Here is a 72,089-nt window from a genome sequence, read left to right as displayed (position 1 = left end):
CTCCCCTCTTCTTTCTCCTAGCTCCCTCTCCCCTCCCCCATGCTTGCGATTAGCTCAGGAGATCTTGTCCATTTCCTCTACTCCAGGGGACCATGTATGTCTCTCTTAGGGTCTTCCTTGTTTCCTAGCTTCTCTGGCAGTGTGAATTGTAGGCTGATACTCTTTTGCTCTATGTCTAAAAGTCCATATATGAGTACATACCATTTTTGCCTTTTTTGTGACTGGGTTACCTCACTGAGAATGGTTTCTTCTAGTTCCATTCATTTGCCTGCGAATTTCAAGATTCCTCTGTGTGTGTGTGTGTGTGTGTGTGTGTGTGTGTGTGTGTGTGTGTGTGTGTGTGTATGATGATAATGATTATAGAAGTAGTCATGAATTTGAGAGCCAGTTGGAAAGACCATGTATACATATGCACACACACAAACATGTACACAATCATATGAACAACTTTTCAACCCAAACAATCAGAGACCACAGAGCAGCAGCAGAAACTCACAAATAACCCTATACCTCACAGCAGCAGCAGAAAATCTGTAGAGCCCAGAGTCTGATTACAAAGCACCATAAGGAAATGCTAATCTATGATGCCACCTACAAGTAAGCAGGGTTCCCATCACTGCCAAAGATACCTGCCATCTTGGTTGACAAATAACCCTATACCTCACAGTCTGCACATCCAAGCTGTGTCCTGCTTATTATTATTCAAGCTGCTGCCACTCTGTGCTATCTCCATATCAGCTTTGTCTCTGAGATCCTACGGCTGTTGTTTAGTGACATTCATGGATGTTTGACACGTATGCACCAAGCGTTATGTCTTCCTTCTTATGGGGTTGAGCTATATAGGAAGACTCTGCTTTGCCTTGTTACTGGCTCCTGTTACAGCAGAGAAGTAGCTATGACCTCTAGTACCTGAACTGATGTGATATCCTTGCCAGGAGGATGGCAAGATTTTGCTTGAGTAAGTCTCCTTGCCTCATGGAGTCAGCAGCTGCTGTGCCCAGCCTTCTGGTATATGGACTAGTCTTCCAAAATCTGAGCCACTGAGATGCCTCACCTCCCTGGAAACCAGAGTCCCCAACTCTCCCACAGCTGAGTCTATAGCTACACTTTATCATTCCTGAATACTTCTGTACCATTCCATTCCACAGAATGCAGCCTCCTACTGTTTGCCATCATACCAAGGTGTCATTACGACACAGCACTCCTGTTTCTTTGTGGCCATGTTTATGCCTGTGTGCTTCTTCCTGGAGCCCACTTGTCTGAAATGCCCTTTCCTTCCCACAAGGATCAGAATCACCAGAATGTTCCTGCCCTCAGAGCCAGAAATACTGAGTGGAGTTTTGGAGTTTGGTTACAGTTTGAGGGAAGATGAGAGAACTGTGTTGCCCATGTCTCCTCACAGACAACAGTTTCAACCACAGACCAGGTCAAAGAGAAAAAGAATGTTTGAACTCAAGGATAGTTGTTTTGAAATAATCCAGCCAGATGGTAGGAGAAGGAAAAGAATAATGAAGAAGAAGAAGAAAGAAAGACTACAGAGCTTTTGTGGTACTTTTAATGGCAAAACTTCCTATTATGGAACTTTCCAAAAGAGAAAAAGTATTTGTCACTGGCCAAAATGTGTGATGGGGTTATAGACCTCTTATATTGAAAGAATGACCTGGGACTCGGTCACAGAGGCAAGGCTGCTTGGCCAGGGAGCTCCAGGGACCTACCTATGTCTCCCTTTCATCTTGCCACTACTAGAATTACATTCCCAGATTTTTATGTGTGTTCCAGAGACCCAAACTCCAGTCTTCAGATTATGAGGGAAGCTTATTAAGTCATATCCCACCCATAGCATCACTGATTTTTTTAAGTGTTTCTTTTTTTTAGTTCAAATTAGGAACAAGCTTGTTTCACATATCAATTCCCTTCTCCCTCTCCCGCCCCTTACCTCCACCCCTCCTCCCCTACCCCCCACCCCAGCCACCCTCACTCCCAGGCTCAGTAGGGCCCTCGAAGGGGACTCCCCAAAGTCCACCACATCATCCTGGGCCGAGCCTAGGCCCTTCCCCATGTGTCCAGGCCAAGAGTGCATCCCTTCACATGGGATGGGCTCTCAAAGTCCTTTCTTACACCAGGGAAAAATACTACTCCACTACCAGGGGCCCCCTAGGGTGCCAAGGCCTCCTCATTGACAAACTGCCTGTCCACGGGAACAGAAAGAGCATGCTCACCGGGAAAGCCCCATTTACTCCACAGTCCTCCGAAGCTGCCCAGCCCAAAAGCAGCGCCCCAGCTCCACAGCCAACCTGCTAGCTGCACTCGCCGCTGCTAGGCCCCTGTCTGGAAATCTCATGCCTGCACGGGGACCAGCACTGCCACTGCTGGGCCTTTCAGCGAACAGCCGGCCAGGCCGTGAGAGTTCAATTTTTTCCACAGGCTTCCCCCGCAGCACGGAAAAACCACCGCCGTTTCTGGCTGCTCACTCTTGTCCAGCCCAGAAGCCAGAAGCCACTCGCAAATGCGCAGTGCGCCCTCACCACCTGATTGCTCCCTAGCTTCATTCACTGGACTGCAGGTTCCTTCCCTGGACCCAGCGCATGCGCCCCGGGCCTCTGGGCCACCTCTCCATGCAGGAGAGGATATATAAATATATATATCCTATATATATTTAATAGGATATATATATATCCTATTAAATATATATAGGATGACACATATATATAGAAACATATATATATATATATATGTGTGTGTGTGTGTGTGTGTGTGTGTGTATGTGTGTTTCAATATTTTTTATTTAATTTTTATAAGATTATAATTTCACGTGTCAATCCCTTCTCCCTCTCCCCCCTCCCCCATCCCCCACCAGGGTCCTCCCCACACCATAGAGAGTAGGGCCTCCACCTGGGCTCCCCAGAGGCCTAGGCCCTTCCCCATGTGTCCAGGCCAAGTGAGCATCCCTTCACATGGGATGGGCTCTCAAAGTCCCTTCTTACACCAGGGAAAAATACTGATCCACTACCAGATGATGGGGAATGTACTGTGTATGTTTATCTTATTGATTGTTGAATAAAATACTGTTTGGCCAATGAGACAGCAAGTTAGATGGAACTAGGAGTCAAAGAGGATTCTGGGAGATGTAGTAGAGAAGTGGTGGTCTAGGCAGGAAGTGACATAGCAAGGAGACTCATATTTGAGCGAGGAGAAATGGGAAGTTTTCTCTTTTTTCCCCTCGGCTCCTGCTCCAGTGCCATGATGTGATCCACTGACAAGGAGGGATGCCAATAAGGTGTCTGATAAGTCTTATAAAATATATGTTTATGATAATTGAGACTGAGCTAACAGATGAGGAATCCTAGTCATTGGCCAAGCAGCATTGTACCTAATACAAGTTTCTGTGTAATCATTTGGGCCCTAACTCGGGTGGACAACTGGCATAAAGCTCACACGTGGTGGTAGGGCTCAGGCAGCTTATGGTAGAAAGATTTATCGTAACAACCAGAGGCCCCATAGGGTGCCAAGGCCTCCTCATTGACATCCACTTTCAGTGGTCTGGATCAGTCCCATGCTGGCCTCCCACACAGCAGAATGGGGACCATGTACTCCCCCTTGTTCAGGCCAGCTGTTTCTGTGGGATTCACCAGCCTTGTCCTGACCCTCTTGATCTTCATTTCTCCCTCTCTGCAACTGGGTTGCAGAGTTCAGTTCAGTGTATATCTGTGGGTGTCTGCCTCTGCTTCCATCAGCCTCTGGATGAGGGCTCTAGGATGGCATATAGTCATCAGTCTCATTATAGGGGAAGGGCATTTGGGATATCCCCTGCACCATTGCCTGGATTGTCATTTCGTGTCATCCTTTTAGATCTCTGGAAATCTCCCTAGTTCCAGATATCTCCTTGGACCTATAATGGCTCCCTCTGTTATGATATCTCTCCTCCTTCTCTCCTCTATTCTTCCCCCAACTCAACCTTTCTGCTCCTCCATTTCCTCCTCTCCACTCCTCTTCTCCTTCTCACATTCTGCCAGCTCCCTCTCCCCTACCCTCATGCTCTGAATTAGCTTAGGAGATCCTGGCCCTTCCTGGTCCTCTTCCGGGACCATGCATTTTTCTATTGGAGTCCTTCTTGTTCCTAGTTCCTTTGGTGAAGAGGATTGTAGGCTGGTGATCCTTTGTTCTATGTCTAAAATCCATATATGAGTGAGTACATAAAATGTTTGTCTTTTTGTGACTGAGTTATCTCACTCAGGATGGTTTCTTCTAGTTCCATCCATTTGCCTGCGAATTTCAAGATTCCATTGCTTTTTTCTGCTGAGTCGTACTCCATTTTGTAAATGTAGCACATTTTCTCTATCCATTCTTCAGTTAAGGGGCATCTAGGTTGTTTCCAGGTTGTGGCTATTACAAATACTGCTGCCATAACATTGTTGAACAGATGTCCTTGTTTTATGAACTTGCCTTATTTGGGTATATGCCCAAGAGAGGAATTGCTGGATCTTGAGGTAGACTGATTCCCATTTTCCTGAGAAACTGCCATACTGATTTCCAGAGTGGTCTTACAAGTATGCACTCCCACCAGCAATGGAGGAGTGTTCCTTTTTCTCCACATCCTCTCAGCATAGATTGTCATTGGTGTTTTTGATTTTAGCCATTCTGGCCGGTGTAAGATGGTATCACAGAGTTGTTTTGAGTTGCATTTATCTGATGGCTAAGGATTTTGAGCACTTTCTTAAATGTCTTTCAGCCATTTTAGATTCTTCTGTTGAGAATTCTCTATTTGGTTCTGTGTCCCAGTTTTTAATTTCATTGATTAGTGTTTTGGTGGCTAGCTTCTTGAGTTCATTGTATATTTTGGAAATCATCCCTCTATAAGATGTGGGGTTGGTGAAGATATTTTCCCATTCTGTGGGCTGTCGTTTTGTCTTACTGACTGTGTCCTTTGCCTTACAGAAGCTTCTCAGTTTCAGGAGGTCCCATTTATTAATTGTAGATCTCAATGTCTGTGCTACTGGTGTTATGTTCAGGAAGCGGTCCCCTATACCAATAAGTTAAAGGGTATCTCAAACTTTCTCTTCTAGAAGGTTTAGTGTGGCTGGATTTATGTTGAGATCTTTGATCCATTTGGACCTAAGTTTTATGTATGGTGACAGATATGGATCTATCTGCAGTCCTCTGCATGTCCGAATCCAGTTGTGCCAGCACCATTTGTTGAAGATGCTATCATTTTTCCATTTTATAGATTTAGCATCTTTGTCGAAAATCAGGTGTTCATAGGTGTGTGGGTTAATCTCAGGGTTTTCAACTCTATTCCATTGGTCTGTCTATTTTTGTGCCAATACCAAGCTGTTTTCAGGACTATGGCTATATAATAGAGCTTAAAGTCAGGGATGGTGATGCCTCCAGAGGTTCCTTTATTGTACAGGGTTGTTTTGGCTATCCTGGGTTTTTTGTTTTCCATATAAAGTTGAGTATTGTTCTTTCAAGGTCTGTGAAGAACTGTGTTGGGATTTTGATGGAGATTGCATTGAATCTGTAGATTGCTTTTGGCAAGATTGCCATTTTTACTATGTTGATTCTACCTACCCAAGAGCATGGAGATGTTTCCATTTTCTGCAGACATTGAAGTCTTGGCCCACACACACCACTGGGTGACAAGAGGAGAAAGAGAGACCCCACCTGCAACCACTGGAAGAAGAGATGGGAAGAAAGCAGAATGAGAACACACTCAACAGAAAGACCAATATGACACCACCAGAATCTAGGATTCCACACGAGCAAGATCTGAAAAACACAACACAGAGGAAGAAGAAGAGACAGACCGAAAAATCTACTTAATGAAGATATCCGAGACCATTAAAGAGGAAACACGAAAAATCTCTTAAAAAACAGAAGAAAAAACAAAAATATTGAAGAAATAAGTAATTCTCTTAAAGAATATAAAGAAAAAACAACCAAAAAAGTGAAGGTAGCACTGGAAACAGTTCAAGGCATGAAAACTGAAATAGAAACAATAAAGAAAACACAGAATGAGGAGATGCTGGAAATACAAAGGCTGGATAAACAATCAGGATCTAAGGATGTGAGTATAACCAATAGAATACAAGAGATGGAAAAGAGAATCTCAGTTGTTGAAGACTCACTAGAGGATATACAGTCATCGACCAAAGAAAATCTCAAATCCAACAAATCTCTAACACAAAATATCCAGGAAATATGGGACACTGTGAAAAGACCAAATCTAAAGATAATAGGTATAGAAGAAGGTGAAGAAACCCAACTCAAAGGTGCAGAAAATGTATTCAACAAAATCATAGAAGAAAACTTTCCCAACCTAAAGAAAGACATGCCAATGAAAGTACAAGAAGCCTACAGAACACCAAATAGAGTGGACCACAAAAGAAAGCCCCTTGTCACATAATAATTAAAACACCAACATACAGAATAAGGAGAAAATGTTAAGAGCAGCAAAGGAAAAAGGTCAAGTAACATATAAAGGCAGACTTATCAGAATCACATCTGATTTGTCAATGGAAACTTTTAAAGCCAGAAGGTCCTGGATAGATGTCCTACCAACACTAACGGAACATGGATGCCAACCCAGACTACTTTACCCAGCAAAGCTTACAATCACTATAGATGGAGAAAGCAAGATATTCCATGACAAAACCAGATTTAACCAATACATATCCACAAATCCAGCACTACAAAAAGTCCTAGAGGGAAATCTTCAACCCAACAAAGATAGCTACACTCACAAAAACATATATAATAGATAACCCAACAGTAGGGCAAAATCCACACACAATAACACCACCAACAATAAATCCAAACAAACAACCAACAATCAATGGACATCAATATCCCTCAATGTCAATGGTCTTAACCTGCCCATGAAAAGATACAGGTTAACAGAATGGATACAAAGACAGAATCCATCCTTCTGCTGCATACAAGAAATACACCTCAACTTCAGAGACAGGCGTCACCTCAGAGTAAAGGGTTGGGAAAGATTTTCCAATCCAATGGACCCAAGAAACAAGCTGGTGTAGCAATCCTAATATCTAACAAATTAGACTTCAAACTAAAATCAATCAAAAGAGATGAAGAAGGGCATTTCATACTCATCACAGTAAAAGTCCATCAAGATGATGTCTCAATCCTAAATATCTATGCCCCAAATATGAAGGCACCCACATTTGTAAAAGAAACATTACTAAAGCTCAAACCACACATAAAACCACACACACTTATAGTAGGAGACTTAAACAACCATCTTTCACCACTAGACAGGACCACTAGACAGAAACTTAACAAAGAAACAAAGGATCTAACAGAAGTTATGTCCCAATTGATATTAACAGACACCTATAGAACATTCCATCCAAACACAAAAGAATATACTTTCTTCTCATCAGCACATGGAACCTTCTCTAAAATTGACCACATACTTGGCAACATAACAAACCTCCACAGATGCAAAAGAATTGAAATAACCCCCTGTATCTTATCAGACCGCCACGCTTTAAGATTAGAATTCAACAGCAATACAAATTGCAGAAAATCTACAAACTCATGGAAATTGAATAACACCCAATTGCATCATTCCTGGGTTGAGGAAGAAATAAAAAGTGAAATTAAAGACTTCCTAGAATTTAATGAGAATGTAGACACAACATATCCAAACTTATGGGACACTCTGAAAGTAGTGCTAAGAGGAAAGTTCATAGCACTAAGTGCCACATGAGGAAATGAGAATAGTCACACTTGAGAATTGACAGAGCAACTGAAAGCTTTAGAACAAAAAGAAGCAAACTCACCACGGAGGAGTAGATGCCAGGAAATAATCAAACTGAGGACTGAAATTAATAAAGTAGAAGCTAGAAAAACATTACAAAGAATCAATGAAACAAAGAGTTGGCTCTTTGAGAAGATCAACAAGATAGAAAACCCTCTATCCAAACTAACCAAAAGTCAGAGAGAGAGAGCATGCTAATTAACAAAATCGGAAATGAAAGGGGGGGTATAACAACAGACAATGAGGAAATCCAGAGAATCATCAGGTTATACTCTGAAAACCTGTATGTTATGATAAATCTTTCTGCCAAAAGCCGCTGAGCCCCACTGCCACTTTACGCCAGCCGCCAGCCCGAGTTAGGGCCCAAATGAATACATAGAAACTTGTATTAGGTTTAAAGCTGCTTGGCCAATGACTAGGATTCTCATCTGCTAGCTCAGTCTTAATTATCATAAATCTATATATGTTATAAGACTTATCTTATCGGACGCCTTATTGGCGTCCCTCCTTGCTGGTGGATCACATTGTGCTGCTGGAGCAGGAGCGGAGGGGGAAAAAAGGGACCCTTCCTGTTTCTCCTTTGCTTAAATATGAGTCTCCTTGCTATGTCACTTCCTGCCTGGATCACACTTCTCTACTACATTTCCCAGAATCCTCTTTGACTCCTAATCCTGTCTACTTTCTGTCTCATTGGCCAAACAGTATTTTATTTAACAATCAATAAGATAAACATACACAGTACATTCCCCATCACCTGTATGCCCCAAAATTCGAAAATCTAAAGGAAATGGACAATTTTCTGGATAGATATCACTTACCAAAATTAAACCAAGAACAGATAAGCAGTTTAAATCGACCTATAACCCCTAATGAAATAGAAGCAGTCATCAAAAGTCTCCCAACCAAAAAAAAAGCCCAGGGTCAGATGGCTTCACTGCAGAATTCTACCAAAAATTCAAACAAGAGCTAATACCAGTACTCCTCAAATTGTTCCACATAATAGAAGCAGAAGGGACATTGCCAAACTCTTGTTACGAGGCTACAATTACTTTGATACCCAAGCCACACAAAGATTCAACTAAAACAGAACTACAAACCAATATCCCTCATGAACATCAATGCAAAAATACTCAACAAAATATTAGCGAATCGAATCCAAGAACTCATCAGAAAAATCATTCACCATGATCAAGTAGGCTTCATTGCAGGGATGCAAGGATGGTTCAACATACAAAAATCCATCAATGTTTTCCACCATATAAACAAACTGAAAAAGAAAAACCACATGATCATCTCACTAGATGCTGAAAAAGCCTTTGACGAAACCCAGCATCCCTTGGTGATAAAGATCTTGGAGAGAACGGGAATAACAGGAACATATCTAAATATGATAAAAAAAAGCAATATATAGCAAACCAACAGCCAACATCAAACTAAATGGAGAAAAACTCAAGGCAATTCCTCTAAAATCAGGAAAAGACAAGGCTGTCCACTCTCTCCATATCTCTTCAGTATTGTACTTGATGTTCTAACTAGAGCAATAAGACAACAAAAGGAGATCAAGGAGATACAAATTGGAAAGGAAGAAGTCAAACTTTCACTATTTGCAGGTGATATGATATTCTACATAAATGACCCCAAAAACACTATCAGGGAAGTCCGACAGCTGATAAACACATTCGGCAAAGTAGCAGGATACAAAATTAACTAAAAAAAATCAGTAGCCCTACTATATACAGATGATAAACGCAATGAGAAAGAAATCAGAGAAACATCACCCTTCACAATATCCACAAACAACATAAATTATCTTGGGGTAACACTAACCAAAAAAGTGGAAGACCTATACAGCAAGAACTTTGAGTCTTTAAAGAAAGAAATTAAGGTAGGTTTTTTGTTTTTTTTTTTTTTTAATACGGGCCCAAGATCCTAGTGTTTTTCAGATTTGACTAGCTGAAATCCTGAGCCACCTGTTGGACTTTTGTTTTGTTTTTACGGTTACTGCATCTGGAGTAAAATAAAACAAGTAAATAATGGCAAAATATCTATCACTGGATTTGATTAGTAACATCTTTGCTTCCTATGTGAATTCAATGCTGGAAGAGATTAATGGTCTGCCAATTTCCTGCCTGTATGCTGTATTAGCAGTTAGCATTATGATACAAGTGATTTCTCTGGCCAGAGGCCTCAGAAACAAGGACAGAAACACTTTCACCACCTGTTTACAGGAAATAAAAGCTTTTCAGTAAAGAGGTAGAAGATAATCGGTCTGGCCATGCCACATTGTTACAGCAAGTGAAACAGATTCATGGGAAGATAGACTATACTCTTTGCTCTATGTCCGATACACTAGAGACAAAGTTGTCTGTTACCCAATATGAAGTACAGCATGTTTATGATAAGATAAACACAGAGATATGCTCCTTGTCCAAGGTGTTAGAGGCTAGGCTGTCTGAGGACTGTGACAAACTAAAGAATATCTGTAGCCAACTATAAACAAGGATAGGCTCTGTGTCCCAGGCTTTAGATACAAAGGTGGCTGATACCCAGAACAGGGTTGACAAATTGGATAAGACCATTCGATCCATTTCTGAGGTATCTACTGCAACAGGTCACAAGCTTGAGTCTAGGATTAGATATCTGGAAGGCAATTTACATACCATTCAGATGCTAACTAAGGAGGAGCATATTAAAAGTTTAGAAGCACATATGGATGAAGAAATAGGGAAACTTAATGATTCAATGATGTCTTTGGAATCTCACATGATTCAGGAAATTCAAGTTATTCATGAAACGATGGTAACTAGACTAAAGGTTCAGTGGGATGACTCTGAAGAAGAATCACTGCAATCCAATGCACCTATTCCACACAAACATCAGGAAAACTTTCCTAAGTTTGTTATGCTTACACCACTGGTGTTCCCAGCAACCATGATAGAGAAACTGCCCTCTAAAAGCATCCCCACGGGCAGATGGCATACTAGTAGCAACCCATCAAGTAAAAAGATCTTAAGAATCTCAAGGAATCGGTTGTCTCATATGGTATCCATAGCCCATACGTGAAACAACTATTAAATTCGTTAGCAACTTTTAACGGGGTGATGCCCAAAGTCTGGGAATGCCTAGTGGCAGCTGTGCTTGAAAATTCATCTCAGATACAGTGGAGGGCTCTTTTGGACATTTGGATCACATTCACCTCCCAATCCCACCCCCAACTCCTTCCATATACACCCCACCTCCCCACCCCTTTTGTCTTAAAAAAAAAAAACACTGAGTTCAAATTACCCTGTTCATAAACTGACAGTTGTGTGACCATCCACTAGAGCTTAAAGCAGACCGAGTCTCTTTCTATTTACCAAATGAGAAATTACATACCCAAGATAAAAAATTGACATTAATTATTCATCTTCAAAAATGTCTTAGTCTCATTATTTACATATTCGGGGAGGAGGGAATGAAGTTTGCTATTCACTAGCAGGCTTCTGCATCAACATTCTGTTTCTCCATTTATTACCTAGAATAAGCACAGATTGAGGGAGAGACATACCTTTTCTCCTTTAAATTTCCATCTGCTCTCCCAATAATTTTTCCTCTCCAGCCTTGGGTAAGTCTATGTTCCTTACGCATAACAATCACTGCATGTAACTATTCCCACAACATTCTTGAATAACCCAAAGAGCACATTCTATACTCTTACTGTACAGTTCAAACCGCCACTCTTAGGGAAGTCTTTCCTTCCTTCTGCGGTCCGTAGACATCAGAGAACAATTGATAACTTTGGGTGGTCACACTAATCACATTTTGGTATAATATCTTTGCCTTTGTAATTAAAAAAAAACCTTCAGTCTATGAATTTAATAATTATATCTTCTAAGATTGATTGAAGTTTCTTTTTATGTTATTTTCTAACATTTCCTCCTTTTCTACCTTTACCACTGGTAGATTTTTTTTCCTTTCTAAGTTGCATTCTTTTGGCCTATAAGAAAATTTGGCTACCTCCCCCATCTCCATATCTCCTCTTTTCTTCCTAAGCCCTAGCATGGTGACTCTTCCAGCTTCCAGCTTCTTTTTATTGATAGGAAAAAACCAACCCATGGGGAAGTATGGAGAGGGGAAGCCACACCAAATTCCTAGTACTTTAGTGGCTGCCTCGGTTTTGAGCAAAGTACGTGGCCTTCTGAAGGGTGGCATCCACCCAATTACCAAGGAAGATAGTGTTGTGCTGGCTCATTCTATGTCAACCTGACACAAAGAGGAGTCATTTTGGAAGAGGGAACCTCAATTGAGAAAACACCCCTGTTGTAATCTAGGCAGACCTGGCCCTGCCTCTTTAGAATTTGGCACAGTGCCTCTGCACACTCTAGCTCTGTACACAGGCACGGAGGTCTCTTTAAAAGAAAAACCCAGCCCACTTTCTCTCTTTCCCACTGCTCCTCTGAAGGGGCAGACAGGACATTCTCTTACACTCTCTCACTCATTCTCACTTACTCTCTCCCTTATTCTCACTCTCTCTCACTGTCTGTCTCACTCACTGTTATTCTCTGACTCACTATCTCTGTCACTCTCACTTTCTCTTTCTCACTGTCTCACACACACTCTCACATACTCACACAGACTCTCACCTTCGTGTGTGTGTGTGTGTGTGTGTGTGTGTGTGTGTGTGTGTGTGTGTGAGTGTGTGTGTGTGTGTGTGTCTGTCTGTCTGTCTCACATACTCACACAGACTCTCACCTTCATGTGTGTGTGTGTGTGTGTGTGTGTGTGTGTGTGTGTGAGTGTGTGTGTGTCTGTCTGTCTGTCTGTCTGTCTCTCCCTTTCCCCCAATAAAACTTGCCACTTAAGCTCCATCTGCATGGTGTGTTTGTCCCTCACCCACCTGTGAGCAAGCCTGTGATGCATTTTCTTGATTAACAGGTGTTGTGTGAGTGCCCGATCCACTCCTGGGCTGGTCTTTCTGGGTGCTGTCAGAAAGCAAGCAGAGCAAGCTCTAGGGAGCATACCAGCAAATAGAGTCCTCCATGGCTTTTGGATTAGTTCCTGTTTGAGCACCTGCCTTGACTTCCCTCAGTGATGAGCTGTTACCAGAAAGTGTGATATAAACCCTGCCATCCCCAATTGCTTTTGGTCACCATGTCTCATCACAGCAACAGAAACCTTAACTCAGACAAATAGTAACCTAAGCTGTGTAGCTAGGAGGAGCACTCTCCCCGCCCCACCCCCACCCACCCACCCACCCCCCGGGGGAACTTCTAGTCTTAGCTCTGGGTAGCCTGAAACTTTGTCAAGGTTCCTTGTTTTTCTCGTACAGACCTCATTTTTACATGATCCCACATCCTCCTGGCTCTGACAGATAGGAGAAATCTTTTGTGGAGGAACAGCTTCCCCAGTGCACGTTGGGACATTCTTCATTCTCCAAAGCTAGCACTACCACACTTTCTCCTCCTTACTCTGCTTGATCTGTGGGTGCTGAGAGGAAGACGCATTCGCTGAATTGTATTTTATTTTTAAGTGTCACTGTTATTCCTCTGTTTAACCCCTTAGTCACTGTGATCTTAGTTCTATTTCCCCTGCAGTCTTCTCTTCTTAGGCACCAAATCAACTATTCAGTTTCACTTCGGATTTTTTTCTCCCCATGTATTTCCTCAGGATAATCTTACTTCATCTATTTTTTCTAAAGCTCCTGTTTATGTGGTCATAAATATCCAGCTCTAATAAGCATTTCCAACTACTCTTTTGCTATCTAACTTTGCCAGACACATCTGGCATTCAACACATCTTTAATATATCAGCTCTCTCAGTCACTTTCACCCACTGTCATCAGCAACTCAGTCATCTAAAAACCATCAACTTCCACATCAAAGTATCCACCCAACGAAACCAGAAACACCCATGCAGAACAGCATCTTGCCTTAATCTCAGGAATTGTCACCACTCCAGCTTTCTTCCTGCTCTCTAGTTCATAGTCTATAGACATTTCTGCACTGAGCTACACAGTCCTCTTAGATGAACACACTGCTTCCAGGGTGAATTATCTCACCCCACCAACCTCAGCCATACACAAGCTATCTTTACAGGGGGAAATCTATCATTGTTTCACTTAGGATGCTTGGACGATTTCACACCATTTTGAAATAAAACCCTAAGATGCATTGGCCTTCCCTTCTCTATCATTGCTTGTGGTTTTGCTTTGTAATATGTGTATTACAGAGTTAATGAGCCATTTCAAGTATAACTAAGTTCTGATATTCAGATTTAAACATGGGAACACATGGTGACTTCAAACATATAATAAGGTAACTCATCTTGATTGCTACACTACCAGAGCTTATAGCAGATGATGTACTTCAGAGCCAGTTTATTTAGAGCCAACCCATAACAAATTTAAGCAACACCTTCCTATATCCATGAGTATAGTTTGCAGATAATACAGTAAAATTTTCTCTCCAAGTTCAGATGTCTTTAATTTCTGGATTAATTTCCAACATAGGAGGGCTATGGCCGCCAAAGAAGGGGAATGATATAATCAGAACTGATGAATATATCTAATATTTATATATTACATATACAACAGGCTCTGTGAGACTGCTGTCCTCTGTTCATGTCATCTCTGCTGCTAAGACTAAGGCTGCCTGTAATTGATGCTTCACACCACATGCTGATTTTGGCTTGTCTTGGGACATAAGTATTCCCATAGCCTCATCCAATCGGGCTTTACCTTTACCAAGATCGTCCTTAAGGGCAGGCTTGGAGGCCACCATTGACCTTCTCTTTCTCTATAATCAGTTACCAATCACCTCCTGCAGCTGCCGAACTTCTCTGAATGCAACACTTGCTGATGTAAGGTTCCCATATGTTTGCACTTCCCTGCTTTATTTTGAATTTGCTACTTTGGAAGACATGCACAATCAGTGAATAACTCGTGGGTATTTATCATGCCCCAAATCAATATTATATTCACACAGAAATTGTAACACAGGCTGTCTTAGTTAGGGTTTCTATTGCTGAAGAGACACCATGACCACAGCAACTCTTTTTTTTTTTTTTTTTTTTGCGTATGCCAGTTTTATTCACAATGTCCAAATGCAGAGGCAACACTTTTAGTAGGTGGATGGATGACTGGATAAAGTGACATAGCCAGGCAATAGTAACTAAAGGGAGATGAGCTATCCAGACACACAGAACCCCAGATGAAGCTGATCTGGAGGGTTCTGGCCTGTACAACCACAACTAAGCAGCATCACAGCTCTTAGAAAGGAAAACATTTAATTGGGACTACCTTACAGTTCAGAGGTTTAGTCCATCACATGGCTGCATGCAGGCAGACATGGTGCTAGAGAAGGTGCTGAGAGCTCTACATTTGGGCCCCACAAGAAGCAGAAAGAGACAGGGAGCCACTAGGCCTGATTTGTGCTTCTGAAACCTCAAAGGCCCCCAACTCCTGAGTGACACACTTCCTCCAACAAGACCACACCTACTCCAAAAGGCTACATCTCCAATAGAGTCTTTTTATCTCCAATAGAGGCTTTATCTCCTTCTCAGTCTATGGGGGCCATTGTTATACAAACTACCACACATGCATTTGTAATCCTAAAGGACATACAAGCCCAAACCCAGAAATGACTCAAAACAGATAGATGTTTGCTTAAATTGGAGAATTTTTTTTCTCACAATACTCCACTTTAAGAAATGATGGAAATGATGGAATAAAATGATGGCAATAATTAGAAAAGTAAAGGGATACATGCTTAGTAGATAATGTTCAAATCAGAACCTCACCTAAGATTATGTTGATAAATTGATTAGCATATTTAAAATTCTAGGTATAGGGAAGACATTAGATGAAGAAGCTTAAGGTGGGGGAAATGTGGGTGTGTCTATAGAGTGAATTATCAAAAAGCTTTATTTCCATTGTACAGTTTTTCTATGAAAGGAAATTTGATTAAGTTGCATAATACCCTTTCCCAGACACACACACACACACACACACACACACACACACACACACACACACACACACGTCAGCTGTGTGTATGTCTGTCTTACCATGAGCAGAGACATGTGAAAGAAGAGTGTGTGGGTTCTCCCTGCAAAGGCTTTAATATTTGTATTTATTTATTAATTTTCTGTGCCTGTGTGTGCCTTCATAAGTTAATATGTACCATGTGTACACAAAAGCATTTGGAGGTCAAGAGGGCATTGGGCCCCCTGGAATTGGAGGTTGTTGTGAGTAGTGAGTAGTGACGTGGGTGCTGGGGAACAAACTCGGATTCTCTGCAAGAGCAGTCAGTTCTGCCACCATAATAGACTCATCGCCCTGTAAAAGGTTGTACACAACTTCCTAAAAATCTCTATTTTAAATACTACACAAGTTCAACCTGGATTCTACACCTCTCCCAAAAGTAATTAAAAAAAAAAAAACAGAAAAGAAGACAAGAAGAGCAACAAAGAGATATCAAAAATTGTAATACATAGTTAATAGATTTAAAATATAGAAAACCTAGTATAATCTACAGCAAGACTGACCCTGCTTGGACACCCTTGGGGGGGGGGAGAAGATGCAGTACCAAGGACTCACTCAGGCACTGGGAGTCAGTGATTAGCAGAGCTTGCTGCAGACTTGTTTGTTTATTGAGGAAGTTAGGAAGATACCCCCTCCCAAGGTCGCACTGGCTCAGGCAGCTGACTCTGCTGCATTGTCATTTTCTCATTGGTGTCTCTGGTCAGGTGTCTCTATGTCAGCAGTCTCTGGGTGTGGAGGCTGGCTTGGCTCAGGGCGGAAGTGCCTGCCATGCATGGCCTGGGCACCTGGGCAAGGCAACTGTGGCTTGGGTAGGCTGGCTGGCAGTTTCCCCTACACAAGATGTTAATGTGACATTCAACCATATGGAGCCATAATAAATTTGTGCTACACAATTGACATTTCACTATATTCTTGCATAGCTATGCTTGCACAACATTTATTCACAACACTTTTCTCCATGTATTTCTGTCAGACTGTCCCATCCACTCTCTCCAAGTTGTTTTTTTAAAGCATTCCTAAAGAGTCTGCTAACTTTTAGAAGCCTCACTTAATTTAATGACCGTTGTTGCTTAAATCCCACACTCCTTTGTTCTAACTCCTCCCCAGCTCATCTGCAGACTTACCAATCACGCCAGACTCAGAAAGGATTTTGAACATCTTTGCTGTCCATGAAGAAGTACTGAGGGCTGTTGGCAGAGCCAGCCCTGTCAGGAAAGTTTTGCCAGGTCTATAGCCCTGTTTTCTCTTTGAGGTGGTCTTGGTTCTGAGGTTCAAGTACACCTTTGGTCATCTCAAAGAAACACGAAGTTTTATTCACCCTTTTATAAATATGGCGACTACCTATGAAATTGGTTATATCTGTATGGCTACAAAGGAATGGAATTTCTCTTTGTCTTTAGTCTGCCATAACCTTCTTGAATACGTACTTAATAAATATTAAAAGAAACACAGTTTTATTAAGAAGGGGACTTTTGAGGATAAAGGGGAGATTTGTTTGGCTTTTCCCTGAAAAATTTATTTTCACAGATAAAAGTAAGTATCTTTTACGGTTTTCTTCTTATGGGTTGACAGCTGTGGTCTGACTATGCACAGTTCTTCTAAATGGACTTACCACTTCCAGTCTTCACGACTAGTCTCATGTCCAGATTATTACAGATTAGGTTTTGAGATACAAATGCAGTACAAAATCCTTGGTAAAGTCATTTACCAATTCAGTTATGCCTCATCATAAATAGGACACCCTTTCTCTAGCTACAATTATGATAAAGCTTGAGGGGGACCTTAGCAGATTCCATGGCCGGCGAGGGTGACGGAGACCGAGGGACAAACATGCCAGGCAGACAGAGCTCAGTGAGTTTTACTAGAAGGGGGTGTGGGGGGGGAGAGGCAAAGAGACACAGAGACAGAGAGAGGACAGAAGAGAAGAGGGAGACAGGAAAAGTCCTGTCTGCCGCAGGAGGACACTAGAAAGAGAGGAGCAGGAAAGAGAAGAGGGCAGAAAGAGAGGAGCAGGAAAAAAAAAAAAAAACAACCATACAGAGGGCTTTCTTTTAAAGGGGTCCTTTGCACCAGGGCTGAGCAGAGTACTGCCTGAGTGCATTCTGCCAGGTGACAGGGGCAGGTCCCATAATGCCTGAATCCTTACAGCTACTGTTGAGAAACGTAGGGAAAAAAAAAAAAAGGAAGCCATCTCCATGCAGTGACACAAAACTTCGTCTGTCTTACAGACACACTTAGGATTTCTAGGCGTGGCATCTCTTCTACACATCTGCCTTCCTTATTTGTACCTGACTCAGATGAAAATATGTATCAATCATATATAACATTCCATGCCTAATGCTTCTTGGCCTTCAAAAAGTTCAAGATTGAGTTAATATTAAATTATTTTAATGCTTACAGTCAGATCCCTTTAAGTGCATCCACATTAATCAGGTTAAATAGTAAACATGGGTTTCTGATCTGAGTTACCTTGTTAACCCCCATAGAATATGGTAAAACCATAAATAACCTATTAACACTGATCATAACTTTCATGACTTATTTTAAATTTCAAAAATGTGTGAAGGTACCAGCCAGGAAGTCATGCATTTTAGGAACAACCAAGTAAAAACCCCATATATATTATTTGCTGTCAATGATTAGGTGATTTTTTTCAGTATATGAAAAATATCTGGCCTTATGCAATGCTGAAATATTAAACCAAGATCTATAACACAAACCAAAATAAATTCCTCTGTAAACAAGAGAGGCTCAGATTTTCCTGTGATTAATAGTTAGCCACTACAGATACTTCTTAAGATGTTTAGATGTTTACTAAGCATTAATGAAAAAAACTTAAATTTTTATTATTGTGTTTCTTTTACAAAATGGGAAAGGTATTCATTTTACTTTACATGTAAATATTGCATGTAAAGACATGCAAGCCAAAGCCTGCTCAGAAAAAATAAATAACTGCTAGTAGGTGGTTGGAAACATTGCTCATGCTTTAGGAGGGTGCTCCAACTCCTCCTGAAGCCCAGGGGTGGCTCCAAGGCATCCTCTGGCCTCTGCAGGGAGAATGCTGACTCCTCAGGGCTCTGATCCCTGATGCACAGAGCTGTATTGTGGGGCTTCCGGTTCGTGCTGGGCTCTGCCTTTCCTGCTTCCCAAGAGCCCAGGTTCAGGGGCCACGAGCTGCTACCGTTTGCACCAACTGCCAACACTGTGGCAAAGCCAGCGGCCACACCATGTTGCCTTTGTTCCTGGTCCTCTCATGCCTGGGCCAACTGATCATTGCAGGCCAGGGTAAGTGAAGACGCTCTGGGCAAGGGACCACCTGTCCACAGGCCACCTGCCATGCTGGCTTCAAGAGTTGCTCTCGGGAGGTGCAGAACAAGGGCTAATGAAGGTGCCCAGAGCCCACCCAGTTCCAGGGTCCAGGGGCCCATCTTTGCCTGGTGGTTGGAGGATTCAGCCCAAAGACCGTTGACCCTCATTTGCTGACTTTCTACAATCAGGAGGACATCTGCAAAGTGGGAGGAGAGGGAGATGGAGAGGGAGCGGGATAGACAGAGTCCTTCAAGTCCCAAGGAGGAGAGCTCAGCCAAGGCAGGGTACTTACTGCTGCGCTTGGGAATACTAACTGTGTCCCTCTCGGCAGAGTCTGAAACACCATTTCTGCAGATCACAGTGCCACAGAAAATCGAGAGCAACATCAAGGATGCCAAGGCAGCCGAAGCGCAGGTAATTAAGAAACCGGATTTGTGAAAAATGATGGGTGTTTATTTGCACTCCACTTCTGGCCCACAGCAGTGAATTCCTACATGGCCTCTTTAAAATTCTGTTCATGACTAATTTAGGAAGGTAAAGACTCATGGTCTGAGGGAGGGCAAAATGTCTCAGTTTTCTTTCATTTTCCAAGTAGTGTGTGAACATTGCACAACTGTTTTATGAGAGACTTAAACGCTCTAGCTTCCAGTAACACTACTATAACACACTAATTATATATCCTTATACTTATATGAGACTGCACTAAATTTCACCTTATTTAATGATTTTTAAACTGACAACATAAAAATCTCCAGGCCTATAAATGCACACACATGTAAATCTCTTGGAAAACAAAACAGTGAATTATAAAAGTCATAACATTATTCTAAGCAATACGGAGGTGTTTAAAATGAGTGTCCACATGAATCTGAGGTACTAATTTTAAACAATTGAATATTTAATCACATACATTTTTGAATGTATATGTCAGTATTGTTTTTCCACCTCTCCATTGCTACCTCATATGTGAGCATTTTCACAGAACCATTACCACAGGACTGATTAAAAAAACAGTTAACAATTTTTGGCCAAGTAGATGAGAATTTTTTCAGTTCTTTCCAAGTAGACAATTGTTTCCTACAAAGTTGATCATCATCATCATCATTCCACATTGTCTTCAAACCTTTTTCCAGTCTTTCTGCTTTTGCTATTCAGAAACAGCTATTTTAATTTAATATATGAGTGTCATCTTGCCAGCCTCTTGGAATTTGTCAGTAGATAATATTCAATCTACAACTCAATAATATTTCACATTCCTAGCCATGAACTTAGCATTTTAATGGTATTTTTATTTAGTATTTGGAGGTTTCATAAATGTATATGATAATATGTTGATCATATCTAACCCCATCCCCCTCCCTTCTCAGCTCCCTGTGGTCCACACCATAACTTCCTTTAAGTGTTTAAATTGATTGTCAAACAAGATTTATGTATATTTTGTCTGTGTATCATGCATGTGTGTCCTTTGCACCTGTCTGTGGGTTTCATGATAAAATTTCACCATATCATCTTATTCTCTCAGGCTATAGTAACTGGAATTATAAAATTTCTTTTCCAATTGTTTGTTATCCAGTTTATAGGAATAAAAATGTCCCCTGTAGAGTTAATTGAATATATCAATCTTGCAAATAATGGCAGTGACCATTTACAATGTGGGTACATTTTATGGCTTCTTTTGAGTGTCTGTGGTTCGGGTGTTAATTTGTAGTAGAAGACATTTGTATTTTATTTGTTACCCCTTTAGGTTCAATGATGACAGTAATAGGGTAATAGGTAACAGTATAGGTGATGACAGTAATAGGTGAGATATATTTTAACTTAAAGCTTTGGAGTTTTTTTGTGTGTGTCATTTTGCTAATTAAATAGCAAAGTGAGGAGGGAATCTGGAATGGAGGAATAAAGCATAAATTGGAAAGGATATATTTGTTCTAGAAGCATGAGAAATGGTAGAGACTATATTGTGGAGTCATTTCAATTTTGGGACATATAGGCTACAATGTCTGGTCTTACATAATATGAATATACACAAATCTTAGCTTGTTACTTTTAAGGAGTTGATATTTTTAATAATGGCTTTCTCTCTCTCTGGACAATTTGCCACAGGTCTCTTACTTGGTCAGAATTGAGGGCAAAGCATACACGTTCCATCTTGAAAAACAGTAAGTGCTCACTCTACCACAGAGCTGTTTCTGGTTGACCTTCTTCAACCATTCATCAAGCTGAGTGTAAATACCCCAATTACTTGCTTTATCTTCTTTAATATTCATGTGGAACTGAGACTTTAAATTCAATAATCTAAGTTCTAACTTAATGATGTCTTAAGCACATGAGATGAATGAAAATTGCCAAAGTCCGTAAAGCATGCAGTCATGCAAGCTATAGTTGTTACCTGCCCATGTGTAACTTTGCACCCGCATACGTTGTTTTGCATAGTTATGGGTTTTCAAGCATCTTACTTAGTACACTACACATGCCTGAGAAAAATGGAGACCAACCAGAAACATATCACTGCCTAGGAAACCAGGTAGACCTTGTAAACACTAAAGTGCAGCTTAAATTGCAAACAGTCAGAACTTGCCTAGGTCATTGATTAAAGAGAATGAAAACTTGACTTATCAAAAACAGTGAACAGACATCAATTGTATGGTCATGGACTTCACAGGGGTAAAGCAGAATGCACCCTACAGCTGTAGCTAATGAAGCACTGCATTCTCACTATCCGTGTCCCTTGCTTCTCCAGGAGCAGCTCCCTTCCAGGCCCAGCTCCCTCCCCTAGCTGCTGCTCCAGCACCAGCTCTGCCCCATGCCCACCTCTGCCTTATGTTCCCTGCTCATATGCTGTTGTTTCTTGATGACAGACTGCATTTCTGTTATGCTCAAATGGTTTTGCCAACCCACCACTGCGTCTCTGCCATTTTGCTCCAATGTATATTCTTGACTTCCCCCTTTCTCCATTAATGATAGACAGTGATGTGGAAATACAGGCCAAATAAACCCTTTTATCCTCAAGTGGGCTTTGATCAGTGTTTTATCAAAGCAACAAAAACAACAGCAACAACAGAAAACAAACTAGGAAAAGGCCCCACTCTCAGTAGGCTAGCTACCATATTCCAGTAGCTCTAGGGACAGAACGTTGGACATAAGCACATGGTCTCTGGGGAGCACTGCTGATGCAAACAACCTGGTTAATGCTTCTAGAGTAGTTTCAATGGTTTTTATTCATCCTGGAGCCTACAAATTAAGTTGCTTATATGTGACTCTGATACTTAGTTTGGCCAAAGAGAAGTTGTGTCTGTTTTTATGCCAGTGCCATACCGTTTTCATTACTATAGCTCTGTGGTGTCACTTAAAGTCTGGGATGTTGTTACCTCCAGCAGGGTTTTGTCTGTTGGACTTTTTAATTGTTCAGGATTGTTTTGGCTATCCTGGGCCTTTTGTCTTTCCATATAAAATTTAAGATTGTGTTTTTCAATTTCTGTGAAAAATTGTGTTGGAATTTTAAGGGAGATTATATTGAACCTGTAAATTTCTTTTGGTATGGTGATCATTTTTAGTATATTAATCCTACCAACCCATGAGCATGAGAGGTCTTTCTATTTTCTGATATTGTTTTCCATATTTTGTCAATGTCTTAATTTCCCATTGTACAAGTCTTTCTCTCCTTTGTTTAGATTTATTCACAGATTTTTTTGAAGCTACTGTTAATGGTCTTGCTTCTCTGATTAATTCTTGGTGCCATTTGTTTATAGGAAGGGTGTGTGTGTGTGTGTGTGTGTGTGTGTGTATGTGTGTGTGTACACGTGTTTGTTTTGTATCCTGCTAATGTGATTCTGTTTACTAGCTATGAAGGTTTTCCAGTGGTAACCTTTGAGTCTTTTATTTATACAATTGTAGCATCTGAAAATAAAGCTACCTTTATGTCTTCCTTTCTAATTTGTAACCCTTCATCTCCTTCAGTAGTCTTACTGCTCTAGCTATGGATATAAGTACTGTATTGATCACTGATAGAGAGAGTGGGCATCCTTGTCTCAAGTCTAATTTTTGGAAATGTTTTGTGTTTTCCTCCATTTAGCAAGATGTCAGCGGTGGACTTGTTGTAAATGGTCTTTATTGTACAGAGATGTGTCTCCTGTATCCCTAGAGTCCCCAGAACTTTTATCACAAAGAGAGGTTTTATTTAATCAAATTCCTTCCTATGTCTAATGAGATGGTTTCAGTCTACTTATGTGGTGGTTTATGTCTATTGATTGATGTTTGTTGAATCATCCTTTGATCTCTGATAAAAGCCAACTTGTTCATAATGGGTAATCTTTCTCTGTATTTTTGAATTGGGTTTCCACATATTTTACTGAGAAATTTTACATCCAGTTTTATCAGAGAAAGGCCCATAATTTTCTTTTTGTGTTGGATCATTCCATGTCAACTTTGGTATCAGGGTAATACTGATTTCATAAAATAATTCAGAAACATTCCTTCATTTTCTATTTTGTGGAGTAATTTGAGGAGTATTGCCATTAGTTCTTCTATGGAGGTCTGGAAGATTTCTGCACTGAATCCATCTGGCTCCCGGGGTTTTTTGATTTTTGTTTTTAATTTTGGAGGTTTTTAATTATTGTTTCTATCTCATTGAATGTTATGGAACTAAATCTAGAATTAGCTTTTGCAGGCTGTATATATTCAGAAATGCAAATCTTTTACATTTCCAGTTTGGTATTGAGATCCAGTGGCACAATTGGCTAGCAAGGTACTTAGATTTTTAAAAGTGTGTTCTTAAGGTGCTCTGAATTTCCTCAGTGTCATAATGTATCCCATATCATCTTCCATTTTATTATTTGGATACTTTCTCTCTTTATTAGGTTAAATTGGCCAAATGTTTGTCAATCTTGTTAATCTTTTCAAAGACGAAGTTCTTCATGTCACTAATTTTTGTAGTATCTTCTGTATTTATAGTTCATTAATTTCAACCCTGGTTTTGATTATCTTTTCCCATCTGGTTTGGGGGTATTACTTGTCCTTATAATTCCAAGGCCTTCAGGTGTAATCATTCAGTTCTTAAGGATCTCTCAGATTCTCAGTGCAGGCCCTTACTGTTCTTAACTTACTTGTAGGACTGCCTCTATGTTCCATAGAATTTCTAACATTGCTTTTTTCTTTTTCATTTGCCACTTTTAGGAATTTCCTAATTTCCCTGTTGACTTCTTTCTTGGCTCAGTGAGTCAGTAGTCTGTTGCACAGTGTCCATGAGTTTGTGTGCTTTCTCTAGTTTCTGTTGTTGGTGTCCAGTTTCACTCCTTTGTGACCCAATAGGATGAGGGATGCCAACTCCATTTTCCTATATTTGTTAAAACTGGCTTTCCTTTCTACTGTGTGGTTCATTTTGGAGAAAGTCCTGTTGGCTGCTTAGAAGAATGTATATCCTTTAGTGTCTGGGTGGGATGGTCTGTAGATGTCTGCTGTGTTTATCTGGTGAGGGCCCCAACATAAGCCCATACTCCAAGAGCTATCTGGTGTTTGACAGAGAGGCCAACCATGCACTTTGGAGCAAAGGCATCATCTTTACCAAACATTACCAGTAAAATTGGATGGCTGCATGTAGAAGAATGAACTAAAGTCTTTCTAAGCCCACAGAAAATTCAACTCCAAATGGCTTTAAGACTTCCGTATAAGACTGATACCCTGAATCTGATAGAAGGACAAGTAGGGAATATATCTGAACTCAATAGGAGCAGACTTTCTGAACAGAATATAAATAGTTGGAAGAATTAAAACCAACAGCTAATGAAAGGGAACTTCATGAACCCAAAGTTTCTGTACAACAAAGAACACTGTCACTGGAGTGGAAAGGAGGCCTACAGAATGGGAAATAAATATTTAGCAGCTACATATCTAACTGAAAATTAGTAAGTAGGATATATAAAGAACTAAAACAACTAAGCAAGCAAAAAAGCTAAACATCAAGGAAGCATACAGTTTAAAAATGGGGCATGGAACTAAAGAGATTTCTAAAAAGATGAAATAGAAATTAGTGTTAAGAATTTTGAGATGGTTTGTGATTTTATGAAAAACATTTGATGCTTATTTATGATTAACCCATTATATACTATACTATAATGTACTCATTATCGAACACTAAAGTTATTAAATCATGAGATTTATTTGTGGTTAATATAAACTAAAACTTATATGAGAAGATGTTTGTATGTATCTAATATACCATTAGAAAACAAGCTAGATAATGAAAAGACAAGTCTATTTAATTTTCAGATATTTTGGTTTATAAGATTTACACTTTAGTTTACTTATTCTGAAAGTTTTTGTTGTTAATGAACTACTAAACCTGTATATTGTTATTAATGATGTATTACAATGAAATGTCATTATTTTGGTTGAAATAGGTCATTTTTACATCCACGTTTTATGGCATATTTGAATACCAAGTCAGGAACATTGCAAACAGACACTTTTTTAGTAAAGGTAAGCTTAGACTTGTGCTGTGTTGACTTGTGTGTGTGTGTGTGTGTGTGTGTGTGTGTGTGTGTGTGTGTGTGTGTTGGGGCGTGTAAGTGGTGGTTTCCCCTTATACATTCATAGTTTTTAATTTAGAAATCGTTACGCATACATTTATATATAGATTGGATATGATTCTACACATGTATGGATTCACACTATGTTACCTTTAGAAATTGGTTTTTGCATTTTACATTTATTTTTAAGTAAGTATTATTGTATCACTTGACCCCTGTCCATTCCCACTTCCAACCTTTCTCCTGCCTCTTCCTTCCAACTGTGGCGATAATGACAAGGTATCGTGGAGGAGCCTAGGCTGGTGGCAAAAATCACAATCCCCCTGCCTCCATTCTTCAGTGCTGGAATTCCAGGTTTGCGGTTATCATGAACAACTTGGATTCATTATTTACAAAGTAGGTGTAAGGTGCTGCTGTTGGAAAGACAAAGAAACACTTTTGAATCTACAGTGCTGAGGTTAAACAGATCCCAAATCCAAAGCCCCCGTTTGAACTGCTAGGAAAGCACGCTGAATAAGATGACTGCCCTGGGACTCTGAAATCCCTTATCTGAAAGTACAATTAAACCTTGTCTGAAGTCATCAGGAGGAGGAAAAGAAAAGGCAGGTTGAGGCATCAGACACACACAAGGCTGGGAATGCTGTCCCAAGGGCCTGAACAGTGAGAGGGGACGGTGGGAAAATGGTGAGAGGAGACTCCAGAGGCTGACTGCATACAGACCAACACTGGAGGATGATGGGTCAGGGGAAATGAGGTAGCACCCATTGGTTCTCTGATGGAAACAGTGGGCTAGCTCATAAGGGATTCAAAAACAACCCCAGGGCTAAAGACCTTCCAGCACATTGCAAAACACAAGCTGAAGGGGCGGCGACTAGATATCTGCATGATACGATTAATTTTGATAAGCATTTATCAATTGTACATATTAACAGGGCCTAGTGTGGTTTTTCCACACGTGTATATCATATCATGTGCAATGAATGAAAACTACTAAACATCGAAAACACAACAACAGAATCTTCTGGAGCATCACCATCCAAGATTTCAAGTTATACTGTAGAGCTACTGAACTAAAAACAGTATGGCACTGGCATAAACACAGAGAACCTCTCAGCAGGCTCCAGTGTAGGTATTTCTGCTGGCCCCTGAGCTAAATGGTATGGTATGCTGCATGGCTCATGTGAGGCTCCTGGGACAGACAGGATTGTCCCTGGTTTTCCTCTTGTTAATTGCTGACCTCGTGCTTCGCTGTCTCACTTCTGTCTGAGTGACTTTTCCTTTGTAGGTATTGGGTGACATCTTACAGGAAGGTACAGTCAGAGATCCCTCGGAACTCTTTTTCTCCCGTGGTTAATAGTGAGTCGGGACCTGGATTACTTCTTTGGGAAGGGCTGTTGGTATCTCTTGAGGAGTAGGCTGCTGTTCCTTTTTGCTTCACATGCGCAGTAGTGCAGATCTCCCTGTCTGGGCAAAGTCCTGGAGTGTGAGTACATTGGGCGTCATGCTGAAGGTGTATGTTGGGCTTATATGGGTTCTGATGACTGCCCTTGTGTCTGTATCCAGTCTATTACTCCAGTTGTTGGTGATGAGGTTTGGAATGGGGTTTATACCATGCTAAATGGAGATCTATACCTGGATGTGTTAATATATAGACAGAGTTGAAGGAGTCATCCAGTTGGAAGTGAAGTTTTACAGTGATAGGAACAAAAAGGTCCTGGAAATCACTACGATGTAGACTTAGGAGGAAGGGATTGTGGGGAAGTCTGGGGATCACTAACACTGATAAAGTCAAAGGGGAAGAGTGTTAACTACTGATGATTTATTACCTTCCTAGTGAGATATTAAGATAAAGCAAGGTGGACAAATGGCACCTAAATAGTTATGGATTTGCAAGATATGAATTTGAGGCTCCATGAGAAAAGCACCTCATGATGACCTGAGTTCCATCCCCTGGTCCCACATGGAAGAAGGAGAAAAGTGACCTCTGGTTGTCCACTGTGACAGGTGCACACAGACATGCAAAATAAATACTTCAAAAAACCCTTCTTGCATTCTTGCATGACTCAGAAAAATTGAATGCAAATGTTCATAATTGAACCCAGCCAAATGCTATAAATCATAAGCTAGTGTGTACAAACTATACTCCTAGGCAATCTTGCTAAAAAGGAAAAGATACCGTTAAATAGGGTAAGTAGTGGTAAAAAAAATTAAGGTTATAGCAACAATTTAGAGAGGAAAGTGATGAGGAGTGAAACATAGGAAGGCACTGAGGATGCATGGTCAGGAGACGAGAGGGACTCTGGACATGGACACACAATGCAATGGCTGATCGTGGATGTTTGCTGACGTCAGGAAGCGGGCATGACCCCGAAGGCGTCCCGTGGGGATCAGCTATGATATTTCTTCTGTTCCTTCTTAGGCTCATTGCTTTTATCAAGGACACGCTGCCGAGATCCCAGCATCAACGGTGACCCTCAACACTTGCTCAGGTCTCAGGTACCACTCTGGAAGTGTGAACTAAGATTGTATGTCAACCCTCAGTTTCTACCATCTTCTGTGAGAACAAAATGAGACAAAAACAGAGAAAGAAAACAGAAAAAAAAAAGAATACAGAGCTGTTGACGGTGGTGGCTGTGTTTGTACACCTCCTTTACTCCCATCTCTCTCTCTCTCTCTCTTGTCCTTTCATGTGCTTTTTAAAGGCCTTTTTGCCTTTTGCCATCATAAAACTTAAGCAGAAAAAGCTCCCATGAGCAGGGAGAGAATTCATATTTTCTATTCACATCAGACCACAATTTTTCTTAAATGCCGTAATGGAGGGAGGATAGGTATTGTTGTAATTTAAGAAAAGTATCCAAGACAAAGATGCCATGAGACAGGGTTCAAGCAAAGGGGTTTTTTAGGTTTTTTATTTTTTTTTTTAGGGAAAGGTATCATAAAAAGGGTAAAGGGGAGGGGGAGACAGGCCTCAGGAGACAGGAGCAGCAGGAGAGAGGAAAGAGGGACAGAAGGAGAGGGAGAGGGGGAGAGACAGCAGAACATAGAGAGGAGAGAGAGAGAGAGAGAGAGAGAGAGAGAGAGAGAGAGAGAGAGAGAAAGAGAGAGAGAGAAAGGATAGGTGGTGGTCAGGGCCATTTTAAAAGGGAAAATAATGAATGTGCACAGGTGGTGTTCTTAGTGGCTGAAGCTGAGGGTGTATCCTGTCACAACCCCAAGGACAGGCCAGTACAGATGCCTGAATACTAACAGGTATAACATTGGGCGTGAAACTCAATAGATAAAGAATTTATAGAAGATACTTTTAGCATGATTTCTCAGTGGGAAGCCTATACTAAATGTGCTTTATTTTCTGTAAATGTTTAGGGGCTTGTTGCAGTTAGAGAACATCACTTATGGAATTGAGCCATTAGAGTCTTCAGCTACATTTGAACACATGATTTATCAAATAAAGAATAATAACATTGATTATTCCCCCTTAAGAGATAATTTAAATTCCCAGCATGAAAGTCAGTCCTACCGAATTCTTGTAAAACCAGAGGTGAGTTTGTCCTTCATTTGTGCATTTTACATTGAAATTTTGAGACTGTGTATATTGGGAAAACAAAGTCAAACTGTTGTACGGTAATTATTTTAAGATATCATTGGCTTCCTCAGGTAGTCTAAAGGAAAGAACAAGTAGACATAATTTTTAAAAAATCATCAAAACTTGTCAAAGTCGTTTGTATAGTGATTTATGGTTCCTTTATATAGATTCTCATAGTTGCTATTTGTTTTGCATGCTGTTAACATACTCCAACCTGGATTTAGAGACTGATACTTTGTATTTTCTTCAATTCATTTGCTTTGAAAAAAAAAGCATTACTTTGCTATACACTTTAAAAGGAAAATGAGTCATGACAATAACCAGGACTTTGGCATGTTTGCTCTCAGATGCTTCACCATAAATGCACAGTCACAAATGTCTAGACTTTTTAAGGAAAAATAATCCAGTCAGGGTTTTTTTAATTGTTTTCATTTTTTCTATGAATATGATTTCATAAACTTGCTTATTTTATGTTTATTACTTTCTAAGTTAAATAATATTGGCAAGTAAATCTATTAAATGCTAAATAAATGGGTGTATAAGGAAAAATTTAAATTAAGAATGGACCAAACTATTATTTTCTCCAGCCAGGAGCTGCCATGGGATGTACTGTCTTGTTTTGCAGTGCGCTTCCACTCTGTTTCTGACATAAATATATAAATGCATACTGATTTTAATTGTAAAGTATATACTTTATACACTTATGGCAGCCTCACATTAAAATTTTCCCTTTAATTGGTAAATTAATTTGATAGAAACAAAAATTAACTTTTCTTATAAATAATGTCAGCCAAGAGCAGGCTCTCTTCCAAAGAGATTGTTGGTATGCATCTTAACATCTCCATTTACAATGTGTGCTCACCTTCTCATTTGAACATCAGTGGCTAAATAAGTTAATTTCTAGGTATACATTCTTATCATATAAAACAGAAGTAAGAAAAAACCTGGTGAATGAAGCTTGAATCTAATTAATGACAAACTTCCTTTCACTATTCCCTTACCTTGTTTTTATTTAATTTGTTGGAAGTGTCGATTTGAATAAAAGTTGGCAAACTAAACACAGAAATCCATAAAACTGACAGTCACGAACTGTTCAACAAGGTTGTACTCCATCCCATGAGAAGGACCTTGTCAAATCAGTTGAAGGCTGAAAAGAAAACTTACTCTCATATGCATAGTGTTTGGATCCAACTGGACCCTCAACATGTCCTTCTGGATCTCCAGATGGGAGCTCCTACCTTGGAACAGGTCCAGAGTTCTGGATTCCTCTTTAGACATTCGACTAAATGGCCTCTATGATCACAGAAGCCAATGCCATACGTATATATGTGCACACATATATGTACATTTCATGTAATTAAATATTAAGTGTTGAAATAAATAAGCCTTGTTACAATAAATGTACAAAAGACATCAACCAATCAGTAATGAGATATAATAAGGTAATGTATTTCATCCTAAAAATAATTAATAAGTAATTCCATACCCATCTTATCTTCAATTGAAGACATTCAGCAAAGGTAAAAAAAATAAAAAAAAAATCACATCAAATTGGAGCATCTTTAAAACAGCCATGGTTATCCTTGTTAACATTATGAGAGCAAACAATTTCTTTCCAGTCAAACTGACTTTAGACTATTTAAAGAATCCCCAGACTATAGATTGTACCTGTCATCCCTGTTACTGAAATAGGTACAGTAAGCAGTCCTAAACCAGGACCCTTAACAGACATGTGGGTACCCGATTGAAGTTTTTTATTATATTGATGGGTTTTTGTTTGTTTGCTTCACAGAAAGCTGAAAATGTGTCACTAATGAAGAGGACGCTGCGGGTGAAGATTGTTATGGATAAAGCAATGGTAGGACTGACCTGTCTGTCTTCCTGAGGTCTTGGTTTTGTAGTGAGATTAAGTTAGGAAGTAAACTAACTTCTTTCCTTCCTTCCTTCCTTCCTTCCTTCCTTCCTTCCTTCCTTTCTTCCTTCCTTCCTTCCTCTCTCCCTCCCTTCTTCCCTCCCTCCCTCCCTCCCTCCCTCCCTCTCTCCCTCCCTCTCTTCCTTCCTTCCTTTCTTCCTTTTCATGCTATCATTGTTCTATGGGTGCAGTGTTTTGCCTGCATTGTGGAAGGCTGTGGACTATGTGCGTGCAGTACTCTTAGCGTCCAGAAGAGGGAGGCAGATCCACTGGAACTGGAGTTGCACAAGGCTGTGAGGGACCCTGTGAATTTTGGGGTTTGAATTAAGGTCCTCTAGAAGGGCAAAGTGCTCTCAGCTGCTAAGCTATCTTTCCAGTCTGCATTTCACAGTTTTATACAAATGTTTTTTACTCTGTTCAAATGTCAGTCATGATGACATGTGCCAATAATCCCAGCACTTAGGACGGGAGGCAGAGAGGCTGAGTTTCCTACCACCCAGGGCTACCGTAAGAAGATCTTGTGTCAAAAGACAAACATTTCTTTCTCTGCTCAAAATAATGTGCCAAAGACTTGCAGTGCATAACGACTTCTCATCAGTCGTCCTTGCACTGGCATGAGGGCATTATAGCAATGGCACATGACTTTGCACGAACAGGGTCTCCTACACCATCGCCCATCCTTAGCAGAGACTAGCAGATGCACCTCAATTTTTATTGAGACTAGATCTCATTTCCATTATACCGGAAGTAGTTCATTAAGTACTAAATTGGATTAAATTTTCCAAATATTTATTTCCTGAGCTTACTTTATGTGTCATAGCCAGCTGGCTTGTTGAGTGGAAGCTCCATGTTTTACGGATGAAATGGCGGTTTGCTAGCACTCCAGTTACTTTGCACTCTCCTCTCCAAACAGTGCTGCACACTTCCTTTCTTCCCCCACCGGGTTGACCTCATTTGGTGTCAGTACTGACTTTCTGTGTCCCCTCAACATCCTCTGGTTCCCAGCATCCAGCCCACGGTGCATTGAGTCACTTAGTCTCATGGTGTGAATCCATTCCACCACCCTCTGCCTCACCACACTGAAATCTCACTTAAACAGTCATTTCTGTTTTGCCTTAGTTAATATTTACATGTACCATAGTCTACAGAATAAATGATTTAATTAATTCTCCAGTTTCTATTTTTCTTTTAATGAAAACACATTTTTCTTTTAATACAATTTGATTATAGTTTCTCCTTCCCCTTCTCCTCCAAGAGCCTCCCCAAATCCGCTCCCGTCCAAATCCACACCTTTTCAGTTTCTCCTAAGAAAACAAACAGGCATCTAAAGAATAATTACAAAATAAAATAAGATAAAACGAAGCCAAAAGAATCAGAATAAGACAAAATAGAAGTAATAAAAGATAGCAAAAACACATATAAAACACATATAGGTCCAGAAACACACAGGATAAAAATAAAGGAATTCCATAAAAACCTTAAACTGGAAGCCATAATATATCTGAAGGACTTGTGATGTTAAAAGAAAATAAAGAAATAATGCCCTGACATATATTATGAGATAGGGAACCTCTAAAGATGCCAATGAGTTCCTTTTGTATTGGCCATCTACTGCTGGGCACCGGGCCTGCCTGCCCTTAAGAGTGGTTTGTTTCCACAGTGAGACTTCCTTGTCAGAAACTAAGTTTTCATTTGCAAGCCATATCCATTGGAGACAGCTTTGGGGTTAGGGATGGGGACATGTGCCCACTTCTCCTTTTAGCATTGGGATCCCATCTGGTGCAGGTCTGTGCAGGCCCTGTGCATGCGGCCTCAATCTCTGTGAGGTCCCATGTGCACAGATCCTGCTGTGTTTAGAAGGCCTTGTTTCCTTGGTGTCTTCCATCCCCTCTGGCTCTGACACTCATTCTGCCTCCTCTAGCCCCAAGGGAAGAGATCAATGGGGCTATCCCATTTAGGATTGGGTATTTCCCTCCCAGCATTTGTCCATTTCTGGGTCTCTGTATTCATCCCCATCGGCTGCCATCAAACAGTATTACATATTTCGTATGAAGTAGTCTATGTCCGATTAAGCAACATTGCCAGGAGTTCATCGCTCACTTTCTCCTGAGCTTGTGGAAGAGTCTGCAGCTTTTGTTCATTTGAAATTGTCTTAGCCTTTCAGTTTTGATCATTTTAGCCTTTTAAACAGTTTTGGTTTGGGGGAAAAAATAGACCATTAAACTTTGAGAAAGTTGTAGCAAGAATACCTCACAGAGCAGCCTTGTTCTTGTCACTTGTGTCACCGTCAAGTAGTCTTCTGCTGTCATCTGTGCTGTCTCCATTTGAATTCGAAGGCAATTTTTCAGTTACATCACAGGGATTATGATGAACAACAGCACAGCAGCATTTCCTGACTCTGAGGATGAGCCCTCCATTGCCCTGCATTTACACAGCTGGTCTCAGTAAGACTGTGTTTTATACTTATGCATAGTCTGTCCTTGCTACTTACAAGTTTCTATGCCGGCATATTAAAGCTAACTTTTGCCTTGGTGTCTCAAATCTCTACTGTTAATTTTCTCGCTACTAAATATAACCATGTAAATTATAAATGTAATTAACACAATCATAAACAATATTTGCAGACAGTATGATGACTATCATCTCCTTATATGAAGGTATACTCTGGTAGCTGTCCACTAGCCGGGACACACGGTGAGTTTCCTTAATTGCAAAGCCCGGATGATAGAGACGTGAGTGCGGTCACAGTGAGTCAGTGACTAGACTCCTTGATTTTGTCCTCATCAGTTATGTGCTCTGGAACTTTAATACATCCAATCTTAGTTTCTGTGCCCCTGAGGAGGAAGTTCCTCACAGCTATCCCTTCTAATAGTCTTAATCATTAAGACCCTGGGGTTTTGTGTAAAACACAGGATAGACAGTAACTAGGAAACTTTAACAGGCACGGAGGATTAACTGACAACCAATTTTCACAAATTTTCACTTTGCCTCTTCAGTTGAATACTGCACTATTTTAACATCTGTATCTGAAACTATCAAAGAGTGATTGTTTGATCAGTTATATTGGTAATCGAGAAACAAACTTGTCTTTCAGTTTGACCATTTGGGCTCTGAGATGGGAGTTGCGGTTCAGAAAGTTGTTCATATGTTTGGTCTCGTTAACACCGTGAGTACTTCTGCTGTCATTGAAGTAAGAGAATAACGCTAACCCACTGACAGGGTTTTTGTGAGTAGCCGTGTGGCTTTGTGAAATGTGTACTCCTCCCTGCACTTTGCCCCATGAGCTGGGTTGTCTCCTCATAGCAATCAGGTGAATGGAAGACCAGCATTCACAGACAGGGCAGGATGACTGGCCACTCACACTGAAGAGTGTCCTCTTTTCAGATGTTTTCCGAGCTGAAGATGACAGTGATGTTAACCTCTCTAGAGATCTGGTCAGATGAAAACAAGATTGAAACAAATGGGGATGCTGATGAAGTTCTGCAAAGGTTTCTGGTATGGAAACAAAATCAGCCATCTGAAAGAGTCAAGGTTATCACTTATTTACTCCTGTAAGTACTTTACCTACGACAATGGGGACTTGACTAATTGTTTAATGTCAGCTGTCAAAGTTGTGTTTCTGTAACTGTGCCAGCATAAGCAAAATGTAAAGATCTGACCATGTAGTCAATTGCAGTTCCCCCCCCCTCCTAGACCCTATCACTCCATTCCACCTTGGCACTGAGGTGGGAGTATGAAAAGCAGCAGGGTGAATGTGGGCCTCTGTGTTTATAAAGACCTCACCAGGAAATGTTCATACCATGATGTTAATGCTATGAAAACAGTAATTACCCATTTTTCATGTTGCTGGTTTAAAAGGTAAATAACTGAACTGGACCAGCCACTTGCCTGCACCTATGGCTACTCCCAGTTTCTATAGTGACCTGAGATGTAGCTGTTAGCTACTTGCTGTGCATGCTTCAAGAGTCTTCATGTGGGCTTCAGCATTGCTCACTCAATTGGTTTGCATGGAAACAGGAGACATTCACTCCGGAAGATCTCAAGAGCTATAAAAGGACCATATGTCTTCTGTTGCCTCCTATTAGGTTCAAGGTCAGGCTTGGGTATTTGAAGGCAACACTAATGGCTAATTTCTGCATACTACCTCTTTTTTTTTCTTGATGTACCTCTCTTTCTTTCTCCTTCACCTCTGGTTCAACACTGTATAAAGACTTGTCCAATATGTGAAAAGCTTGACAATAAGATAACACTGGCCTTTAGATTTTAGAGTCAATGTCCATCCAGTGATGGGGATCCTGTGGGACAGGTCATGGAAATACTATGTGTCTCTAGGTTTTGGATAGGGTGTCATAGAATCTTAAGCATCAAATTAACTTAAATTCCTATCAAATATGGAGGACATACTATTTGTGTTTTTACTAATTAATGAATTGTTGGTAGCATGAAGCATATGGCATGCTGAATACCATGTTTTAAAGATACAAAACTTCCAGAAAAACACTGTTTAAATGTCCTTTCTAGCAACATTTTGGAACAAGTGCACTGACATAAAATTTCACTTTAGGTATAAGGATTACCCTGATTATATGGGAGCAACATATCACGGGATGGCCTGCAACCCAAAGTTCACAGCAGGAATTGCTCTGGTATGCCTTCTGTTGTCCCTGTCCCTTGAAAGAAAAGACAAAGAATGCACTTGTATACTTTTGGCAAATTTTTATAATAGTACTTTTTTAGGCTTTTAATCTTATAACTTATAAAAGAGTTGGTCTGGTTGGGGGAAACACCCAGAATTTGTGATTTTAACCAGTTCTGTGGTGCTATTGTAAAATAAGTCTCAAGATATGTTCACCTTATTAAAAATGAGTCTTCATATCAATCAAGAAAACCACTCCTCTGTCCCAGGTGATGGCACTCCATGTTCTGCTTCTACTGTTAGAACAACTTTGGGGTCTACATGGAAGTGGGATGGTTCGGTATGTCTTTCTGGGACACTGTTATTGCAAGCAGTGCAATTTACTTAAAGTTCTACCTATCCCATAATGCATGCAAGATTTCCTTTTTAATGACTGAATTAATATATCTATTCTATCAACAGATCTTTCCTTTATTCCCCTGCCCTTGTTCTTTGCCATACTTCAATGCACAAGATAGAGCAGATACCTCTTTGAAGTCCCAATATGGGTCAGTCTAGGTGTCTGCCCAGAGGTCAGCTTGCTGAATTATGTATCGGTCTTGTTATTAATATTTTTGGGACTATAATATTGACCTTGAAAGAGGCTATACCAGTCTATAATCCTTTTGCCAACATATAATTAGCTGCATAGTCAATGAAACTTACTTTATTTTGTTTTAGTTAATAGAGACAGTCTAATGTTCATGATGTTACATCTTCTCATTGTTTTATATTTGTTTCTGACATCTCAAACATGCAATACCACTTCATTTACTTGATAGACTTTGGCACATATTACCAGAGAAATAGCTATTCAAGCATTTGACTTATTTTTTTTAAGTGGTTTCATGCTTTGTTGTTGGGTTGTGGGCATTCTCTACATTATGGATATTAGCCCTTTTTCAGACATGCAGTCTCTAAATGTTTCTTTTATTCTATTCCTGTGTGTGTTTGTCCTTGCTTTGGTTTTATCATGACAATGAAACAGGTATGTTTAAGACAGTGGCAGGATTTTCTTTGCTCATTCTCACCTTTGCTCCCATCCTTCTGGGATATGATGGTGACAACATCCTGAATCTTCCCCATTATCTTCTCTTTTATAGTTGTGAATTTCTCACTTAGGTCTTGAATTTTTTTTTTAGCTAGTTTTTAGATATAGCAAATATAAAAATCTAAGTGAATGTTCTTTTTCATGTGGCTGTTCTGATTTTAATCCACTCTGCCAACCTACACATTTATTGGGGGATTATTAATTCATTTTGTATTCAAAATAGTTTGTGGTAGGGAAAGATTTCATGCTGCCATTTTTGCTATCATATAGATTATTTTCCTGTCTTCCTTAGAATCTATACAATATAGATTCTAGATGTTTTTACCCTTCCTGTCCTCAATCACTGTCTTGTATGTGTTATTAACTTTTTGGTGATCTTCTTTGATTCTCTTTCATTACACATATATTTCATAGATTTTGTTGTTTACCATTGCATTTGGCCAAAATATTAAATTTAAGTCAGTTATCAGTAAAATTTTATTTAAATTAAAAAAGTTTCCTCAGACAATTTCTAAAGTAAAAATTGATTGCCAATTAACACTTTCATGATCTAAATTTTTCCTAATTATCATCTCAAAAAATAGTCATTAAGATTATTCTGCTTCCCGGGATGTTTTTATACTTTTTTGAATTCTATACAATAATATGCCATAAATGTAAGTTTTTATGCAGCAACTTTATTTTTCCTATATGTCAGCTCCATTTGGACTAAAAGATTACTACTTAAAAAGGAATATCACAATTTGCTCATTTTCTTTTGCATTTACATTCTTAAGAGTTTTGCTAGTCTATTTTCTTGACTTTGCATTGTCGTTTAGGAACCATTGCCAAATAAAGCCTGACAAAGCAAACAGGAAGAAGCAGGAGGATTGCAGGAGGAGGAGCAGGAGGACTGACACACTAATTCTGTTCCTTTTATCTGCCTAGCACCCAAAGACCTTAACCGTGGAGGGCTTTGCTGCTGTCCTATCCCAGCTGCTTGGGATTAACCTGGGCTTAACATATGATGATGTCTTCAACTGCTTCTGTCCTGGAAGCACATGCATAATGAACCCTTCAGCAATGTAAGGGGCCTTTCCAGGTCATGTCTCTGTAGAAGCTTAGGAAATACTTGCTGTGTTCTGACATACACTTTGTCAAAGTATCACCGATTAAGAACAGCTTAAATGAATGCATCCACAATAATTTAAAGCACACAGAAGAGGACAAGCTCATGGTATTACAGAAAACATGCTTGCCAGTTCTTAAGAGTCAACAGCCAGTACGCTGCTAGTATACAGAGTGAGTGGGAGTTTATGGGCTCTTTTGTCAGCACTGTCGATATGCTTCTATGGAAGAAACACAACAATGCTGAAATAGAGAAGGCTCAAAGTCTCAGCAGACCCGAGGATAAGGAAATTTAGCTGTGTACATTGGGGCACAGGGAGATAAAAGTTTACAAAAAACTTAGAAGCTACTGAGACTATAAGGAAGAGTTATTGTAGGGAGACCAAACACAGTCTCTGGGGGAGAGGAATGTTCTCATAATCATCCATAGGAATTTATTAACACTGAGAGTAAGGCCTTGGAAGAATCACTTATAGACAGGCTCTTGACTATCACAGTTCACTACTAAATCTTGAAATATTCTAAACAGTTTCATTTGTTGCATCTGGCTTACTATTAGTTTTCTGTTAGGCTTTCCAAGCCATTGGTTAAGATAAGCTGTACAGATTGGACTTCAAGCCAAGTGTTCTAGAATGCTCAAACCTTCAGCCAATGGGAGTGAATTAAAATTATGGGCAGATGGTGTTGAGAGAAGTCATGAGGTGAAAGGAGAAGCTATGGCCCCTGGGTGGGGATGGGGGTTGCTGAATGGAATCTTCCCGAGGGAGGAGGAGCCTGTGGGATGAATGAAGGAGACTATGGAAGCCATGAGTTTTGGTCTCCCCAGAGGCTTTCATGTACCAGAGAGGGAAAAACTGAACTGAGGGGGGGGGAAGCCCTCTTCATTACAAGGCAGGGGGCATGGCAGCTATCCTACTCCACACCTGCATTCCAGCTTCTTGTAGTGATAATTCTGTTGAAACTAATGTGCTGTTTTCATTTGTGCCCTGAAGCTGAGGCCTCGAGCACTCTACCTCCCTCCACTTTCTGTATGTTGATCCTAACAAATTACAATAGAAAGAAATGCACTGCTTTGGTTATACCTGGATAGCATTAAAACTAGAGGTGACTGTCTCTCCTGGTTGGCTCTCCTTTAAAGTGACTATTCCGGGAATCATACACTTTGTTACTTGGATAACAGTTGCATTTCATTTATCTGAGGGATATTAATTTATTTTTAGACGTTCCCAGGGAATCAAGGTTTTTAGCAGCTGCAGCATGGATGCATTCAAACAGCTGGCTTCACAGCCTGATCTAGACTGCCTCCGGGAGAAACCAGAGCCAGAGTTTGAAGCTCTGCCCCAAGTTACAATGTGTGGCAACAACATATTGGAGGGATCAGAGGAGTGTGACTGTGGCCCTGAAGAGGTTAGTGAGACTGTCCCAACTCATTCCAACACTTGGTCTATGTGTCATATCCACTCTTGTAGATTTGCATGTAATGGAAAAAGGGAGAACATCATTTGACAGCAGGCACTCAAGATTTGTAGAGTATGCGATGTTTGTCTTTCTGGGTGTAGATTACATCATGATCAATCAAGGTCAGAGTTTTGGGGGCCAGTCCCAATGGATACATTTATGGAACACTACCATGGCTAAGTCTCGGGACATTGTGGAAGAGAGGGTAGAAAGATTGTAGGAGCCAGAGAATCGGGGAGTTTGCTATGAGATTGTGTCTCCTAGTGATATAGGACTTGTATCCATAAAGTCTCACCAACATGACTGTCTAAACATTTGGTGAATGAGGTGGGCACCAATGAAAGTGTTAAAGCAAAAGGAGAAAAGCCCATGAGGCCTCAGCCCTACACAGACCTGCCCATGACTAAGGAATGCTGAGGGGGAGAAATAATCTTCTCCAGGGAGGAACACAGCAATTGGTTATCCAATACCAACATCCGGCCCTGACAACATACATGCAAGTAACATTCCATAGACAGGGCAGGAGATATTTAAGAATATATATGTATACACACACATGCATGTATCAACAAATAATGTATATACAAATATGCATATAATAATGATTGATGGGAAAAGAGGCCATGAAGATGAAAGAGAGCAAGAGGGGAGGGCTTGGAAGGACAAAGCAGAATGGAGAAATGTTGTAATTATACTATAATCTCAGAATAATTTATTTATCTTTCAAAACATTATGTGGGGGTTTTACTTTTTACTACCATATTTTTCATTATCTAAGACAATTTTCAAGTGCAAACACATTTGGATAACATTCTTACCTTCTTTTAAGTCTCTCTAGGGTTTCCAACCTTCCTAATGCTTTAGCCCTTTAATATAGTTCCTCATTTTGGGGTAACCCCCAATATTTTCATTACTACTTCACACTGTAATTTTGCTACTATTGTGATTTGTAATGTAAATATCGGATACACAGGCTATCTTATGTGCAATCCCGTGAAAGGGTCGTTTGATCCCCCAAGGGGTTGAGACTCCAGGTTGAGAACCACTCTTCCAGATCCTTTCCTAATTCCAACCTACCAAACTTTAAGTTCTTTCTTTGAAAATAAGTAAAACTGCCATACAAAAAAAAAAAAAACACAAGCCAAGAAAACAAAATAAAACCACATGCAAAAAGAGAAAAATAAACATAAAAGATAAATATTTAGAAGACAATTTGAACTATATCCATGTGGCAAAATGGTAGTCACAGGTTCTCTCTTAAGGCCTATGACATGCCCAGAAAGGAGTTCTTGGCTCCAATTACAGTGCCAGGCATTATCCCTGATCACAAAGTAGTTGGTTGCCCCTATAATGTTCATGCCACCGTGTGTTTCTCATTAAGCCAAATGTTTTAGCTCTCAAGTTTCATGGGTAAGTAAGACGGCTGATGGCTGTTCATTCCTTAGTAGCCTGAATAGCATCTTATGAAAGCTAGCCAGTAGGAAGGAGGTCAGGCTTGGTTCCTCCATGTCTTGTGATCAAAGTATGTGATATCTTCAGAAATGGGGTCCTTTCATCAGGTTCTATTGGATGGAATAGCAATGGCAATGTAGTGTGTGTGTGTGTGTGTGTGTGTGTGTGTGTGTGTGTGTGTGTGTGTGTGTGTCAGATTCTATGAGACCCATTGACCAACAACTCAGAGGGGCTACTCCACACCTGCTAAGTGAATTTTTTGTGTGATAACCTATGGCATCTGAAAGAGGCATTATCCCTCTGTGTGGTATAAGTGCATCTAAACTCATATGTATATATTAGGAAACTTTGAAAATAGCATATTTTTAAATAATCTATTAGTTGTTATTGTATAAGCATTCTATAAGAAAGTATGCATTAAAGATAATAAAATGACATCAATCCACTGTATTGGGATGGTCCAGTAAGTTTGGGAAATGTAATACAGGTATTTTTTTCTTTCTGTCTTCCAGGATAATGGGTTTAGTGTATCAAATATTAGCTATATACAAATTCAGCAGTTTTATGAGAGTCATACCACCATAGATTTTCATCATTTGAGTCAATTTTTGTATCGTAGCTTTTAATAAATAGAAGCTGTCAGAGTCAGGATAACTTATTTCCCCTCCCCTGTATGATATCCAATTAATTGGGGTAATTTGTTAAAAAGACTGCCTTTTCCAAATTAGCATATCCTGGTGCCTTTAGGAAGAAATGATTAATTGTCTATTTTATAAATTTAATTTATATTTTGAAATAGTATATGCTTTTAAGTACTAATTGCATAGTGTGTGTTTTTCTTAGTCCCCAAATAAAGTTTTTTCTTTCTTATGACCCCTGGTTAAGAAAGAGCAACCAGAGTGAGTAACACAGTGTGATGAGAGGAGTCAGAAGGGGGAGAAGAGTGTGTTCAGGGGTCTATTATGTTCTCAGTAGAAAAGGCGAGCAAGGGACTGCAAGCAGTAGGACTGGTGAATTTGAATACTAAGGGTTGGCTCTTCCCTCACAGGTAGGTCCCAGTTGCCAAGTGCCTGTCCCAATTTGTAAGAGCTTGACAAAGGAGGCATTTGGGGGTGTACACTTTGGTTTGGTCAGTTTGAATGTAAAAGCTGTTGTAAAAAAATGGTTGTAACCATGTAGCTTATTTAAAGAAATTGGCAACAAATAAAAAAACAAACAAAAAACCAAAGATGAAAGAAAACACACAGGAGCCTTGACCTAGCCTAGACACACAGGATGAAGTGAAACACCATCATCCCCCTGCCTCTGTCCCATGGTCAGGGATATAGCGATGAGTGCATGTTAACCTGACTGGTGGAGGGCTTGTCATGAACACTAGTGTATATTGCATAATTCGGTGACTTTGGCCACAGTGTAAAGAAATGCTAGAAACCTTTAGCTCCACTACAACTTTAGGAGCCCACATATTTAGATACGCTGTGTTGTTGGCAGGGCTGTGACTATTAGGGGATGCCTGTTAACTAGTGAAGATTTATTGGGAAGCCCACAATGGGATAAAAATCAGATATCCGATTTCTAACTCCTACATTGACCTGGACCATGTTTTCTTCTCTAGACATGTATCCATAAAAATTGCTGTGACCCTGAAAAATGTACTCTGGTAAGGTCTGCGGAATGTGGAACAGGGGCCTGCTGTGACAAAAGGACTTGCAAGGTAAGCCTCACACACAGAACCTTTCAGGAGTCTTTAGTATACTTCTTTCCTAGTTTTTAGAACCATCCTTCAAATGCTTTAATTTGCATTCTCTTTGGAGAGCTTTCTTTTGTTCCTAAGTCTTTTTTATTAAGTTCTTTAATTACTATTCATATTTACATATCCACCCCCATTCCCTTGCCCTCCCATCCTCCCATGTTCCCCACCACCAAACTCCTCCCCAGGGATAGTGAGGCCCTCCACCCAGGACCTTCAAAGTCTGTCATATCATTTGGGAGGAGGGCCTAGACCCTCCTTGCTGTATCTGGGCTGCAATAGTATCCCTCCATAGGGGATGGGCTCCCAAAGTCTATTTGTGCTCCAGGGTTAAAGACTGGCTCCACTGTTAAAGGGCCAATAGACTGTCTTGGCCTCCCAGCTGGCACCGACATTCAGAGGGCTTGGTTCAGTCCAATGCTGTTTCCACAGCTTTATGACTAGGGTCTCCATGCTCTCACTAGATCAGGTCAACTGTTTCTGTGGGTTTCTGTAGCACCATGATGGCTTCTTTGCTCATCCTTCCTCCCTCACCACAATTGTATTCGAGAGGTATGGTTCAGTGCTTAGCTGTGGGTACCTGTTTCTGCTTCAAACAGCTACTGGATGAAGGCTCTAGTAATGGTAACCAAGGTAGACACCAATCTCATCATAGGGGAAAGGCATCAATGGCATTTTCTCCAATACTGCTTGGATTCTTAGTTGGGGTAATCCCTGTGGATCCCCTAACATTTCCCCTGTGCCAGACATCTCTCCCTAACTGTATTGTCTCCCTCTATCAAGGCATCTCCTTTCTTGCCCTCCTCTATTCCTCCCCTCTCTCAGGCCTCTTGTTTTCCGCACCCCCTTCCCCTGCTTCCCTTCCCACCTCCCCCCTCTCCACCCATGTCCCATAATTCCACTTTGTTCAGGGGTTCTCGTCCCCCTCCCTTTCTTCAAGGTATTATGCAATCTTCTCTTGGGGTCCTCCTTGTTTCCTACCTCCTCTGGCACTGTGGATTGTAGACTGGTAATCCTTTGCTCTATGTCTAAAAATCATATATGAGTGAGTACATAGCATGTTTGTCTTTTTGTGACTGGGTTACCTCACTCAGGATGGTTTCTTCTAGTTCCATCCATTTGCCTGTGAATTTCAAGATTCCATTGCTTTTTTCTTCTGAGTTGTACTCCATTATGTAAATGTATGACATTTTCTCTATCCATTCTTCAGTTGAGGGGCATCTAGGTTGCTTCCAGGTTCTGGCTATTACAAACCATGCTGCTGTGAACATGGTTGAACATATGTCCTTATTGTATGAATGTGCATTCTTTGTGTATATGCCCAAGAGAGGAATTGCTGGATCTTGAGGTAGACTGGTTCCCATTTTCCTGCCATACTGATTTCCAAAGTGGTTTACAAGTTTGCACTCCCACTAGCAATGGAGGAGTGTTCCTCTTTCTCTTCATCCTTTCCAGCATAGACTATCATTGTTGTTACTGGTTTTAGCCATTTTGATAGGAGTAAGATGGTATCTCAAACTGTGTTTGAGCTGGATTTCCCTGATGGCTAAGGATGTTAAGCACTTTCTCAAGTGTCTTTCAGCCATTTTAGATTCCTCTGTTGAGAATTCTCTATTCAGTTCTGCACTCCACTTTTTAATTGGATTGTTTGGTGTTTTGGTGGCTAGCTTCTTGAGTTCATTGTATATTGTGGTGATCAGCCCTCTGTCAGATGTGGAGTTTGTGAATATCTTTTCCCAGTCTGTGGGCTGGTGTTTGGTCTTGCTGACTGTGTCCTTTGCCTTACAGAAGCTTCTTAGTTTCAGGAGGTCCCATTTATTGTCAATGTCAATGTCTGTGCTACTGGTGTTATGTTCAGAAACCGGTCTCCTGTACCAATTTGTTCGAGGGTACCACCTACCTTCTCTTCTAGGAGGTTTAGTGTGGCTGAATTTATGGTGAGGTCCTTGATCCATTGGGATTTAAATTTTGTGCACGGTGATAGATAGGGATCTATCTGCAATCTTCTACATGTCCGAATCCAGTTATGCCAACACCATTTGTTGAAGACGCTTTCTTTTTTCCATTGTATAACTTTATCTTCTTTGTCAAAAATCAGGTGTTCATAGGTGTGTGGGTTAATAGCAGGGTTTTCAATTTGATTCCATTGGTCAAACTGTCTATTTTTGTGCCAATACCAAGCTGTTTTCAGGACTATGGCTCTCTAATAGAGCTTGAAGTCAGGGATGGTGTTGCCTGCAGAAGTTCCTTTATTTTACAGGGTTGTTTGGGCTATCATGGGTTTTTTTCCATATGAAGTTCTTTCAAGGTCTATGAAGAATTGTGCTGCGATTTTGACGGGGATTGCATTGAATCTGTAGATTGCTTTTGGCAAGATTGCCATTTTTACTATGTTGATCCTACCTATCCAAAAGCATGGGACATCTTTCCATTCTCTGGTATATTCTTTAATTTCTTTCTTTAAAGACTCAAAGTTCTTACTATACAGGTCTTTCTCATTTTTGGTTAGTGTTATCCCAAGATATTTTATGTTGTTTGTGGCAATTGTAAAGGGTGATGCTTCTCTGATTTTTTTTCTCCACCAGTGTGTCCTCCATATATAGTAGGGATACAGTTTTTTTTAGTTAATCTTGTATCCTGCCACTTTGCTGAAGGTGTTTACCAGCTGTAGTAGATCCCTGGTAGAGTTTTTTGGGTCACTTATGTAAACTATCATATCATCTACAAATAGTGAAAGTTTGACTTCTTCCTTTCCTATTTGTATCCCCTTGATCTCCTTTTGTTGCCTTATTGCTCTAGCTAGAACTTCAAGGACAATATTGAAGAGGTATGGAGATAGTGAACAGCCTTGTCTTGTTCCTGATTTTAGAGAGATAGTCTTGAGTTTCTCTCCATTTAATTTTATGTTGGCTACTGGTTTGCTGTATATTGCTTTTATCACATTTAGGTATGTTCCTGTTAATCCTGATCTCTCCAAGACTTTTATCATGAAGGGTTGTTGGAATTTTTCAAAGGCTTTTTCAGCATCTAGTGAGATGATCCTGAGGTTTTTCTTTTTCAGTTTGTTTATATTATGGATTACTTTGATGGATTTTCATATGTTGAAGCATCCCTGAATTCCTGGGATTAAGCCAACTTGGTCATGGTGGATGATTTCTCTGATGTGTTTTTTTAATTTGATTTGCCACTATCTTGTTGAATATTTTTGCATCAATATTCATGAGGGATATTGGTCTGTAATTCTCTTTTTTGGTTGTGTCTTTGTGTGGCTTTGGTACCAATGTAATTGTAGCCTCATAGAAAGAGCTTGGCAATGTCCCTTCTGCTGCTATTGTGTGGAACAATTTGAAGACTACTAGTATTAGCTCTTCTTTGAATTTCTGGTAGAAATCCTTTAGAATTTCAAATTTTGTGGAGTACAGGTTTTCAAAGTATGACCTGATGATTCTTTGGATTTCCTCAGTGTCTATTGTTATGTTCCCCTTTTTGTTTCTGATTTTGTTAATTAGCATGCTCTCTCTCTGCCTTTTGGTTAGTTTGGATAAAGGTGTGTCTATATTGTTGACTTTCTCGAAGAACCAACTCTTTGTTTCATTGAGTCTTTGTAGTGTTTTCCTAGTTTCTACTTAATTGATTTCAGCCCTCAGTTTGATTATTTCCTGGCATCTACTCCTCCGGGGAGAGTTTGCTTCCATTTGTTCTAGACCATTCAATTGTGCTGTTAATTCTCTAGTGTGACTATTCTCCAGTTTCTTCATGTGGGCACTTAGTGCTATGAACTTTCCTCTTAGCACTGATTAAAGTGTCCCATAGATTTGGGTATGTTGTGTCTTCATTCTCATTACATTCTAGGAAGGCTTTAATTTATTTTTTATTTCTTCCTTGACCCAGAAATGGTACAATTGTGCATTATTCAATTTCCATGAGTTTGTAGGGTTTCTGCAATTTGTTTTGTTGTTGAATTCTAACTTTAAAGCATTGTGATTTGATAAGATAGAGGGGGTTATTCCAATTTTTATATCTGTGTAGGTTTGCTACATTGCCCGAGTATGTGATCAATTTTAGAGAAGGTCCATGTGGCACTGAGAAGATATATTCTTTTGTGTTGAGATGGAATGTTCTATAGATATCTGATAAACCCAATTGAGTCATAACATCTGTTAGTTCTTTTGTTTCTTTGTAAGTTTCTGTCTGGTGGTCCTATCTAGTGGTAAGAGTGGGGTGTTAGTCTCCTACTATAAGTGTGTGAGTTTTTATGTGTGATTTGAGCTTTAGTAATGTTTCTTTTAGGAATGTGGGTGCCTTTGTATTTGGGGCATAGATGTTCAGGATTGAGACTTCATCTTGATGGACTTTTACTATGATGTGTATGAAATGCCCTTCTTCATCTCTTTTGATTGCTTTTAGTTTGAAGTCTAATTTGTTAGATATTAGGATTGCTACACCAGCTTGTTTCTTGGGTCCATTTTATTGGAAAATCTTTTCCCAACCCTTTACTCTGAGGTACTGTCTGTCTTTGAAGTTGAGATGTGTTTCTTGTATGCAGCAGAAGGATAGATTCTGTCTTCGTATCCATTCTGTTAGCCTGTATCTTTTTATAGGCAAGTTAAGACCATTGATATTGAGGGATATTAATGACCATTGATTGTTGATTCTTGTTTGTTTTGGATTTGTTGGTGGTGGTGTTATTGTGTGTGGATTTCCCCACTTTTTTTGGTGTTTGGTAAAGTGGGATTACCTATTGCCTATGGGGTTTTGAGCATAATTATCTTCATTGCATTGGAGTTTTCCTTCCAGAACCTTCTGTGGTGCTGGATTTGTGGATATGTATTGTGTAAATCCGGTTTTGTCATGGAATATCTTGTTTTTCCATCTATAGTGATTGAAAGTTTTACTGGATATAGTAGACTAGGCTGGCATCCACGTTCCCTTAGTGTTTGTAGAACATCTATTCATGATCTTTTGGCTTTCAAAGTTTCCATTGAGAATTTAGGTGTAATTGGGATGGATCTGCATTTATATGTTACTTGGCATTTTTCTTTTGCTGCTCTTAATATGTTTTCTTTATTCTGTAAGTTTGGTGTTTTTATTATTATGTGGTGAGGGGAGTTCTTTTTATAGTCCAGTCTGTTTGGTGTTCTGGAAGCTTCTTGTACTTTCATAGGCATATCCTTCTTTAGGTTGGGGAAGTTTTCTTCAAAGAGTTTGTTGAATATGTTTTCTGTACCTTTGAGCTGAATTTCTTCACCTTCTTCTATACCTATTATTCTTAGGTTTGGTATTTTCACGGTGTCCCATATTTCCTGGATATTTTGTGTTAGGGATTTGTTGGACTTGAGATTTTCTTTGGTCGATATCTGTATATCCTCTAATGAGTCTTCAACACCTGAGATTCTCTCCTCCTTCTCTTGTATTCTATTGGTTATGCTTACATCACAGGTTCCTGATCATTTACCTGTATTTTCTATTTCCAGCATCCCCTCATTCTGAGTTTTCCTTATTGCTTCTAATTCTGCTTTCAAACCGTAAACTGTTTGAATTGTTTCCTTAACTTGTTTGGTTGTTTTTTCTTGGCTTTCTTTAGAATCTTTAAGAGATTTATTTCTTGAATTTTTTGTCTTTTCCGCCATTTCATGTAGCTTTTTGCTTGTTTTTTCTTCTATTTCATTAAGGGATTTTCTTGTTTCCTCTTTAATGGTCTCCATCATCCTCATAAGATAATTTTTAAGGTCCATCTCTTCTTCATCCTCTGGGTTGGGCTTTTCAGATCTTGCTGGTGTGGAGTCCCTAGATTCTGGTGGTGTCATATTGGTCTTTTGTTGAGTGTGTTCTTATTCTGTCATCTTCCCATCCCTTCTCCAGTGGGTGCACATGGGGTCTCTCCCTTTCTCAGGTGGCAGGCAGAGGGCAGAGGGCAGAGGGGGTACAAGGGTGAGGTGTGTCTGGACTCAGAGTGGGCCTCCCGGTCTGTGAAGGTCCACTCTTGTACAGGGGGAGGCTCAGGAGGAATCCAGAAGGAGGTGATGGGGGATCTTGGGGACAGATCTGCTCCCAGACTCACCTCAGTCGGCAGGCAGAGGGCAGAGGGGGTACCTGTACCTAGGTCTTAAAAGTCAGAATATGAACAACCATTTGGAGCACTTCCTTCCCTGCCTCTGCCATGAGGAAAAGTGTCATTTTTTTCCATGGGGTAGATACAAAGGGTATTTTCTAATTTCCACTATGTCCTTAATTTCAGCCTGTGGGTCACTTTCTCACCTCTGCTTTTTATCATGTTCCAATCTGTCCCAAAGGCATCTCCAGCTGTGGTATGGATTATCATTCAAAATTGTCATGCCATGAATTTTTCTTTGTCCTGTCTGAATGCATTTCTTTATGTTCAAATAGTGTACAACAAAATGAAAACTAACGAGGTTCATCTGACAAAGCAGCAATAGCAAATCCCATTCTGAAAACCATTAAAAAGGGATTGGGGCCGCTGAGCCAGTGGCATGCAGCAGATAAACATGGAAGGTTGGCTCTGGCAGGGTGTCTTCTCTGAGTCCTGATGGTTAGAACCATATGTTTTCAAGGTGCCTGAAAGAAGAGGCGCATAGGGCATTCACAGACCTTGTACTTCTCTTACTAGAGCTGTCTTAACTTCTGTCACTAAGTTGGGCTCTTCCATACAGCCCATCCTTCCGTAGTGAAAATCCAGTGGTATGGTCATTAGGGAGAGCTTGATGGAGAATAGGTAAATAGGCTGTATGAGTCCATATTCATTTTGTCAGATACAATAAACTGGAAGTAGAGCCTAGCTCACAGATGCTCTACGTTATCACCTTGTCTTTACTGACTGAGTGGAGAAGGCCCTATTCTCTTCTTTGTGTTCTTGCAAATAGGTGAGTTTCCTCTAGACCTTGTCCAAAAGTTTAGCGATTTGATCCAAGTGTGTTCCTTAAGGCTTTCTGTTTAGACACAAGTGCACATGAAAAGCTATGATGGATATCAATGGAATCAGCTGGTTCACCCACAGGTACTAGTGAGAAAGATGTTTGGAGCCAACACCTAGACACTCTTAGAGGCCACTGTGAGTCCAACTGGCATCATATTATAATTATGTTCCCCAGTGTGTAGACAAAAAAAGATAATGAGTCCTTGAGTGGCATCTTCATTCTGTGTGTATTTTGGGAGTCTATTTTCTTGATGGTTCTCAATCAAGCTCTGTTCCTATGTTGTAGAGCTCCATTTCTGCATCTTTTTCTTTCCTTTTTTTTAAAAACTGATTTTTAGTCCATATGGCATGATCTTTCAAAGGAATAGAGAAATCTTCTCTTTCCTAACTTCCAGAAAGTGGAGAACCAAGTCACCCTGACAAAATCTAGCCTGTTATTCATCTTTCAGATAGCTGAACGAGGGCGTCCTTGTAGGAAAAGTACGGACCTGTGTGATTTCCCAGAGTTCTGCAATGGATCATCTGAATTCTGTGTACCTGACACAAAAGCTGCTGACCTAGAACCCTGCAACAACAAGACAGCCTATTGCTATGGTGGGATTTGCCAAGACTTGGATAGGCAGTGCATGAATATATTTGGAAAATGTATGAGATGTACCTTGTTTTTTGGTTTTGGTGGGAGGCTTTTCTTAATTGATATTATTTTAAAGCCACAAATCTATATCCTATAGCCTTATTATAAAATATTGATCTACACCCATATATGAAAATCAAATCAAAGCAACTCCTTTCCATGTCAAAAAGGAAAAGACCATAACATTGCAACCACATAGGATATGAGTCAGGGTTGAGGCCATTGGTGAGAGAAGAGTAGAGTATTAGTGTATGGCCTTAGAGAGAGAGAGTGGCTTTTTCAACAGTTTTCCTTAACATGGTGCATTATTTTCCTGAGTAGTTCTTGGTTGATTCTTGCCATTTACACTTCCAGACACTGACTCCCATTTACACTTCCAGACACTGACTATCTCAGTATAAATGTCCTACACTTTTAAGTATTGTGAATTACTTTTTGGCTTTTAACAAGAGAAAGTTGAAATTCTTTTTTTTTCAGATGCTAAGGGTCCTAATTATTTGTGCATGCAAGAAGTGAATAATCAACACGACAAATTTGGAAACTGTCATGGACACTGCATGTATGAGTATGTACTCATCAAATTGTATATTATCAATGTGTGGTTTGTGCAGTTCAACATGCACCTAGTGTTTGCAGGCGGGTCATGTGTTGCCTCTCATAATAGGTACATGTTCTCAACAGCTTGCTATTATGGTCTGCCTTAAGGTTTTGAATTATCCTTATATACTGAATTATTATTGAACTAATGGATAAGACAGCTAAGTGACAATATGCAACTTTTCTACCTTGTATTGCCAGTGATATATTGTGTGGAAAATTGGCTTGCTACTGGAACCACGAAAAAATCATTAAAACAAGCAAATATGATCTCCAGTACACTTACATTGCAGGCCAGGTGTGTGTGTCCGCACACTCAAGAAATGCTCACGAAGTTGATTATTCCTATGTACAGGATGGTACTATTTGTGGTAGTCACAAGGTAAATACACTTTTACTTGATGTTTATGCATTGTGTGTGTTTATAATGGATTTATGAATACATATGAATGTGGACATACATACACATGAGTGTGTATGTAATTTCTCTTGCTTTATCACAATAACGAAGTTTAATGGTGTATAACTAAAATGATGTAACAATATCCATTGTTTGTGTGCTAACCAGTAATTAATATTTAAAAGGAAAATCTGATTGCTATTGGTCAAAAAAGCTTTCATTTTGTTAATATTTTTCTTAGGAATTTGGCTATTGATACTTAAACTTGTTTTCTCTCACTTGGATTTCTAAACTTCCTTCTTAGGCTAGGATCTGGTCTGCAATAATTTATATAAGCCATGAACAAAAGGAGTCTAAAAACATACTAAAAAAATCCACAACCAAATGTCACCAAAATGTCAGGTTGTCAGAATAATGTGAATACTAAAGAGAAATGAAAGGGCCAAGTGTTTAGTCAAAGATAATTATTACTAACTAATAAAGTACATCATGTACTTTTCTACTTTCATAATACCCTAACACTCCCAAACACAATCATTATAAAAGAAATTTCCTTCTATAAGACAGAATAATAAAACATAAGGTTCAAGTGTCATTTATTTTTTCTTTTTGATGAAAATTCCCCAAAGTCTAACAAAGTGCTCAGATAAGTAATTGTAGGGCCTTAGAGCAAAAGTATAGGCTGAGGCTGAAAAAAAGAGAGAGAGAGAAGTGCCTAAGTAGTCCCATAAGTCATTATTTATTTTCTTCAACAAAGCAATCTCAAATGGCTAAGAAACACTTAGGTGTTCGACATTCTTAGCTGTCAGGGAAATGCAAATCAAAACAACTCAGATTTCATCTTATGCCTGTCAGAATGGCCAACACCAAAAACACAAGTGACAGCTCATGCTGGAGAGAATGTGGAATAAGGGGAACATTCCTCCATTGCTGGTGGGAGTGCAAACTTGTACAGCCAATTAGGAAGTCTGTGTGGTGGTTCCTCAGGAAACTGGGAATTAACCTAGCACAAGACCCAGCTATACTGCTTTTGGACATATGCAGAAAGGATGCTCAATCATACCACAAGGACACTTGGTCAACTATGTATTTATTTGTATTAGCAAGAACCTGGAAATAACCTAGCTGACCCTCTACTGAGGAATAGATAAAGAAAATGTGATATGTTTATACAATGGAATACTACTCAGCTGTTAAAAACAAGGATACCAGGAAATTGGATAGAACGGAAACAAATCATCCTGAGTGAAGTAACATAGACCAATAAAGACAAACATGGTATCTACTCACTCATAAATGGATATTAGTTGTAAAGTAAAGGATAAATAAGCTACAATCCACAGATCCAGAGAGACTAGGTAACAAGGAGAGTTCATGGAGGTGGGCACCCAGCTTTTCCTAGGAAGGAGAAACCGAAGAGAATTTGTGACTGGACTGAGGGCAGGTGGGGATGGGACCATGAGCACTCATGTTGCTGGGCTCTGAGTGGGACTGCGGTGGGGGGGGGTAGGGGGAAGGGAGCATTTGGGGGTTGGGCAGAAGCCTGGAGCAGGGGAAATCCTCCAGAAGTCTATGGGGAGGTTGTGTAGCTTAGTCCCCACGTGGGACTCCTAAGAGCAGGAACATGGACTTTCTTTGACACTTTGACTGGCTTTTGGGACCCTATCTCTCATACTGAGTGGGTCGACTTGCCCATCCCTACTATGTGGGGAGATGCTTAGTCTTAATGCAACTTGATATGCCATGTTGTGTTGATATCCCTGTGAGGCCTGCTCTTTTCCTGGATGGAGACAGAAGAAACGGGGGCTTGGGGTGGGAGGGGGAACTGGGGGGATGTGGGAGAGTTGACCTGAAGGGGGGAGGGGGGGGGAAGGCTGCAGCTAGGATGTAAAAAAAAAAATAAAGAAAACATAAATGAAAGACCAAGAGAAAAATGCAAATTAGTAAAAGAATTAAGATAGAAAAGGTTAAAAAAAATAATCACAAAGGAGCATCCTGGTGTAAGAACACCTTTAAAAACCAAAAATATTTAATATGAATATTAAAGTTATAAATACAAAAAAATGAAAATTTAAATGCAAAAATTATATTTGGTTTTTATCTGTATGCTATGGCCTCATCTTCTCTGTAAATCCCAGAGTGACAGTCATGTCCTCAATGGCTCATATTAAGCCCTTCAGTCACACCTGAGGTTTCTAGTTGTTTCCATCCTGAGGTGAGCAGAAAGACTGAGCCTCAGACCCTTGTACACCCCAGTACAGGATAGGATGGGTTACATTGACTAAATATCCAATAATTGAGGAGTGGGACTTTGAGCTTCAGCTGCTGGCTTTCTGGCAGGGAACTGATCCAGGGACTACTCTTGGAGGAAGACTGTCTAACTGTGCAATTAGGCACCTTCACGTGGGAAGTGACACTCCAGGGCAGAATAGTGTTCTTTTACCTCTCCTCAAATTCCTCACCCTGAGAGGCCCCAACCTTTGTCTGTTCCTGGATGGTGTGATTTAATAAGAACTCTCAAATGAAAGCAAAGTGTTTGCTCTGAAGTCTTTGAGCCCCCTCAGAGGGAATTAGGGAACTCCCCTTCTATATGCAGTTGGCCAGGAGCACATGTCACCCGGGACTTGAGATTGTCATCTGCCATATGCAAAGCCTTGAAGGACTGAGTCTTTGATTTTGTGGGATCAAGTAGATACTGTAAGAACATGGTGTTAGTAGCCACCCTGTGGCTCAGGCTTCTGCTACCAGACACTGACAGGCTGACTCCCTCTTGGGTGGGGCATTGTGAGTGCCAAGCTGAAAATTTTGCCAATGTTACACTCAGCTGGGCCATGCATGAATCTACATCAGAAGTGTGGCGCATCTTGTTCTCCACTCACTTCCCCTGCCTGAGCTTCAGGGATCCTGGCCAGAGGTCTTTGCTGGGAACCTCCTCCCACCTCAAAAGGTGTAAGAAGAACCTCCTCCTCCACACTCTGATTCTCTCACTGTGCTGTTTGTCTCTGGTTATCTCATCTTCCATGTTCCCACTTGGAAGCAGTCTCGTGGAGTTTTGTAGCAACAGAACAAAGAAAGTAATGAATTAAAGGAATTTTAAATGGTGGATACGTCAGAGAGGCATTCTTAGCTTTGAGGTCAGTGGAAGCTGAAGTCCTGCTGAGCTAATAGATTTCAAAAGGGTTTTATCTGTTAGTTACAGGATGTTAATTCCAACACAGAGACAAGGATAAAGCTAGCCCAAGTCAAGCCAATGAGGCTCTAGGACAACAACTTCCCAAAATCTTCACATCACCGCAATTCTAATCAGCCAATCAGTTTTGTAGGCACAGCTTCTTTCCAGGATTCTCATCCACAGATGTAATGTCAGAATTTAATTGATTTGCAGGATACCTAGATGGTGTCAGAATATTTGATGATACCAGAGAGAGTACAACTGATGTGTATGTGTACATGCAGTGTAAAATAAGAACTGATGAGACAAAGCATACATGTTAGGAGCATTAATGTCTAACTTGTTTGTTCTTCAGTAAATATCAAGTAAATGATGTATTGTCTTGTTACTTGAATTTTGGTCGAGTCCCTTTGTGGTAGCCAGATGATACAGGGTAAATCAGGGTCTCCTCCAATTGGGATTCTTAGTCTTGCTAATAAAAGAATTTAAGAAGGGCTCAAATGAAAGCTCAAGAAAAATTTTTATTAGCATTGAAAAGATAAACCACAGGGCAGGCAAGGTGCCAGACTTCAAGGGCGCAGGGAAGGAAGGATTTCCATGCCATCTATGCTAGATGGTCAGACAAACGCTGCATGGCAGCAAGGACAAAGCTTTACAGAAAGGAGGAAGCCAGTGTGTTGAGGAAAACATGCTTAGAAGAGAGAAAGAAGAAAGGGAAACATCAATTCTGAAAATCAGGAAGACTTAAAACTCTACATGGCTGTGGCAGGTAGGTTAATGAGCCAGGGGCTGGGATCCTGGCAAGGAAAAGTTCTCTATCTCATTATAGGAAACAGTACTCCACCAGTTTCCTTCATGTGCCTTAAGGTGACTCACCCTTCTTAGGATGATTCTCGGCCAAGCAATGGCTCCAGTCATCTGGAGCCATTCTCCACCCAGGCCAGAGATTCAATTATTCTTACCAGTTCCTTTTCTATTCTAATAGTAGTAGACTCTCTAATAGAATGGTGTTTAACTAATTTTTAGCTATTAAGAAATATATAGTGGCATGGAAAAAAATCAAGACACAATAAATGGCAATTATAGGTTGGTCAAATAACTTAGAGCATGTACAAAATATAAAACAATTTCTCTTTTTAAGTTTCATTTTAAAAATTCTTTTAATAAGGCAATTATGACTCTTGCCTGCACCATGTTATCCCAGTACACACGTATTGTATCGAATGTAATGCCACACCTAGACTCTGCACTTAAAGTTTCTGCTGTTGCTTAACTTCAGCATTTTTAGCTTGACTATGCTTTTCAGGCTTGTGTTCGATCAAAATGCTATAGTGTGCACCACTTGCAAGGGACTCAGAGGAAATGTAACTCAGATGTGAAGTGCCAAGGACAAGGGGTATGTAGCCATTTTGTTTTTCATTTAATATGATCATTTCAATTCACTTCAAAAAACCTTTTCCAGAATCACCAGGTTCAGAATTATTTGATGTGGAAGATCCCTCCAGAAAATTTCAGTTAAACTAGGAATGTAGATTGTACTATTGACACAGGCGTACACAATTTGTATGCACCATTAGACGGTCACAGGCCAACTGAACAATGAAGCTCTGAATGATACAAAAAACCACAGTGTAAAATATTGTCACCATGTTTGATTATTAACATATAGCCAAGTATTATCAAGCACCACACATATATGGTGCACCCATGTATCTGTGTGCTCTCAGACACTTTATTTTAAGACATCAGAGTTTCTTGTCTGTTAAGACTAGGTCTGTCTATCAATAACCTCAGTTAATTGCTTTTGTAAATTCACACACTGATAGCCTTTCAAATAACATATAACTAATAGGAATACTAAAAAAAGAAAAAGAAAACAGTTATAATTGTATGTTCAAAGTACTCCATCTCCCCAGATTATAAGCAATGAAATCTAATAAGCCAAATATAGGTAATATTTCCATTCTCTTTGAGAAATACTGGGAGTTTTGTACCCACACAGCAGGCATGAGAGTATGAGAACCTACATTTCTTAATATTCTGGTGAGACTGATTGATTCCAGCATGCTGAATGCATTGCTAATGGCACCTATTTTGTCACTTAGTGTTTCAGTTCTACCTTCCCAGCTGTTGTGAAATTATATGGTGAGTTATGGGAGTTTGGAAGTTTTCCCAGATTGCATTTGCTTAAAATGTACCAGTAAGTGTCTTCTTCAAAACCCTTGCTCTTTATAACAATCAAATTGGAATTCATCTAGTTTAACTCATTTCACTTTCTGTGGCGATGACTCTGGAGTCCCCTCTCTGCTCCTGACCCTCCTTTTTGTTTTTGCAAGAGTCTTTCCAGCCTTCTGTATGAGTTAATATTTGCCTTTGGCACACTGGTTTCTTCGAAGAATTTTCTTTCATCTTCCATAGATGTGTTCTCCCATCAGAGCTTTTTTTTGTCTAAATTAATAATAAAATGTAATTTATATTCTTCATAGTAGCTTTATCTTTCTAACTAGTCATTTCAATTATACCAAGAACATTATAACTTCTATTTAGAAACATGACCCACAAAAAGATAGGATTTTTAAAAACTTAATGCAAGCACATTTATTGGATCATTACTGTCTTTACTTTCATATTAAAACTGTTTAAAATAATTGCAATATTTCATCAATTTGCACATACTAATTATGGATAATAAATGACTTCTCTGCATATACATATATAAGCACTTGGTTGCTCAGTTTTCATTTGGATCTGGTTTCAGGTTTGCAACAATCGAGACAACTGTCACTGTGAACCTGGCTTTGCCCCTCCGGAGTGTGACATGACACCTTCATCTCCAGGAGGGAGCTTAGATGATGGATTTTGGCTGCCCCTGGGTTAGTGTCTAGAGCAGGGCCTGCATGTGTGTAAGTACACTCCATCTCAGCAGCTCGATGTGGCCATTGAAGACTTGAAATTTCAGGAGAACAACTGAGAAGTTGATATTTCTACTCTGCTTGACTTCACTTAAATTCACAGAATCACATGAGGCTATTTTAAATCTAATCTAGAAGTGTGAATATTTAACAGGCCTTCTTCCTCTGATTTTTGTCGTGGCCTGCAGAGCATTTCTAGCATGCTTTTCTGCATAAACATGAGTGTCAGAAACAAGGAGAACTTACTGCAGTCTGTATTGCCCCAGGGAGTTATATGTAAAAATGTGCTGGTTTACAGCTGAGTTGCATGTTTAAAAACTGTGTGTGTGCACATGCATGCATAGTGTGTGTGTGCTTGCACATGCATGCATGTGAGGTGGGGAGAGAAGAATGAGTTTGGGGATGCCTGAGATAACCAGAAGAAGAAATCAGATTCCCTGGATCTGGAGTTATAGGCCTAATGGTGAGTGGCCCAGTGTTGGTGCTGAGAAGCTAATTCAGGTCCTCTAGAAGAACATTAACTGCCTACTCACTGAGCCATCTCTTCAGCCCTGGCATGTTAAAAATCAATTGTTCTATTTAATGTAGAAAGTACCCAAATCTTCTATACCCTCAGATCGTGAATACCATATGCCACTAAAACACTTTAAAATGCATTTGGCAGAAAGTCATGAACAACCACTGCCCAGTTGACTTTATCAGATCTGTTCTCTACAACTTAGCATTCTATGCTGCCATATACACTAGCTGTGTGGAGCCAATGTATCCATTTTATTTATAATTAATTATATGTATAAGTAACTTACTATAGGAGCTTGGTGCAAAAGGAGCTACAGACTGTAAGATTAAAGTAAGAAAAATGTCTCAGGAAAGCTGTTAAAATGCACTGCCTCAACCAAATAGGATGGATTTTTTCTTAGTGGATGAACTAGAGAAAGATTTACTTTCTTAATTTAAGGAAATATTTTGTTGACAAAAATTACATTAATTGTTACATTGTTGATGTTGTATATTATAGTTTTAGTATTCTAATCTATTAATTTATCTTAATCTGTGTCATTTATGTCAGTTTCATTTCTAGATTTAGCAAATCAAATCTTATTCTCACTGATTTTATTTTTCTTCAATTCTTAGGTATTTAAGGCTATAGCTATACAGATAAAGATTTCTCAGATGTGTAGGACTTTAAATACAAAAGTGCATAAGACTTTTGATATAGCATATCTTTAAAAAATTGTAAAAATTTTATGGTGTATGTGTATGTACATGTCTGTAAACATTCATGCACAGAACAGAGCAGGGCCTTGGGCCCAGTCTTTTGTTGCTCTCTGCCTTATTTTTTGAGATGGTGACTGTCACTGAACCTGGAGCTCTCTCCACTTTGGCTAGGCTGGCTGGCCAGTCTCTACCTACCAACACTGGGCCACCTTCTGTTTTACTTAGATTCTTTTTATTGCAAGCAACTAAATCCAAGAAGCACTGAGTTCTGGATTACTGACTGATCTTGTCAAGGGTTTATGCAGGTAACCATAGTCACAGTGAGTCACTCCAGACCCAGAAGAGGGCACCTCAGCACATTCTCCCCATCCTCTGGCCTCTGGCTCTTCCATTCTTTCTGCCCAGTCTTCTCTGAGTGTTGAGGGCAGGTCTTGATATAGATGTCCTTTTTAGGACTAGGAACTAACTCAACAGCCTCTTACTTCCCCAGCACCTTGGCCTCATTGATCATCCTCGTGTTTCTACTCTTATTTTCTTTTTCTTTTGTATTGTTTCCTTGGGAATTTATCTAATGCACACTCATCAGACTCCATCACTATGGAATTAGTAATGATTTTCACACCTGGCTTTTTCATGGTTCCTTAGGATTCTGTGTTGAGAATCCTAAGAGTCTAGGCCACTGATTGGAAGTTTTTAACTACCCACTTTGAGAGAATGGAGTTGAAAAGGCTCAAAAACAAAACAGTTGTCAAACAACAGAATGTTTTAAAACTACGAACAATTAAATCCAAGGCTGAAAATTTTTTTAAAAAAATAGCTTCAGGCAACATCATTTTTCTTGCTAAAATATGTGTTGTTTATCTCTCTGGTTTAAGAGTCCAAATAGTTACATGTAAAAGAATGATGGAATTCATATACTATACATAAGAATTAATTCAAAATGAGACAATATTTTAAAAAGTAACACCGAGGAGTCATAGAGGACAAAACAAAGTAATTCAGATCACTCACTGGTCTGCATCAATCACAATTTTTGAAAAGCTAAATGGCTCTTTTGAATTTCAGACAGAAGCACACCTTTGGTTGTCAAGCGGCGTGATACTCGCTATAAAAGGGGACTTCTGATTAGTTTCTATGTTTTTCTACCTTTCCTCATCATGACCACTATCATTGTTGTCAAGCGGAATAGCACACACAGTTTCTGGCAGAAGGAAGAGGCTATAAGTGGAGGGTAAGTATACATGTTAATATCAAAAATGCACTATATGGCAGTATCTGAACCCAGCTAAGTAATGTAAGTATGGCTTTTTGGATAAATGGTTGATTGTAAAAATTACTAGAACTACTGAGCAAAAGGTTTTCAGGATATACCAAAGCTTATTTCAATTTTCTGATGAGCAGCCTTTCATGTCCTCATGTGCCAAAGACACTTGGAGCAATCCAATAAATCCTCAGGACTTTTCAAATGGAAATTTCCCAGGCAAGCCAAGTGTCTTCACATTGCAAGTCCTTTTTACACTCAGGGAATCAATAGAGACAAATTGGAAGCACATCTGCAAATAGCACATGTAGAAGGCAAGAAAAGTGAGCGTGAAGAACAAGGCAGAGCAAGGCTGGGAGCATTGCTACAGAATGTGAACACGTTAATTATCACTTGTGTGTTTCTAAACTGCAACTAGGGTGTTGTGCAGCTTCTGTTTCAGTCGTAATATCAGTGCAAGCTACACTTTGCTTCATGGGGATTCAGAGAAATTGGAATGCTGATGCAAGGGTAAATAGGGGGTCTTGTAGTCCTGACCTGTAAGAAAACAATGATGCCTCATTTCCAAAACCATCTCTAGTTCTCAAATTAGGCAAGGAGCTGGCAGACACTCTTTAAAGTCAGGGCAATGTTCCTGATGATTTATGGAGACATCTACAAAATAATCAAATTGTTTTGAGTCACCAAATTACATAACAACTGGCATAAAGATTCCTGCACTATTGGGACATTTTGGGAAAATCTGGATAATTACCAGAAATTTTGACTGCTGGCAAAAAATGCCACAGTAAGGAATCATGGTTTCAGAATAATGACAAAACCATGTCAAAGCAGCATGAGATTTAGAAATATAGGTGGTTTCAGGTTAGCAAGAAGCCAACCTGAAATGGAGCTGAGACACAGAGTGTTGCTCTCAAGCACTCCATGGATGGTGATTGCTGTGCCCACTCTTGACTGGCACATTGGGGCCAATCTTTGATTCCTTTGCAAACAGATATCCAAACACCTGTCCATGCTCACAACCTATTAGGTCATATTCTCCAGACAGAGCAGTAAAGAAGTTTGCAAAAATCGCCTGAAGTGACCTGTGCTCTACTTGGATTGATGATCCCTGGTTAGGTTTTCAAACCTGATGCCACCATATGTGGCCTGGGAGGTCCTTGACCATTATAATGACCTGCCCAGTGTATTATCCACGAGTGTTATAAGGAATCAAGAGATTCTCTAATACCACTACTGTTGCTAAATGTAGTTAAAAGATCTATTGGAAGCCTTATTAATGAAGGTAAATCCATCTAAATAATTATGCATAGCTACTAGGTGGAAAAAATCTAGAGGGGGGTAAGAATTTGAAGATATACATGTAGACGTATATAAATATTAACAACTGCTTTGATGGTTATTTTAATATGTCATCAATTTCCATGTAGACAAGATAGAAGGGCCTAGTGGTTAGACTGTTAGTTTTGAAATCCAAAGATATAAACAAATACATAAATAATAACCTAGAAAAGCACATAAAGTCTTTGAAAGACAAAACACTGGAATGTCTTATCATTAACTGTCATTGGCAAAAAAAGGTATAGACAGACAGCAATTGATCATTTAGTTCAAATCTGGCTTTTGGCATTTTTTTTGTGATTTTTTTCTTAATGACAATGTTTATAACCCTGAAAACAATCCTATCTCTTTTGTACAGATCAACTTCAGAAGACAGTAATAAAACAGAAGGCAGTATCCAGTCATAAAGTCAAAGGTGACTGAAGACATCCATTTGCTGACAAAATGTTGTAACTGTGCTCCTAGGGCAGATTCCTAATTGCTAGTTTCACATGCTAGTTTCAACAAGGCCAGCAGAAAGCATTTGCTCTTAGTATTGGTTTGGAAAGCTTCAGTGAAAACTGCTAGTAATCAGATCTTTATCAGAAAGGCATTTTCAGTTTTTGCAAACAAACACATCTCTTCATTGAAGGATGTAGTTTGCAAATATATAGATGGTTGTCCTCTGACATTTACATAATCTTCTTCATCACTGAGGCTTTATGGGAATTGTGACCCTGCTTTCCAAATGAGGAAGTAGATAGGAGAAGTTGTAACACCGCCTCATGCTCACAGGATGTCATTAAGTTGTGTGGTTCTAGTTTAAGGCAGGCATGCCTCTCAGTTTCAAACTGTCAGAACCAACTTGACACATGCATTTCACTATATACCTGGAAACAAGGGGTAGAATTCATGACGATGGAGGACCAGGAAAGATGATAAGGGCATGACTTCTTGCAATACAGAAAGACAATCCTTTGTCATAAGACAACATAAGGAAGATAACCATATGTATTTTACAAAATTTTGACTCATTTATGTAAAATTAAAGGTATTTCATATCCTACACCTGAACAAGTAGGAAAATTCCAAAGCTCAACAAAGCATCACCTCAAACACCCTTCAATTACATGCCTGCCATTACACCTGACTCTGATAGCTAAATTAGCAGGCTGCTGTGTCTCCAGTTGTCACTAAATGTTAGGGTGGGGGAGTGTGAGACACACCTGGAAGTTTCTTAGTTAGAATTGTAAACATCTCAGCACCAACCCCTTTGCCCATATCTTGGCAGTATGTTCGAACCAGATACCCAGATGACATCAGAGGTAGTATTAGAGGTGCCATACATCTACTGCTGGTGTGTATTCCCAGGCACACAGCTAGCAGAATTCTAGCAGAATTAAATGTGTGCACATTTTAAGGGGTAACTTTCTAGCACATGAATATGGCAGAAGAGAACAGAAACTGGATTGCTTTGTTACTGGCAAGGATGACAGAGTTGGAAGTCATGCAGCAGATAGGATTACTAAAACCAGAAAAGAAAATCTCAGCAGGGCCCTTGGAGACCACATCTCTCTCACTCTGAATAAAAGGCAAGAAACACTGTGCCACTGAGATTGCAAACTTCTGCTTTAAATGCTCAAAGAGGGTTGTCTCATTTTGCTTTAGGAATAGTCTACTAGGGGTAGAAGTGTAGATGCTTCCCTAGTGTTTCAGACTAGGGGTGGGGAAGGATAGCTCCTGGAGAAATTTTGAAAGTGAATGAATGTATTTCCTTAAGAAACACTGATAAACTGGGTGGTGGTAGTACTATCCTTTAATCCCAACACTCAGAGGAGGTAGAGGCAAGTTCCAGGACAGCCAGGGCTACAAAGAGTAACCCAAAAAAAAGGAAAAAGAAAAAAAGAAACACTGATAAAATAATATTTGTTGACATACAACAGAAAGAGAGCATCACCACTGTAAGAACAAACACGAACTAAAAAAAGTAGAAAAAATAATAATTTCCTAAGTATTGGATACAAACCTTCTCTGTCTCTGTGTATCCATAGTTTGTTCTCTTAATATTCTTCTAAAAATGGGTTTCTGAGTCTATGAATACTAAGAGAGAAAATATACAAAAACCACACACAAACCAATCATAGACAGGCTTTAGGATGCCATGATAAGAGATTTCATTTATCCACACTTGAATAGGGGTTCAGTCAAAATATTTCTGAAGCAATGAGAGCAGGATTTGGCCAGATGTAATATTTATTTTATAAATTCCTTGGCATAAGGTAGGAAAAGTAAATGGAGACACTGGGAGAATAGTGAACCAGGAGGAAGCCTGTTGACCACACTCTAAAGGTCTGAAAAGGGCAAGTCTGGGTCACAGGAAAAAACAACAGAACATTTTTGGGAGATGACAGGTGGAATAGAGTAAAGACATGGCCGAGCCAGAGTGAAAGAGATACGATAAAAGACCTCAAAATTGAGGGCAGATTGGATAGTGACACTTTCATAATGACAAAGTACTACACACAGTAAGAGCCATATGTAGATATTTGAGTGGTAATGTCTGTGTGTATTTTGGGATGGTGAGTTTGACCTTTGATACTTTGTAGGTGAGGCAGCGCTGGTGATGTGCACAGGGGGTTGGGAAACACTTTTTTATCAAGTTGGAAAAGACTGAGTTCTGCATTGCTTCTGTTTCCTGTTGATGTTTTTCTTTTTTTAAAGTTAGTGCTTTTTTAAAAATATATATTGTAATAGTTACATCACTACCCCTTTCCCTTCCCTCCCTCCTAGCTCTCCCATAAACCCCTCCTTGCTCTTTGAAATTCAGTCTCTTTCTTCATTAATTTTTGCATGTTCTGTCTGCACATCATCCCTTGTATGTATTATTTCAGGGCTGGCCATTAATATCAGATAATCACTTAATGTGCTCTTCCCCAGGTGAGGCTGTTTGTCCTGCTCTCAGCTTCCCTTGGTTACCTATAGTTCTTTGTGTAGGGCTGTGGCCTCCTGAGCTTTCCCTCACCTACTTTGGCATGTCTACTGTTGTCTTCCTGCAGCTCATGTCTAGGAAATCCTGTTAGTGGGGTGTTTATGCATGTAGCTTCTGACACCACTAGGAGACACAGTCTCAACAGCAAACTCCCTGGGGGTCCTTTGGTTCTTACAGTCTTTCTGTCCCCTGTCCTACAGTGTTCCCTGAGCAAGGGAGTGTTCTGTAGATGTATTCAACAGGACTAGACTCCCCAACTCTGCATTTTGATTGGTTGTGGTTGTCTATGATAGTCTTTGTTGTAAGGAGAAGCTTCATTGCTGAGGGGTAAGGGCTATACTCACCTGTGGGTATAAGGACGGATATTTGAAATATAGTTAGGGATAATGCTGGTTTAGTAAAATGTTGGTTCTAGATTCTTTTCCAAGATCCATGACTTAACCAGTCCTAGGTAGTTGGCTAGGTTTCAAGTATCAGACATGATTTCCCTCTTGTTGAGGGAGTCTTAAGTCCAGTTAGAGAGTTGTTGGTTACCACCAAGGTATGCATGCCACTATTGCTCTCTGAGGGTCACTGTGCCATGCTAGTGTTATCATTCATGGGCTTCACAGCTGGGTAGGGGTGTTGGTTGATTCCTTCCTTTGGAAGGTGCATGGTGCCTTTTGATACTATGAAGGCCAGTCCTCAAGAAGGGAGTATTCAAGTCAGTTCTGCTTCAGGGGCCTTTGGGCTTTGTGTCTGAAGAGCATGGAGTCTTCAGGAATAGGGACTTAGATTCTGGATTTTTTTTCTTTTACTCATGTAAAGTTTATGAAATGCAGCTGAAGCAGGTAAAGCCCATCCTACAACATGCCCTTTCCATTCAGCCATTGCAAACTAGTTACATACAGAACAAAGTGAACTGAGAAAAAAAAAAAAACTAGTTTAATGAATTTTATGGATCATAGACAGAGAAGGCCAGTCATGTACTTTGTTATGTTATTATGTTAATTTATGAAATTTCTATACCTATAGTTGCATAGTATGAATTGCATAGCTTTTTATAATGATGAGAATAATGATGAGAATGAAGCTTTTCTACTTCCTGTGTTGTTTTTTTCCCCAAAAGCAGTTACACAACATCAAAGCCACAATGGAAAAAGGACAAGAAACTCACTCTTATGTGGTCTTATCCAAGAATATGGACCAGGCATTTCTTTTTCTATGACTTACAGATTTCAGTTTTACATACCTCCAAATAAAACCTGTAGCTGAAAGTATACAGACTTGTGCCTGTTGATTCTTCCCTCTGAGCCAGGGAGATAAACATTCTAACATGAGAACATTATCTACTGCTACTACCATCCTTGTGCTCAAAGCCAAGAGCAAGCAAGCACTACAACCTATTCCTCTCCAGTCACCTGCCTGCTCTATCATGTCAAGTTTTGGATGCCCAGAGGGAGGTTTGATGAGTGGGAGAACTTCCTGCAGGTCCCAAATAGTCACTAGAGTCCTTTCTCTTTTAAAAAGGAATTTCCTAGACTGAGTTCCTGATCAGAGGTATTGACAGTGGCCCTATGACCCCCTAAACACTGAGATTTAGGGTATTTCATGAAATTTGGTGTTTTGTGGCTATTTCTGCATTGAAACATTCCTCTTGATGGAAAGAGCCATGACTCAGGAAGCTCACTTTCAGAAGTTGTAAGGTAAGGCTCAGATCCCTCCTCCCCCTATGATTGTTGAGCACAGGAGGGTTCTCTTCAGCTGCCTGTAAGCCAGGCACAGAGTTCTAGGGGTGTATCTTTCATGGATAATGACCAAGCTCACACAGATGGGCTTTCTGCTTGATGCATCTGACTTGGTCCTGCAAGTAACTCCAAAACACTAGCTGCTTCACCAACCTAGTCTTGGGTTGAATTGTGTGTCTGTAGTCTGAGTTGAAACTTTGTTCCTAACATGTGGTAAGCTGCATGCTTGCTGACACTGGGCTTTCTTTGTGTGATTCTCCTGTTGCAGCCTTCATGGTCCGATTCCCCTCTTAGTTTAGGTTAAGAGTACATCTCCACATCTTCAACATTATTCCTGAGTTAGTGCAGTGCTCATCAACACAAGTTTGATCGTGACCAGAGCCTTTGACAGAAGCAAAGATGATCCAAGCTTCATTCCAGAGACCCAAATTCTCCTTTTTCAAATGCCCCCCCCCCAGCTGATAATGGATAAGTGTGGAAATCCACTCAGCACAGTATTTTAAAGCCTTTAAAAGAACAGACCACTATATCACTAAAAGATATCACTATAGATTGGGTGAACCCTGAAGTCATCATGCTGAAAAGCCAATCAGATAGGTCAGGTGTCACACATTTGGAAAGGCAAGAATTAGTTTACAACTAATAAACAATTTAGGGCTCCTAGTAGCTGGAGATGAGGAAATAATGCAGGGGTAAAGTCTATAAGACACAGTGATTATCTAGGGGGTAATAAATTCTAAAAGTCACAGTTAATGACTATACATATTCACAGATGTTTTAACACCACACATTTCTACACTGCAAATGCATGAATCATGTAGAATATGAATTAGAACAAAACACAAATGTTCAGAAGACACAAAATTTTATAACTATACATTTCCTATTTCCTCACTGCCACAAATATTGGATCCTGGTAACTACAGCTCTGCCTTATTTTAATAATAGTTATTAGCAGTTTCTACCTGACTCAGTTTTCACAGTGGCCTAAAGCTTGTTATTTTTGTGTCTGTGGGCCTCCTTACTCCACCCAGTAGGGTGTGCTGCTGTGACAGGTGTCAGAGCACCATGGATGATGCAGGAGAGATGGAGTTCGACATTCTTGGGAATGCAGAAGGCAGTAGAACATCCCTTGTTCCATAGGCCCTGGCTTGCCCTTCCCATGTCTACAGTTTTCTAAGTGTACCGGCTAACTGGGTTGGCTAATTTTATGTCCATTTGACTCAAGTGAGGGTTGTATGGGAAGAGGGGCTCTCAACTGAGAAAATCCATCAGATTGGCCTGTGGGAACCTGTGGTACATTTTCTTGGTTGACGATTGGTGGAAAGACCCAGCTCACTGTGGGCATTGCCACTCCCGAACAGGTTGTTGTACGAGGTATAAGAAAATAAGCTGAGCAATCCATGGAAAACAAGCCAGTAAGCAGCACACCTCCATGGTCTCTGCATCAGTTGTTGCCTACAGTTCCTGGACTCATGTTGCTTTTGTTCGTGTTTTGTTACAGTGATAGCCACCATTAACAAAACACGCATAAGTGACATTGTAAGACAGCCTTCCTCCCTTCCCGACTCCCAATTTTAAGCTAGTACCCTAAGGAAGACCGGAGAGGGATGCTTTAAGCTTCATGATTGCTTTGCCAAGATCAAGTTCAGTTTACCTATTTGTCACGTTGATAATTAATAGGCGCATTTCTAGCTTGCTTTACATCCTCCATCACAATACAAGAAAAATGCCAGAAAACTGTGGAGAGGACAGAAATAACCAAGCAAGACGAGCTATGCTTGTTTGTACTTTTGTGCCTTCTGTAAGGGCCTGAGCTAGAAGCTATTGTCTGTCCTGTGCCAGGTGGAGGCACTGAACCTTGGGCGAGCCCTTGGTGGGCGGTCTCCCACGCTGCCCACCTGCCACCTCGGCTGCCAACCGTCTTGAGCTCACCTGTGCTTTCTGCTCTCCCATTCAACCATGCCTCTGCTTTTCATACTCGCCTAGTTTGCCATGCTGTTAGGCCACCTCGGTAAGGCCCTGAGAGCATCTCACTCCTTCCATTTTGCGTTGCCTTAGCTGAGAGAGGATATCATTGTGCTCCTGGATTCCTGCTGATGCCCTTCCTCCATCTTGCCCCATCTCTGGCCCCACTCCAGGTCCCACCCCATACCCCGCCCCAGCCCGAACCAGGTGAACCCAGGATAAACATGATGGCTTCTGCTCTGTATTCCTGTCTGGACTAACAGCAGGAAATCCAACTAGTCTTTCGAGTTCCCTGTATCCTGGGAAGTAGGGTGCAGTGCTCGTGCACCACCAGCACCCTCTGATTGCTCCCCAGATCCCTGAGAGACTCCGGCCTCAGCATGATTCTGAGGAGGAACAGGGTGGCCAGGTTGAACGTTGTGTCTTTTGTGTATATCTAAATCATTTCAGTGGGTCGTTAGCATGCCATTGGAAGTTGTGCATTGAGGAAGAGAGGGGGTTTATTACAAGCAAGTTCGTTGGCCTTACTGGAGCTCTGAGTGTGCTCAGGAACGCTGGCTGGAATGGGAGTATTATGATCAGGAAACCAAAGCAAACAAAATTCAAAACCCCAAACAACGAAAGATGCGTTCTGTATTTTGCTGCAGATTCCGAAGGGATATGTCTGCATGTCACCGTGCCAGTGAGGATAGAGCCACGCAAGGTCGGAGTTTCAGAAGGGAAGGTCAGTCTTCCAGGTTTCCTACTCACTACTCGGGTCTGAGGGTGACCTTTGGTTGACCATTGCATTGGTCCAGAGCACCCTCCATTGTAGTCACTTGCACAGCACAGCTTTTTGTTTCTGTCCCTGAGTCCCCTGCCTCCTCATTGTCTCCCGTGCCACTTCCCTCTCCCTAACTCTTTTTTGTTTTAATTTTTATTTTATTTTATTAGTTCAAATTAGAAGCTTGCTTCAGATGTCAATTCCTTCTCCCTCTCCCTCCCTCTCCCTCCCCTCCTCCCCAACCTCCCACCTGCCCCTAGCCATCCCCCCTCCACTCCCCAGGCAGGGTAAGGCCCTCAAAAGGGGCTCCCCAAAGTCTACCACATCATCCTGGGCCAGGCCTAGGCCCTTCCCCATGTGTCCAGGTCAAGAGAGCATCTCTTCATATGGGATGGGCTCTCAAAATCCCTTCTTTTTTTTTTTAAGACCTTACGTATTTAATACAGTGCATTACCCCCGTACAAATGGGAAAAAATTAAGTTCAACATTTCTAGAAAAATATGGCTGTTAATTCAATGCCAACTGAACTCGGTAAACTGGGATACTTTTTTCCAAAGTTGACAGCACAGCTAAAGTTTCCAAAAATTCAAATTATATATATATATATATATATATATATATATATATATAGAGAGAGAGAGAGAGAGAGAGAGAGAGACCAATAATGGCAGTATGTTATGCATCAATAGCAGCAACAGCTTTTCCAGGTTCTGCAGTCATTTGAACAAAATTGTAGAGACATCCAGCACTCTCCATTTAAAAAATAAAAATAAAAAAAAGTAAGAAACAAAATCCCAGAAAAATAGCACACTTCTGTTACCCTTGTGGTACCTGGCATCATTTTTTTTTTAATTAGCTTCTCAATCATCATCTGGAAGGAGACCATTCTGAGCAACATCATTAAAAACAGCTCTGATAAAGCACTGTCAGTACTATGTATTATAAAGCAGGTCCACATATGAGTGAGTACATATCATGTTTGTCTTTTTGTGATTGGGTTACCTCGCTCAGAATGGTTTCTTCAAGTTCCATCCATTTTCCTGCAAATTTCAATATTCCACTGTTTTGTTTTTTTTCTGCTGAGTAGTACTCCATTGTGTAAATGTACCACATTTTCTGTATCCATTCTTCAGTTGAGGGGCATCTAGGCTGCTTCTAGTTTCTGGCTATTACAAATAATGCTGCTATGAACATGGTTAAACAGATGTCCTTGTTGTATGAATGTGCTTATTTTGGGTATATGCCTAGGATTGGAATTGCTGGATCTTGTGGTAGACTCATTCCCATTTTCTTGAGGAGTTGCCATACTGATTTCCAAAGTGGCTGTACAACTTGGCACTCCCACCAGCAATGGAGGAGTGTTCCTCTTTCTCCTCATCCTCTCCAGCATAAACTGTCCTTGGTATTTTTGATTTTAGCCATTCTGACAGGAGTAAGATGGTATCTGAGTTGTTTTGATTTGCACTTCCCTGATGGCTAAAGATGTTAAGCACTTTCTTATGTGTCTTTCAGCCATTTTAGATTCCTCTATTGAGAATTGTCTATTTAGTTCTGTACCCTATTTTTCAATTGGATTGTTTGGTGTTTTGGAGAATAGCTTTTTTAGTTCTTTGTATATTTTGGAGATCAGCCCTCTGTCAGATGTGGGGTTGGTGAATATCTTTTCCCAGTCTGTGGGCTGTTGTTTTGTCTTGCTGACTATGTCCTTTGCCTTACAGAAGCTTCTCAGTTTCAGGAGGTCCCATTTATTAATTGTTGATCTCAGTGTCTGTGCTACTGGTGTTATGTTCAGGAAGCAGTCTCCTGTACCGATTAATTCAAGGGTATTTCCCACTTTATCTTCTAGTAGGTTCAGTGTGGCTGGGTTTATGTTGAAGACTTTGATCCATTTTGACTTAAGTTTTGTTCATGGAGATAGGCTTGGGTCTATCTGTAGTCTTCTACATGTTTGCATCCAGTTATGCCAGCACCATTTGTTGAAGATTTTCTCTTTGTTCCAGCATATATATTTGGATTTTTTGTCAAAAATCAGGTGTTCGTAGGTGTGTGGGTTACTTTCAGGGTTTTCAGCTCTATTCCATTGGTCTACCTGTCTATTTTTGTGCCAATACCAAGCTGTTTTCAGGACTATAGCTCTGTAACAGAGCGTAAAGTTAGGGATGGTGATGCCTCCAGAAGTTCCTCTATTGTACAGGGTTGTTTGGGCTGTTCTTGGTCTTTTGTTTCTCCATATAAAGTTGAGAATTGTTCTTTCAAAGTTAGTGAAGAAATGTTGTTGGGATTTTTATGGGGATTGCATTGAATCTGTAGATTGGTTTTGGCAAGATTGCCATTTTTACTATGTTGATCCTGCCTATCCAAGAGCATGGTAGATCTTTCCATTTTCTGGTATCTTCTTTAATTTCTTTCTTTAGAGACTCAAAATTCTTACAGTACAGGTCTTTCAATTTTTTGGTTAATGTTACTCCAAAGTATTTTATGTTGTTTGTGGCAATTGTAAAGGGTGATGCTTCTCTGATTTTTTTTCTCCACCAATGTGTCCTCCATATACAGTAGGGATACAGTTTTTTTTAGTTAATCTTGTATCCTGCCACTTTGCTGAAGGTATTTATCAGCTGTAGGAGTTTCCTGGTTGAGTTTTTTGGGTCACTTATGTAGACTATCATATCATCTGCAAATAGTGAGAGTCTGACTTCTTCCTTTCTGATTTGTATTCTCTTGATCTCCTTTTGTTGTCTTATTGCTCTAGCTAGAACCTCAAGGACAATATTGAAGAGGTATGGAGAGAGTGGACAACCTTGTCTTGTACCTGATTTTAGAGGAATTGCATTGAGTTTCTCTCCATTTAATTTGATGTTGGCTGTTGGCTTTCTGTATATTGCTTTTATTATGTTGAGGTATGTTCCTGTTATCCCTGATTTCTCCAGGACCTTTATCATGAAGGAGTGTTGGATTTTGTCAAAGGCTTTCTCAGCATCTAGTGAGATGATCATGTGGTTTTTTTCCTCAGTCTGTTTGTATGGTGGATTCCGTTCATGGATTTTCATATGTTGAACCATCCTTGCATTCCTGGGATGAAGCCTACTTGATCGTGATGGATGATTTGTCTGATGTGTTCTTGGATTCGATTTGCCAATATTTTATTAAGAATTTTTGCATCAATGTCCATGAGGGATATTGGTCTGTAGTTCTCTTTCTTAGTTGTGTCTTTGTTGTATCTGTCCCAGCCCAGCTACAAATAAATTAACTTGATGCCATATTAGCAATGAATTTTATCAGAAGGAGTCAACTCTAACCAACTTAGTGAAGTCAACTAAAATAGAATTGTACTGTTAAGTTTCAAGGAATGCCATTAAGTAAAAATTTAAAAACCATATATAGAATAATGAGAACTATACGCAGGGCTCACATTTCATATTATTAAAACAGAAAACTATTGAAAAGCAACTCTGGAATACATTGTTCATTCTAACTGAAACTGAGAAAAATTAACAGCAAAATATAAATGTATTCCTACCAGGAAATAATGGTAAGTCCCATTCTGAATACATGCTCATATTTTCCCTTGTTCCT

At 40.0% G+C, this 72,089-nt stretch overlaps 1 protein-coding gene across 1 annotated transcript; it reads left to right on the top strand.

Moving 5' to 3' along the window:
- Positions 1 to 19,027: 19,027 nt before the first annotated feature.
- On the top strand, positions 19,028 to 68,533 carry LOC100755537 (A disintegrin and metallopeptidase domain 3). The gene is made up of 20 exons (XM_027395394.1): positions 19,028 to 19,085; positions 19,441 to 19,523; positions 21,213 to 21,268; positions 25,505 to 25,583; positions 28,053 to 28,129; positions 28,997 to 29,171; positions 31,009 to 31,074; positions 34,223 to 34,294; positions 34,513 to 34,679; positions 35,693 to 35,774; positions 37,782 to 37,918; positions 39,182 to 39,368; positions 42,487 to 42,585; positions 50,005 to 50,200; positions 50,667 to 50,754; positions 50,988 to 51,168; positions 55,665 to 55,754; positions 57,117 to 57,231; positions 59,554 to 59,719; positions 68,401 to 68,533. Exons 1-20 carry the CDS (start codon positions 19,028 to 19,030, stop codon positions 68,531 to 68,533), a joined length of 2,307 nt encoding a protein of 768 aa, XP_027251195.1.
- The last annotated feature ends 3,556 nt before the right edge of the window (positions 68,534 to 72,089 follow it).

Source organism: Cricetulus griseus (assembly GCF_003668045.3).
Source record: "Cricetulus griseus strain 17A/GY chromosome 1 unlocalized genomic scaffold, alternate assembly CriGri-PICRH-1.0 chr1_1, whole genome shotgun sequence".
In the NCBI taxonomy this organism is placed as follows: Eukaryota; Metazoa; Chordata; class Mammalia; order Rodentia; family Cricetidae; genus Cricetulus; species Cricetulus griseus.
This window is presented reverse-complemented; position numbering and strand designations above follow the sequence as displayed.

Excerpts from the sequence above, each read along its gene's own strand:
- LOC100755537 (XM_027395394.1), top strand. The coding sequence starts at position 19,028 with ATGTTGCCTTTGTTCCTGGTCCTCTCATGCCTGGGCCAACTGATCATT. Across the intron at positions 34,295-34,512 it reads TGTTTGGTCTCGTTAACACC|ATGTTTTCCGAGCTGAAGAT; the intron begins GTGAGTACTTCT and ends TCCTCTTTTCAG. Across the intron at positions 42,586-50,004 it reads GTGACAAAAGGACTTGCAAG|ATAGCTGAACGAGGGCGTCC; the intron begins GTAAGCCTCACA and ends TTCATCTTTCAG.